At 29.1% G+C, this 72,089-nt stretch overlaps 1 protein-coding gene across 1 annotated transcript; it reads left to right on the forward strand.

The window, feature by feature from the left end:
• The first annotated feature begins 2,626 nt into the window (after positions 1-2,626).
• Positions 2,627-23,590, forward strand: LOC129989228 (uncharacterized). The gene is made up of 2 exons (XM_056097617.1): positions 2,627-2,863; positions 19,757-23,590. Exons 1-2 carry the CDS (start codon positions 2,825-2,827, stop codon positions 21,647-21,649), a joined length of 1,932 nt encoding a protein of 643 aa, XP_055953592.1. The 5' UTR covers positions 2,627-2,824; the 3' UTR covers positions 21,650-23,590.
• Positions 23,591-72,089: the final 48,499 nt, after the last annotated feature.

The following is a 72,089-nucleotide window of genomic DNA, read 5'->3' on the forward strand; positions in this document are numbered from 1 at the left end:
GACTATATTGATTAAAAGAAAGTTCTCATAAAATGTATTTATTGTCAGATATCAAAAAATGCCTGAACTTTCTACTGACTCTTTATATAGTGAAAAGGAATCTTGTGCATCTCAGTTGAGAGAGTGATTAAATAAAGCAATGCGAGTTGCTCTAAGAGGATCAAGACTCATGATTTCGATAAATTAATCAGTTCATAACAATAAGTACGGTTCTATTAACTAGACAATGCTGGATAATGCACCGAGTAGGCAAAACTGATAACAACTGAATTTACAGATGACATTAACTGAATTCGTGAAGAGGATCACATACATAAGCTGTTTACTCTTTTACTTAGAGATGATTCGTAAGATATACGACCAGAATAAAGACAATATTATTTTGGTGCGACCAGAGAATACAGATGAAGTGTTGATTAAGATTACAAAGCAATAACGATAAACGGAATCTAAAATTGTCATTCATCAGAGTTCAGATTCAATCCGTTTTGGAATGTTTCACGGGAGAGATGGCACTTTTTTTCGGATACCTATTTAACAAGAAACCTAGAAAACAGGAAACGATGAATTTGTTTACGGTATAGAGATTAATTTAAACTCAGAGGGAAACGTGGGTGTGTAACCTTTCTTTTTGTTACAAAAAGAAAGTTGGTAATAATAATAAAGAATGAAGGAATACTAGGAAACTGTTTTATATTTTCTATTTCAAAAAGTTTATAAATTAACGCTTCAATGAATGATATAACTGATGATTCATCGAAGAATTGTGAGAAGTTATGCATACTAAAAAACATGATTAGTTTATTTTCGGGATGTTTGATATATCTTCAAAGCTATTTTTAAACATTCGTGAGAGTTTTATTATCATATAGGTTGATTTAAATTAAGCAAAATTTTTTTGATATACCTCCTGCACAAACATTACAGGATAATTGCGAAATCTTGTATGCAAACTCTCCTGAATATGCGATTTCGATTTCAGAAAAAAAAAAGTTAATATTTTAAACAATAGTATGAAACTATGTTATTGTAAGAATAAGATGTTTATTTTTAAAATATTTCTCGAACAAAAAAAAATATCTTTCTTTTAAGAGAAATTGTGAAACTATTAAACTGATCATAAACTATGACTGTCATAATGAATTTGCGGTTGTTTGATCATCAAATGCAATCGCAGTTTCTTCTGCTTTTTGCATTCCAGTTGATTCGTCCAGATTTCATTTTGAAATTTTCAGATCCAGTTTGAAATGCAAAATCATTCGCCAGAGGATTATAAAAGTAAAAACCGTCGGCAAACAAATCTTTCACCTATTGAAATGCTTTGAGTAAGGCATTGTTGTTTCTCTAATAAAGAAGTAACGAGTACCGTTCGTTCTCATAAAACTGTTGCCATAGTTACTTAAATCATAACCAATGGAAAATAGTTTCATATGTTCATTATACATTATGAAACTATTTCTCTTTTATCTCTCCTATCATCTTCATTTCTCTTTTATCGGTCAAACTAGAAATAATTTTTCTATTGCTTAAACATCGCAAAAAGTATTTTTGGCTTTCTCTAGATTTATATTTTAAGATTCTATTCACACCTCATCTGAAGATTAAATATATTTTAATCAAGTAAAGGTAAGCTAAACAAATAATATTTTATATCAGTTAGCCTATTATATTTGAAATCTTTACAAGGAATTAGTTTATAAATAAGTAATTTGTCTTATATTATTTTTTTTCTATTAAGATGTTTCTATATTCCTTGTGGTACATGAAACAGAATTTGTTCTCATGAACTTTTGACTGTAAAAACTTAACTGTATAAAGTTAGCTATAAGTTTCCTAACACTATAATCTACAGACTAAATGGAATTTCAAACATTCACATAATAAAATGTTATCATTAAAGCTTATAGATATAGAAATCCGATTTCAAAAATTTTCATGAAGATAGTAAACACGAATAAAGTGTATTGTGCAGCACTATCAACCCAATACACATAATAGTGTACAAAAACAAGTTGTAACGATTTAAATTAAATTTTTAATTGTGTTTTATTTCTATATGATTTTCTAAATCATTTAATTTGTTCCATAGTATTATTTAAAAGTGCCAAAAATTCAGAGACAAAAATCTAGTTAAATTGTCCGTATCAAGCTTGGATTGGTTGTTACATTTTTATTTTTTAAAATACAACCTTCTTGAAAAGCGCTGTATGTAAATGTTTTTTTTAACTCAAGACACTTTAATAATTTTATTACAAAAATAATCATTTATTTAAAAGAAAACTAACGGGAAAATATTATTTTAACAGCAATGCATTCAAAAAATTTATTTACTGAACAGCAAACGTCTTTTTCAAAATCAAAAGCATAAACTTTGAGAAAGTTAGTGAAATTAGATTCGTGAAATGTCTTTCTTATTTATTTCTCTTCGAATCTATTCCCAAGTTTTACCACCTGCAGATCTAAACAACAGCTGTCAAAAACATCCCTCCATTGTAATGGTCCATTCACGAAACAGGCAGAGTCCGAATCCCCGCATGCACTCTATTTGGCGAGGTCGGTTCTGGCAACCCGAATTTTCTGTAGGTTACTGGATTAGCCGGTTATGTTGCCACTGAAACTTATGGATGGACAAAAGATGAAGATCAGGCGCTCCTCTCGGAGATGAGCAGTTGATGTGCCACTTCTGAAAACGGTGGAACACTCCTTCCTTCCTTCTCTTGGTCATCAGTTGAACTGTTGTGATCCTATAACTGTGAACTGACAGGACACTTGGTGGTCATTGTTGGTTGTGCTGTGCATGTGATCAGTGATTCTTAGGAACAAAATGAATCTGCGGATTTCTCAATTATTGAGCATGAATTGTGTAAGTATGGAATTGTTTAATATTATTTTTTTAAAAAAAGATCGCACACTGAAGCAAAATATAGCAGTAGTTGATTCTTTGAAAAAATGATGTTGGTTAAAATAATTAAAAGATTGGAATTTTACCATTTAAGATATCCAGTATATACTTATTATTGTTAGCAGGAATTATAGAGTATCAAGTATTAGTGCGAAAATCAATTTTAAAATTTTAATAATTATTTTCCAAATTGTTAAGATATCTTCATATCACAAACAGTTTTTGCACTGCAGCAGTTTCTTAAAGAAAGGCTTAAATATGAGCTAGTAAATAATAAAGTTTTAAAATGCTGCTGTATTTTCGTGAAAGGTTAATTATCATGTACTTGATTTTCCATAAATTTGCAAAACTTTTTTGAGGCATAAAAAATCAAAAATATATATTTAAATGAAAATATCAGTTACGTTTATAATCATTACAATACTCGAAATTCATTAGTAGCAATAAATGAGTTCACAAGGCAGATATTCGGAGGGACATAAAATTAATGAATTTGTGATATGAATTTTTCAATGTTACTCGAAAAATTATACAAAAAAAAATCGAACTGATTGATAAATGCACAAATTTTATTTATTTCCTTCATTGTAAATTATATGTAATAATTGTATAATTTAGCTGACAATATTCGTAATCAACGTGCTAATACTTTGCCTCAAATGCGTCATGTTACCATTTGCTAAATTCTTTGGTAATCACTTTTTCAAAGGTTCTTTTTGTATTAAAAGTCTTTTGTTGCATTCTATCTATGTACATTATATTAATGGCAAAATTCAATTTGTATGTCTTTGTCCTCATCACATAGATTTGTAATTTTGTCGAATTAAATTATCATTAGGGAATTGCAAGTGCAAAAGGAATGTAGGAATAGATACCAACAATTTTAAAACGCATCCAATTTTAATCCCATAACTTACTAATGTATTTAACTTCTTAATTAGATGTCATTTTGTATTTCGACATTTCAATTCACACAATAACGTAAAATGTTCTATAAGCGTTCAAGTGATATTTATTTTTTAAATTAATTGTTGTAATAACTTAATTATGAATTTAGATATCAAAAATTCTATTCTACGATGGACGAGACAGGCACATTATAGTATTATGAAAAATTAATTAATGCGTATTAAGTAACCTTTCTTCAAAGAAAATTTGGCTGATTTAAACGAATCTTTGTTTTCCCTTATTGCGATTCCACTTTAAGTCATTTCTATGCCTGCCCCATAACGTAAAAAACCACATTAACCTTCGATATTGTTATTATTTTCTTCGCTTTATAGCCCTTGTATATTTTAATTCTAACATATAGTATATGTTAAAAGTAATTTATAAAAAATTGCATAGAGCAGAATAAGATTAGATCTATAGATAAATTATCCATAAAAATTGAATTTTTCAAAACGGGCATGGCTTAAAGAAAGTAATATCTTATAAGTGTTTCAAATATTTCAAGTGAATAAAATTTTTAAAATTTAACTATTTGAGAAATATTACAAATCAAGAAACAATTTTATATTAATAACTGTATAAATAAAAATAACGAAAGAAAAGAAATTTATCTAAAATAATTAAGGCAATGTTTGGCATTTAATCTATCATATTTCGTGTGCATTTAAATTAAACTAGAAAATGGGCGAGGATAAGAAGATTGCTAAAATAACAGAGTCTCATTTTTGGTTTTTAAATTAAAAAAAGTGAACACTAAATGTAAAAGAATAATATGTCAAGCTAACAGTCGCATCTTTTTTAGTATAGGAAATGCCGATAAAAAATTATTTTGCGCAAAAATATTCAATAGTAAAAAAGATCTATATTAATGCTTAATATGCAAAATAAAATTTATTTGTAAAACTTCCATTTATATTTAACTAAAAATGCTTATTTCTCCGATTTATATGTCAGACGTATTTCGACCTAACCTTCGGATGCAGAAATTTTTCAATTTAGTTGAGAATGAAAAAAAGAAATTAATTATAAAAATCGCTGAGAATTTTTTAATGAAAAAAAATGCAAAAAATGGAGATTTATTAAAATAATAATAAAAAAATGTTATTGAAATTATTTTCATTTCAACAAATTTAAAAGTTATAACCAAAGCTTTGAAAATTTACAAGTTGCATATTTATCGCCATTATAGATAATAATTGGTTTTAAATATTTAATATTAAAAATGCATAGCGATCAGTTAGTAAGGCAAAGATAATTTTTATATTTAATTTCAGCTAGATTGTTTAGATGAAAATTCCTATCCGCGATTCTGTCTAATTGTCAGGGATAAAGCTGTATTATTTTAATTGTCTTTCATATTATCCGTTTATTGCGTACGCTAACCTTTTTAATGGAGACCAATCCCATGACATCATAGTGCTAATAAAAACATAACTGTGCCGTATCACTTACAGTATTGTAATTAAACTTTTTTATTTGTTCTTGTAAACAACAAATGTATTAAATAGAATCTTCCTTTAGCTTTCAACAATGGAAGAAAATCAAGCAATCAAATAATTGACAAAGCAATGAAAATGATTTGGGTTTCATTCATAGCAATGAAAATATTGTTGTGAAACGTACTTAAAAATATGTTTTAAAGCTTAATTTTTAGTTCATTATAATTTTTTATAAAATTCTTCCGAAGTGCACATTCCTACCCTCCAAAATATATATGTCCCATATTGTCAACTCTAGGTCAACTGATAGGGGCTGCCGACTGCCAACAAACACATATAGACAGACTCACACACACACATTCATTTTTATTATTAGTAGCGAAGAAAAACGAACTCATAAACTGATTCTTTTAAAAAAGATATTATATTGAAAAAAACCATATAAATATCAAATATGTATGTTTTTTATCGCATAATATATAAAAATGTTTAAAGCAAAACTTTATATGCTCTAATAAATTTTAATATATGTGTTGAATGTTTTTAATAAAATGTATATTGTGCCATAATTGATAATTTTTTCTTGTGGATTGTAAATGAAATGATAAAAAATGAATAATTTAACTTTATTGTTATATTAATCAATATAACATTATTGGTCGCATTTAAATTTGAATATATGAAATATAAACTGTTTACAGTTTTAGCATAGGTATAGGAATTATGTGTAAAATTTTAGCACATCGATTTGTATTAGATTATACAGTAAACTAGTAATGTATATGTAAGAAAATGATGTATGGTATATAAGCAAATATATTGCTTAACCACTAAAGATTACTAGGAGAAAGAAAGGGAAAAAATTATTAGATTTCATACTGTAATTCTATTTAATAAATAACACAACTTTTCAAAAAAAATTCTTAATTATTTTTGAAACATTGCTTTCATGACAATGAAATAAAAAAGTATTTAATATGTATTATATTAAATACTTAAATTTGCTGCTTAATTTAAAATATTTATATTTAAATTATCATTCACGAAAAAAAAATTTTTTTTGACTAAAATTTTTAGCTTTAAAAAAAAAAAAAAAAACCTTCAATCTGAGCTTTGACGTCAAAGGATTGAAAATTAAAATGTAGACTTTTTTTGTATTCATAGTCATGACAAAAATTTTCGAAATGAAATCTTGAAAAATATTTACATATATTTTTAAAATCAGGTTTCTTTTACTATGATAAAAACTTAGCAAATTTTAAAGACTTCCACAATAACATTATAGGAATGTGTTTTTCCTACAATGTTTTGTGTTTTGCGTTCATGCTAGATACCTTGAACTGCAAAAAAGTAGAAGACCGACGAAAAATATATTTTCGAATACTTCTGCTGACATTTTTTTTAATGTTTAGTCTTTTTAAAAGATGAAGAAATTACTTCTTTTTTCTTTGTAGAAACTCGGATTTATTTCCTGATTTTTTTTATTTTATGTAATTTCTAATAGTAAGCTGATTTTTTAGCCATCAAATCCTTTAAAACAATATAGAATCTATTTTTAACCATATTCTAATTCATATACTTGTGGGGTAATAATTTGTTGAGTTTTAATGACATTGATTCCTAATGGCACATACATGTAAAATTCAGTACTTTCGAAATAAATTATTAAAAAAAACTTTAAATTATCTTGTAATTTATTTATAGAATACTTATAATGGTCGGTTAGAATTAATTCTGTATTCAGAACACTGTATAGGAAAACTAGAAGTCAAAATACGCCAAGTTTCCATCTCTGAATGAAGAAAAACAATTGATACAAAAAACAAAACAAAACCTAAAGTAAATAAGATAGCTGTTTCTAGAAATAAATTTCAGCAAGCATTCGGCTGTGATAGAAATATTAATAATATTTCAAATACAGTCACGATCCGTATTAATTTAGAATTGTAATTAATGACGTACTTGTATTTGTAAACAATAGTGGAATAATTAATAACGCGAATTATAATTAATGAGGGTCATATTGATATAGAGAGGATACCTGTTAGTCACAATTATCATAAATACTCACAGTTAATACTTATCAAATACAGATTTATTAAGAAAATATGGGTATTTTTGGCAAATATTTTCTTTTTCATATAAATCGTTTCATTTTGTATTTAAATGCATATCACCAAGAACTGGAGTTTTTGTATGGTTCAATTCACTGGAGGCTTCAATTCTAATCAACCTGCGTATTTCTATAGGAATTAGCCATACATTTAATGCAAAGTGAGATTCGAGTATAGTTTATGGTACTAAGTCCACATTCTGAGCCAAAAAATAAAGATGCAATTAAGGTTGGTTTCCAAAAGTGGAAAAAAAGGGAAGGATTATGCATTTTCAATTTGTGGGGATATTGAAATTTTCTCATCACTTCCATGAGATTTCCTTTCTAAACTACGTTCGAATCTATATTGATATTTGTGGTAGCCAACATTCAAGTACCAAATCAAAAACTTTTTATATTTGTATACTGATTAAGAAAATGGAAGTGTTCTTATATTATTAACTTTATCTGTAACAAAAATTAAATACTCAATTTTCATGTATTAAAAAATCATATTATTTACCATTCAATTCAATTACTTGTTAGATTCGTGATAAAAAATGAATTGTGAATCTAATCCCCAACATTTCACTCAAAAATTGCTGTTGTTCTTTGTCATTTTCTTCTGACGAAATTCTCCAATTAGACCAAAAACAATTCTGTTTGGTAGTTCCTTTCTTCCAAAAATAGCTAGAACAGAAGAAATATTATACTTTCACCTAGAAACCAGCAATTTAGAGGTGAAAACTAAATCTTCGAATACTTCGTGGCTCGCCTCAAAATTCTCACACGCAGTACCAAAACAATGATGTTCTTATTGAGAAGAGACACGCTTCTCTATTTAAAACACGAAGAGAAAGGCAACAAGAAAAAAAGTCGTTTGGTTATTGATTCATTGTTCTGAGGCTTCCGTCTTTTTATTTATCGTTTTCTTCTTCCTATTCTGGATATGAAGTGAAAAGCAGTCATCTTCCTTTTGTTCGCTTTGATTAAAGTATCAACAGTTTTTGTTTCTTGTAATGAGCAGTCAGCGCAATTAAACAACAGAATTAGTAATGAAAGGATGGCAACATATTGACTGTCTAAGCAGGCATTGTTTTCTGTCCTCGAAATAGCGATTTTTGAGTTTAGTCTGGATAATTTTGTTGTAAAAATAAAAATGGTCGTGTTCATTTATGCAAATGAATGAAATAATCTTTTGTGCGTTTGGATGGATCGTTTTAAGAGACACGAGGGATGAATGTCTTATTGTGTAACATAGGTTTTTAGGGATATTTTTAGACAGTATTACGTTAAAAATCTGCTAGTTTTAACATTAATTAGACATTTACAATTTTTCCTTTAATTTTCAAAAGATTAAAAATGATGCGCTCCTGGTTAAAACTAATACAGAAATTTGGTATTTAGCCCATTATTTAGCATGGTTGCTTTGAAGAAATTTTTATCAAAAGCTATTATGAGAAATTTACAATTTTAAATGTTTTACATGTATGTGGCAATCATGCCTTTCTGCACAGATTAATATAAATGTTTACTAATTAATTAATTATTTAAAAAGCTATAATTATGATAGTTGATAGATAAAAACAAATCCAAGCAAACTTTATACCATTTAAAGGAGTAACTGCAAATAAAAATGATGACATTTTTAAAACTGAATTCCTGTATTTGGTATACACATTTTATTTTAAAGTATACCAGGGCAATGAATTTCTAAAATAAGTGTTTTAGTAATTTTATATTCCAAGAAAACTCCTTTGTTTGGAAAACATATTTCATAAGCTGAATAAGCCATTTCTGATCAACACTCCATTTAGGAATATGAATTACATACAAGCTATATATTTCCTATTGTATCAAATCGTCATTTTGATCTGATTCATTTGCTTTTTAAGGATAGATGGCATTATTTGGTGAGTATTCCGAAATGAAAAGAAGTATTTTGTAGAAAGGGGACCTTATAAAATAAATCTAAAAAATATAAACAGTAAAATGTGATGTTAGTTTTACTTGTTAGAGGCTTCTTCCATAATTCAATATTAAATGATTTATGCAAGAAATTTTTTTTATTATATTCATTACAATAAATAAGTGTTATTATTTTTGATGAATGGAAACATATAATTGTTTTCTTCAAATTTTTTTGCTGGCTTCCTAATAGGCACAAATTTCAAGAGCGCAATATCTGGTATAAATGAGTTAACAAGAATGATTGCATAATTTTAATAAAATATTTACCTCACATCATTATTTGGACTTTGTTTAAAAAAATATTTATATACCATTGTATAGTAATTTGATTGTTTCAACGGCGTATAAGAATCTACTTCCGCAGTCTTCTTGGTATTTCTAATCTTTGGTATTTCATAATTATTAGCATTTCGTACAGAACAAATAATGAAAAAAAAATCATATTTTTATGCTAATACAATATAAAGATTTGCAATCAATTATTATTAATATTTCAACTTTATACTTTCGCTTTGTTCACATGGTAAGATAATGATTATAACCTTCTATTTATAATAATACTTATGAATTCCTTTTTGATTTTTTGTCTGAAAAATAAGATTTCTATAATTCACTTAAAGTTAGAAAGATATTTTTTGCTAAATCCAGAGGCAGATATCTGACAAGACAACCTATTACTTAACCTGCTTGCGGCAACTACTTAAGTCCTTAAGCAAATTAATTAGAAAAAATGTTAAAGCCTAATTGCCAAATTCGTAAATTTATAAAATAATTCAAATATTTGAATTATTACAATAATGTTAACATTTTGGCTAGTATAATTAATCAGGTTCCTGTCTATTTCATTGCGCCCATTGTAGTTATTAGAGTATTTATGAATATCAAACCTCTGATTGATAACAGTATATAAATAAAGATGTTGCGTCATCATGAATAACTATAAATAAAAACTTTTTGCTTTCATAAAATTATTAAAATAAAAATTAGCTTAAAATAAATCGTTACCTTGATGCTAAGTAAGATATCTGATTTATCAAGACTGAAGTTTCATTTTGAAAGCAGTGTATAAAATGCACTGCATTTAAAATGCATAGATCCGTCGCTGTTTGGGTATACAAACAGGCTTTGGGTGAGTTACATAGGTAATTTTACATATCGTATAAAAGTTGTACAATCTATGAGAAATTTTCATATTTTTAATTTCAACCCTTCTTGAAATAACTAAAATATATTATGTATCCTTGGCTATGCAATTTCAGATATTCTGCAATTTCCGAAAGCGTTTGCTGTCATTATTTTGCTAATAACGAATGCTTCTGCTCTGTTCCATGTTACACATATTCTAAGATTCTGAACAAAAAAAAATCGAGTCTAATTTTTCCTCCTCGTCTATTCCATTTAGAATTTTGCATAGAAAATAAAATAGTATTCGGGCAGTACTTCTTATAAGATTTATAAGAAAAAAGATTGATATCACAAACATAGCACTTTATATTCAAACTCAAAATATGAGATAACAATCTTATCAGAATTACAGAAGATTTTTTTTTTGTGTGTGTGAAAAATATTCTTTCGTCGAAACGAAATAAGAAATCAGGAATAATTCAAAATTCAAATATTGATAATTTGTGCTTTATTATTTATGTAAATGATATAATACTGATAAATGTAATTTTTTTCTTTTTGAAGCAACTTCCCTGCAATCCTTCCCTGCATTATGTGTTCGTTGCACACATAACATTTAAGAATGGCAGATGACTACAAAATGAGCCCAATGTGTAAACAATGACAGGATTCCAAAAAATTCAGAAAAAAATATCCCGAATACTACTTACTCAATCCATACAATAAAAGATGTGAAAACAATTAGAAAAAAAATTTAAGCTATATTAACTGGTTAGATAGTATATTCATTTTCTGTCCTTTGATGAGAGGCGTTCATATAACTTATATCACCCATTAAAGACAAGGGGGGGGGGTGAGATATCTCAAGTAAGAAAGAATGAATCAAAAGGCCCTTTCATAGCCTTTACTAAAAAACGATTTTTGCACTTTTATTTTTATTTTCACCACTATCATTTTCCAACAAGCATTACTGGTGAAAGTTCAGAAATATACAAATAGTATAGGGAGAAATCATTACGTCTCTTGTGGGGGAGGCAGGTGGTTTTGTAAAATTTCTCTTGAGGTGGGAGGCTGTTAAACCAGAGAAAGTATCTCAGATGAGAAGGTCGATGCGGAGGAGTTTTTCGTGTTCGCCAAAAAATATTTCGAATGTTCAGCTACATCAACTGGATGTTACTGGGATGTAGTATAGTAAATGAGGACAATGAACAGAGAAAATAATAGGTGCGTCCATTCATATTTTCTAGAAATATTTACCATCTTCCATCAAACTTTATATGGATCCATTAAACAATAAATATTTTTTTTTTCAATCCAACAGTTATTAGAATTCAGGCAATATCGATCATTTTTATATCAATCTATAATTATTATCTAGCATTGCAAAAGGAAAATTGCATATAAATCACTATCAATTAAGTACAAATTATCGACTGCAACAACATTTTTTGAAGAAAAAAAAAACTTTTCTGATTGAGATTTTAAGGTATATCGCATAATGCTTAATTGTGCTGAAATTAAAATCGGTTTTAAATTTGTATTATTTTTTTAATATTGATTAGCAGCTTAAGAACATAATGCAAGGGTTGCTTTGTTTATAAATATTTATTTTCATAGATATTATTTTCAGTTACTAAAAACATTAATGGTAATTATAATTTGTTTAAAATTCATAACATGTTTTAATTTTGAAAAAAAAATCCTTATAAAGCGTAAAAGTACAGCATAAAATAACATGCATCTTTCATATATTTGTTGTATCATGTACTGAAACCATTAGCAATAGACTTTTTAAAACTGTCTCGCATACTTTCTAATAAATATATTTGTATATTATTAAATGCATGGCATTGACGGATAATATATACGAAATATTGATTTTTGGCGTGGATTTATTAATACTGAATAAGCCATGTGATCATTGATGATTTCTTTAGCAATTAATCCCCGGCATGCTACTAATATTACCCAAAATCTAATTTGCGTTTTAAACGCATTATCTCCCAACCGATTAAAAACAAAATTTGATACACATCAACAATTCTAGTCACAAAATTGCATACCATATTTCATATATTTAAGTTATTGCTTGTGAAAGAACAAGCCGACAGAAAGTCAATCTTTTAACGGATCTGGGTCCAAATTTTTTTGGTATTTGCAATTCAGATGTTAAATTTATGTATCAAATGTTATATATATATCTAATTCTCTTCGTTTTGTAAGTATAACGTAAACTTATATTTAGGCAACAAGATGTACAGACTTCCTCTGAATGGATTTCGCTCAAAATTTGCCAGAAATCTAACATTTTGGTGTAAAAACCATATATCAAATTTCATCCATTCGTTCCAATTCTCAAATAGTTTTTGAGCTATCCTGGTCATAGATAGACATAATTCCAAAAATGCATTTTTCATATTCAGAGAGCCCTACAACATGGAAATCTGTCAAATTCTCTTCGAATTTTTTGGTGATTAGAATACTTTCTCTAAATCTCATAATCGTGAATGTAAAAAAATGTATCATCTATAAAAATAACAAATTGATATTATTTATATTATATTTATTTGCTTTTTCCAACAGAAAGGTAAAACAAATATTATTATTTTTGGTTATCCATAATGCATAAATCAGAACATCAAAAACTGAAGAAAAAAGGTACAAGTTCAGATATAAACTTTGTCATTTGACCTACTTCAAAGATACGAAGTCTGCTCGTAACTAGTCTTATGATAAGAGAAAAGTGAATAATGAATCGACTATATATTACATAGAATCGTAATGCCAAGGTAATAGTGATAAAAGATTTTCCGAATGTTTGTTATATCCATGGGTGTTTTCAAATGAACTGACCTAGAAAATACTTCAAATGAATAAATGCGAAGCTTATTGCTTCTCTAAATTGGAGAGATCTCATATCATCACGATTTTTCGTGATTATGTTAACTTTACATTCTTATGTTGAATGTTTTGAACAAATTAATCATGCTTGATCGTTTAGTGACTTTTTAATTAAGAACTTTTAATATAATATATTTTTGAAAAATAATTTAATTTCCTTTTAAAAACTAACCTATTTTTTTTAACTTTTTCATTTTTGTACCGCTTTGAAATATATTTTCTTTATGATATCAAAACAAGGAAGTTATTTAGAAATGAAATGCCATACAGATAATTTGAGTTCAAATGAAACGCACGAAATTCTAAATATAAACAATTATAAGTCCATTGCGCATTCCCATTACTTTTAACCGAAAGATAAATGTCAGCATTCATATGAGTAAAAATACCAAAACAAACCTTTACAAAATATTTCCCAAGTTCTTTGCTTACAAACCAGTTTGATGCATGGTGATTTAAATATAAAAAATATCGTGCTTATTCAACCTAACCTGCATAGTGCATTTTTTTTCAAGAAATTCTTTCATTTGCATAGTGTAAACAAAAAAATTAACCTTCTGTTTATTGAAATGACGGAAGTCACCGTATGACTTATTTTAAATGGTGTTAACAATGAACTGTATTACCTATTCAAACAGACGTTAATGTTATTATTTATTCAAGGGTATAGTTTAGAACTTTAATAATAAGAATGTCGTCAATATTATGCGATGTAGGTCTTAATTCATCTGATTATAACCGTTTAATCAAAACAGAAAAAAAAGTCGAATCAGAATTTTCTGTTAAGCTGCTGTAACTCGGTAATGTAAGGTCAAATAATCATTTGCATTGATGTGATAGATTTCTGAGAGGTAATCTTTCCGGAACTCAGTCCCTAATGGATCTCCCGCTGAAAAAAGTGTTGGGTTTGTTTGCTCACACTGCGGTAAACTCTGAGGGGAGTATTGGAAGTTACGGCACTCCTTGTTTTGAATGAAATTTACAAACCTGTTTTCTAGCTTTAACGCAATGAACTTATGTTTATGATAAACTTGCAACATTTAAATATTTTATTCCATTAGATCCCAAAAGTCTAGTTCTTAATTTTAAAGCACTTTAATTCAACTGGACTTATTTTATGTTTGTAAAGACGGAATTAAGTCGGCGATTTTACACTTACTTTCTCATGTATAAAGTGTTTGAAATGTTGTGCCCTTTTATGTTGTTGAAAGTGCACTATTTTGATAATTCAGAAATAAATTATCAGTTAATTAATTCTTTGAATTTAATTTTAATGTCAAAACTGCGTAGTTACCTGGTGGTGAATTTGTGGAAACATTACTTCAAATTTCTGTAACATTTATAATTATAAATTGCAAATATAAAAAAGCTAAAAAATGCAAAGTAACTAAATTAAAAATCTCTTCCCTTTTAGTTTACTAATAAAAGTGCATCGTTTTTCTTAATTATTAAATTCTTTTCTATGGTTCTCAAGAACACACTCTATTTCTATTCACAATTGCTCATATCACGGAGCATCTGATGTACTCATTCGATAAAAGCAATAATATTTATATACATTTAAAGATACTTTTTACAAGCAATAATTAAAACTATTAAGGTCAATACATGAATTTAGATTAAATACATCCTTAATTCTTTATTGTTATACCTTTAGACATAAATGTTAAAATAATTATCTGTGTGCCCCATTTTGTATATGATCAACATTGCTCTGTTTGGCTCAATATAGCCAAAACAAGTGCTGCGCCCTAAACTTTTTAGACAACGTAATAATTTTTATGGTCTAGTGCGTCGTAATCAAGTAATTCCTCAGCTCAGTTATATTAAACTCTGAATATGAGAGTGAGAAATAAAGATAATATGTTGTCTTTTTCTTCAAAAGAGGGTTAAATTGTCTACTGAAACAATCCCAATTCCCTGTTGTGTATTTTTATTCTCTTTGTCCTTCTAGTTCATGTACCGCTACCGAACGCCCCTGACAAAATTTGATATGAAATGAATAAATAATATAAAGAAGAAGAAAAAGAACACATATATTAAATAAAAGATAAAGAAAAATTATTTGATGTTCGATAGGTATGCCTTCTTGCACTGCGGTGGATCAGTTCCAAATAGGTTCTTCTGCGAAACATAGAAAATATTTTCTTTTTTCGATTCTTTATCAAGAATATCTGAAAGTTATTTTCAGAGGGTTATCTTTCTTTGAGAGTTTATTAAAAAAATTTCAAATGTCAGTATAAATATTCAAACTAATTTTCTTTTTAAAAATTTTTTAGAAATTAATTCAATAAGTTTACATATTTAGGGGATGTTAAATACTTCAAAAATCCTATATTATGGAATTAACTTCTGGCAACAAACTTACTCTCGAAGTCTAAAACAGCTTGTAAAAGTCGAATTTATTAATCATCAACAAATTCAAAATTTGAAAGATAAATCAATGGAATTTAGGTTTAGTCATCTGTATTCACTTTCAGAAACTTCAAAATATAATTAGAATTATATTTATTTAAGATTTATGAAACCTAGAATCTTATGTATTTATCACCTGCGATAATAATGAAGCAATATTTTTTTTTTTTTTTTTTACAATTAAGAACATTCATTTCTTAGTTGCAAATTTGTTTGCTCACACAAATTAGTTCGCCAATGAATGGAGCATAAAATCCAAAATAGGCAATATTTATCCTTTGAAACCTTACTAAGAATGTCTTTTAATACAAAACTATGAAGATGAAGCTATTCATTAATTCTATGAGGCACATTGCCAAATGACGAATTCCTTCACCCAAACATGCCATTTAGTAGATTAAAAGTTCATAAAACCCCAAAGCGCCTTCAGTCCTTGCCAGAACAACATCTTTTATGGTAAAACTATGCGCGTCTTGAAAAATAATTGTTCCCACAGATCATACCCACCAATTGCTCTCCTTTCTAATAAAGGGTTTTTTCTTCCTTGGAATTTTTGTGCGCATCCTTTTTCCAGGTCGCACATGAATCATGCCATAGCCTACAGGTGTGTCCGACTGACTCTGCAGAACCTACTCAATGAGGAAAAAGGAAGTGATGGTCTTGTGGTATGAATCTTCTCCCCTCCCCCCTTCTTGTTCCATCCTTTCGAATTTTCAAAGATGTCCGATACAAGAGAGAGGTGAAGCCTAAACTAGAGCTCCCACGCCAGAGGGTCTGTCACTTATCTGCGGATGTTCCTTTTTTAAAAAAAGAAAGGAAAAGCTGTTCTTAAATGTGGGACGCAAATGGGATGGTCCTTGAAATGATATATAAGTGGTGCTTTTTATAACCGTTTTGAAGTGGCAGGTGTGTATAACGCATAAAAAGTGGTTTGTGGTTTTTTAAATTTCCAGTTTTTTTCTTATAATTAAAGCTCTCTATCAAAACTTCAGAAAAAAAGATGAAAAAGATTGACATCGAAAGGTTTCGAGATGCACTTGTATTTCCACAAGTATGAGTATTTCGTTTACAACAAGAAGCATTACCATTAAGAAAAAGACGTATGTGGAAATCTTTTATTTCAAAGGAAACAAGAAACACTACCATTACAAAAGCGAAATATGCATAAATTTGTTATTTTTTTCTAAATGTTTGAATTTTTATATCTTTCGTAATAGAAATTGTCTATGTCAAAACTCAAGGGCGAAATGAAAAAAAATATAAATAGATAAAATAATTATAGATTTGCAGAAGCATAAGGATTTCTTTCGTAGAAGCAAACTAAGCTCTGTAGGAAGGAACAATATTATTTTGTTATTAATGATATTTCTGATCTTATTGTTTAATTTTTAGTAATACATATTATTCACTGAGCACAACTATAATAAAAATGTAAATTGTTATTCTGTTGGAAATTAAATTTTTTAGAAACATCTTCAGTTCGTTTTCTGTATTATATAATGACTATACCGTGTTTTTATTTCTGCAGATACATTAATATTAAAAATGCACTAATTTTCATATTTTTAAACTTTAATTTTTGGCCAATATGGATTCCTTATATAATATATTCATCTGTTCAAGATTTATTATGAAATTATTTTGAATACTTTGCTCCCAATGCAATTTATTATAATATCCGTAAAGACTCAATAAATATTTAAAAAAATCTTTAATGCGAAGAATGAAAGTATAATTACATTCTTAAAAGCTATACAGTTAAGAATGTAATTACTTAAAAGAAAGAGAATAATACGAAAATTCTTAAGAAAGTAATTACTTAAAACCTATGCATTAAGAATTTTCTTGTGAACATAACATTTCTAATGGCTATAAAACTGTTATACTATTATTTTAAAATCTGATCAAATCACATATGATCAGCATACTGTTGTTTTCCTCATAACATACTATATACTTCATTCTTATAAAAGAAGTATCTGAAAATTTATAATTAATCTTAAAATGTTTAAAAGGAATTCACACCAAGTATTGAAATAATGAATGTTTAAACAAAGCTTATACAGATACATAAAACATATTTCAATAAATTATTTTAATTAATAACATTTTGATTCGATTTCGAGATATATAAAATTTAAAGCTCACAAAATTCTGCTAAATGTTAATGATTCAACAGACAACTAATAGCAAAATGATTTGTATTGTAAAGAAGGTAATATAGCTGTATTTAATTCGAATTTTGAATCAAAATACACTAGTTTTCATTCAACATTTCAGTCAAAAATGTTTTATGACTGAAATATTCTTCCATTAGTATTTGAAGTTTCATACTTTTTGGGATAAATTATAGCTCGAAATTTTAGCAATAATATTTTATATATATTAATAGAATACTTTTTCATTTTTATGATCTATGCAACTTTCCTTCGTTAATGTTTTAAAATATGGATTTTTTTAGCAATAATCTTCTAAAGAAAAAAGATGGAAGTTATATTTCTGAAATCGTCTTAAAAGAATACAAAAACCTTCTGTTATACCTCTTAAATTAAAGGCATTTTCTGTTTTAGTGTCAAAATAAAATTACTAAATACTAAGCAGGATATAAGACAAAGATTGCACTAATTAACATTTAATCAATCGCTTGGCTTCTTAGATTCTCCTAATTCAACCCTTAATGGGTATTCAATCTAATTTTAAAATGTCCAATTTTTTTATTCTTCACATAGGAAATGGAAAATTGTTTACTATTTTTATTATTCAAGAGTTGGAAAACTGAAAATATAAATGTAATTTGTATGTTACTCATTTTTTATGCAAAAAATATTAACTAATAATTTGTTTTTAAATAAAACAATTATTAGTATAGCTTTTATGCTGATAAATGATATAAATTACCTTTATCACCTAAAAATCAGAAAAATCTTAATGACAAATTATTCATTCTAACTTTATAAAACTGTGTTTATCTTGAAAATCGAAGAGAGCAGTTGATAATTTATTAAATGCACAATCAAACATTCTCGTCTTTAATAATCGAAAAAAAATAATTGAAAAAAGTTGTTAAGTTATTGAATGCGTAAACAGATGATGCAAAATAATTTAAATGATCATTTAAATTCGGACATAAGCTAAGGAAGTAAACGTTTTTTACAAATATAAATATTTATTTCTACTTCTAGATGACATATACATCTAAACACTAAAAATAAATAGGTCGAGTGAATATCCAAAAGAAGAACTGTTATTAAATAACATTAGTAGTATTCTTAAAGACCAAAAGAAAAAGTTTAAGTGGTAGGACACCTCAATTATATTTCTTCAGTTTTACTACTCTTATTCTCCTAAATATTCTGGGGCAAACAGGTCAATTTGTTATTGATTTTTCTTTAATTGGAAGTATCATATAGTTCTTAAATTAATTTAACATAATATATATATAGTTAAATATTTAGCAGTATATATATGAATGTATTGGTGCATTATTAGAAGAAATCATGCCAGTAATGAGTAACTTAGTAAAACCATTTGTAAATTGTTAATTTAAATGAAATAATTTTGAACTTTTTAAAAATATTTATTCATGTTTATAATTATTTTTCCATTTAAAAATTAAATTATAATTCAAGTGTTAGAAGAATTTCGTAATTCTTTTTTTCGTAAATCGCTGGCTATTATATTTTAATATTTAAATGCACGAACGTCCCAAAAGTATATTACCATTATAGTAAATAGCCATTATACTATCTTACCATTAATTAAATTTTCCAAATCATGCCCTCTCCTTGTCAGCGATTAGCGGGAATTTTGAGATGAAAGATTTCAGAATGAAAAAAACTCGAATGATAAATGAAATGGATTTATTGAAAATTCATCAAACCAATGTGTATACAATTATGCATATATATCTAAGATGTTATTTCAATTAATATGTAGATCCTAATTTCTGTTTCTTTTCAGATAAGCGTGGCCTTGTTCATGTTCTTATGGTCGAATGCACTATCTGAGAGCGCTCTGAAAAATCACCGAGCGGAAAAACGTCAAGATGGCAGTTTTCTCTTTTTCGGTGGATGGAGACCTTTGAAAACGAGGAACCCTTACTATCAAGGAGCTGCTTCTACTCGCTTTCATGATATTTTGTCAGCTCTTCCACACAACTATGATGCAGCTGCAAGTTATTATGCCCATGCTTTGCCAACACAGTACCACAAAGATATCTACAGTTACTATCCAAGACCAGCAATAAAATCAACACCTAAAAAGAACACGCCAGTTTATATGGAAAGATTGCGCCCATTGAAGCAACAGCAGAAGCAAGGTGTCAGAGGCATATCGCATGGAGGTCCCCAATTCATTGACTTTCCTAATTTAGATTTTACACAACTAAAAGAACTTCATCAAGCTATCATACATAATAAAGAATTGCCAATAACGCCACTGAATATACCGATTGAAAGTGCTAAACCTTTGGAAATAGTTCAAATATCTTTGCAATCATTACATCCAGGTATTCAGAATTATGCTTTCGGTAACAATAATGGATATGGTGCAAGAACAAGAAGTGCACCTAGAGGTCGCAAATCCGGACATCGTAGAATTCCACAGAATCACAGACCAGCAGTTCAATCTCCAGTAGAGTATAAATACATCGCTGTGCCTAAAACTGCTCAACATCATCCAAAGGAAATAGAAATAGCACCCATAAAATTACCTCAACATGGTGTTTCTGTTGAAGAAGTTGATGTTAAAAACGTTCAAATCATTGAAGTACCGCAAATTGTTTCTTACGGAGTACAAAATGGCAAAAGTAGTTCCAAATCTCAATACAGCGGCAAATCTAGCACTCGATCTAATCAGCAATATAAATCATCGGCTCAGAGCTCACCACAGAAAGGTTCCCCTGTCTTTTCATATTACGCACATCAAACAGAACAACCTAGGAAACATTACCCACCACCTCAAGTAAAGTCTAACCCTGTTCAACATCAACCACAGATAGAAGCTGAACTTGTCAAGCTAAGTGAGGAAGATCTGAAGCATTTGCTCTCCAATCTACAAGTTCTTGACAAAGGGCATCAAGACATTTTGAAATATGTTCCTTTAAATAATATTGGGCATTTAAAAGATGAAAATATTCAATTAGTAGTATCTCTACCAGAAACGGGACATAGCCACGGAGGTAATTCAAACTATGAATCTCAGGGTGGTTATTCAAATGGTCAGTATGAATCTAAAAGGCAGTACGCAGGAGAATCTCAACAAACTGGTTATCCATCAAAAGAAAGCGGTGGTAGCTACGGTCAAAATTCGGGTAATTACCAAACTATTGAACATAATAGTGTTGGTTATCAAGTTGAAGAGCCAAGATCCAATGGCATTCACTATGAGCAAGTAAATTATCAAACCGTTGAACAGCAATCTGGTTATGATCATCAACAAGGTTATCAAAACAACGAGCAACAAGATTCGAAAGGTAATTATCAAGAAGATGGTCAGCAGTATTCAAAGTCAAACGGAGAAGACTCTAAAGAGCAATCTGGAGCCTATGGAGAGAGAGAGCCATCTTATATCCAGGTTATTGCCCCCCAAACAGATGAAAACGGTTACAGAAGAGAACCAGTTCTCGCCATTGAGATCCAACATGGACAAACTGTTGAAGAAGCGATAAAAGCTTTAGATCGGGAAACTTTGGCAAAATTAGGAACTCATGGAAAGAATGGAATAGAAATTGAAGTAGTTGAAGTTCCAGTCGACGATTACGTTTCAGAATCAAAGAAAACAGAAACTTTTGTGTCTCCAAAAAACACAACAGTGATACTGAGAGCTAAAAAGGTGACGGAAGAAAAATCTTAACTATATGAAATAGAACTTGAACAAATAATCTTGCCTTATGTATTATAAGCTTGTCATGGTTCGGCGGACTCATGGGCCAAATGAGCTATTGCCTAGCGTCGATACAAAATGTAAATTGTGATGAACTTTATTTGTTTGCGTTTTCCTGCATATTTACTGGATAAAAAAGAATACAAAATATTACGTCACCTGAGTGTTATACAGACTTTTTTAATAATTTGAAAAGAATATGCAAATGTTTTTCTTTTGTTACTTTTTTTCTCTTCTTCTGAGATAAAATAAGCTGAGATATACTATGGTTATTTTCAAAGTGAATAATTACCTAGACACTTTATGAAATTCGAACTTCATGCATATGCATGCCAAGTTAAAGTGAAGACGGATAAAATTTCACATTTGAAAAAAAAAAAAACCGAAAAAAATTTACAAACAAAATAGTATTTATTGAAATAAACTTGTTTAGGATTACTATATACATTAAAAACATATATAGTTAAGAACAATTTATTTTGAGAATCATTTAAAGAACTGTCATCAAATGATTCGATGGCATTATTCGAAAGAAATAGTGATGTTATCTTTGGTAAATTTGATAGAGCAGTGAATATAGTCAATGCAAATTATTATTACTAATGTAAATAATTTGTCATACTATACCAATTCCCTTAATAATATGATCTTAATTCGTCAATGATAATAGGATATCGTAACTCAATAGTACCATCATTCAAAATAAAAATTACAGTAATATTTATACCTCATTCTTTTTATTTTTTTATTTTAGGCAGATTTGCAGATATCATACTTCGAAAGATTCTATCTTAAATATGAAGGGTAGAAATTAGAAAACTTAAAGCAGTATAATTGATTTTTTTTATAACTTAGGAGAAAAATGTAGTATTCATTAGAATTGTTTTATTGAATCATATTCAAATATTACTTAAAAAATAAAAAGAAACTCATTAGATAAATTTATAGAACATCTATTTTGTATTCTTTTTTCCAGGAGATGTGCTAAAATAACAAACTGCCACATTTGTTTGATATTGAGTGTTTTTAATCAATATTTTCAATATAATGTTCTCAGAGTTGACAAATCAGATGAATAGATCTAAATTATATGCATTTTAATTTACGTTAGAAAAATTTAAAGAATTGAAAAAACTGGGATCATTTAACAAATTAAATTATAAACAAAAAATTTTTCTTTCATAAATTTATATTTTCACTTAATATTTTTTTATTTAAATTGTGTTGAATATCTTATAATTAAATGTTTATTTTCACCGTAAACATCGTGCCATGTCATTGCCTGTATTGTCATTCTCAAATTGTTCCTCAGAATATGTTATATAACTAGAATAAAAAAATAATTTGAGTTATTAAATACCAATAAAAATTCTATTGCTTCATTATAAACAGTTTTTGCTTATCCAGATAATTGGCGAACTTTTGTAATTAATCTTCAATAAATGTAATATTTACAAGTCTCAATTAAATTATATTTGAATTAAAATTTGGTTTTAAAAATGAATATTTTTAAATGAATTTATCATGTTATTTTTTGCATAAAATTTCCGGAAACAATGCCAAATTTGAGGTATTCAAAATTTTGGAATAAAATCGGATTTGATGGAATTTGGTTTCCTTCAAAGTATATTTATTTTAAATGTATTGTTCATTTAAAGAATAATAATAAATAAATATAATAACAATTTGGAGTTTATAATGTAAATCATGATGTCAAGCGCGAGATGTGCGTTTTTCTCTTTGTACATATTTCTAACTCTCTGACATTTTTTCTGTTTGAAATGGCAGGTCCTTGTTTCTAAAAATGTTTGTAAAGTACTTTATGATATTTGAGAACAATTTTAGGACAGTTAAATGTTTCACTTTTTGCCATAAATTGTTAATGTTTTGATTTATCATTTCTATTTAAATGGTGTTGTCCATTTATTGTACATATGAATTTTATATATAAAAGTGTATAATAAAATGTTTGTAGAAAATTTAGTCGCTTTCTTTTGTATTGAATAATGCTATTAATTTTTTTGAAAGCAATTATGTATTTTTCGATATTACGGATCATTCACATGTGGCATTTTCAAATCTAAAAGTATACGAATTCTTTATAATAATGGTATTCCTGTTACATCTTTAAAAGACATCGCTAACTGCATTGCTTCCGAATTAGCTCAAATTTCAAACAGTAAAAATTATTCGACTCCATTTTCACACCATAAAACTACAGCAGAAAATCAAAAAAATTGATTTTCAATCATCTTCATGTACTCCCTACAACACAGATTTCAGTTTCTTTGAACTAAAGTGTTGTCTTTCGGAAATTCATAAATCGTCTCCCGGTCCAGATAATATCAGTTATTTTATATGATACAGCACCTATCTGATACCTCCTTACATAACTTACAATTTCTCAACTATAGAATTTGGAGTGAACACTCTTTCCCATCATCTTGGCAGGAGGCTATTGTTATACCTATTCTAAAAACTGGAAAAGAACCGTCAAATCCACGTAATTACCGACCAATCGCTCTTACCAGCTGCTTATGTAAAATTCTTGAGAAGATGGTAAATAGACATCTCGTTTATTTTTTTGGATACAAATAAGATTTTAAGCCCCTTTCAAAGCGGGTTCAGATAGGGACTCTCGACATTAGGTAACCTCCTCGCATTAGAAATAGAAATCAGAAACGCATTTATTCGCAGACAGCATATATTCAAAATTTCTTAAAACTAAGAAAATTTAGAGTAAAAATCTGTGATCAACTGTCAGATTATTTTGTTCAAGAAGAGGGCGTACCCCAGGGGAGTGTTCTTAGTGTAACACTTTTCGCCCTAAGAATAAATGGCATTCTACAACAACTTCCACTCTCTGTGAAAAGCTTTCTTTATGTTGATGACCTGTACATATCTTGTACAGGATATAATATTAATTTTATAGAATGACAATTGCAATTAGTTTTGGACAGAATTCAGGAATGGTCAACTTTTAATGGGTTTACATTTTCTACGGAAAAAACATCATGCATACACTTTTGTCGAAAACGCCGCCTCCATCCAGAACCTGAGATAAAATTGGATAGCAAAATAATTAATGTCGTCAGAGAACTTAATTTTTTGGGAGTTATATTTGACAAAAAAACTAACTTTTCGACCACACGTAATGCAATTACGCAAAAGTTTGACAGAACCCTAAACATCATAAGAGTGCTTTCAAATACAACTTGGGGCGCTTCAAGAGAATGTTTGCTCCGAGTGTATAGAGCAGCTGTTCTCTCAAAAATTTATTATGGATCTGTGATGATATATGGATCGGCCAGACAAAGTGTGTTGAAGATACTTAACCCCATTCATCATTCTGCTTTGCGACTTTGCAGTGGCGCATTTCCTACTTCACCTGTAGAAAGTCTATATGTTGAGTGTTCTGAGCCTTCTCTCGACTATAGACGCAAAATGCTTACTCTTCAACATTATTTTTAAATTTTATCTCTTTCCGAACATCCCTTTTTTTAAATACAAACAAAGTCAGTTTATACTGCGCTTGCAAAATGCAAGCCCATCCATCATTCCTTCATTTTTCACTAGAGAAATACATATTCAAAGAAATTTAAACTTGGATAATATACATATTACACCCAATTCAAAATATCTCAATCCATGGAGTTCGCATGGATTAAAATACTTAAATCCATTTAAAACATTCGACAAGTCTAACACAGCTCCTGCAGTTTACCAGCAGCTTTTTGCACATCATCGAGAAATATAAACAAACATTTCATTCCAGTTTTCACAGATGGTTCAAAATGCTTTTTTCATACTTCATTTGCTTGCGTTTTTGCCAATTCCATAATCTCATTCGAACTTCATCCATCATGTTTGGTTTTTACTGCAGAAATTTTTGTTATCCTTTATGTATTATTACAAATTTCTAATGCCCTCCCCCCCGACAATTATATTATTTATTCAGACTCGCTGAGTGTTTTAGAGTCCTTAACATCACTCCATCGCTTCAGCCAGGCTGTTCACTCCTATTTTGCTGAGTTCCTTCACATGTAGGTATACCGGACAATGAATTGGCTGACGACTGACGAGGTAGCGAAATCGGCTACCAGCCTTTTAAATGACCCTGTTCCTTTTAACGACATCAAGAGATACATAAAAACCATTCTAAATTTGGAATGGCAATCAGAATGGAACAAGAAAGAGGTAAATAAGCTTCATTCTGTTAAATATTCCATCAAATTTTGGCCCAGTTTACCTAGCAGAAAATTGAATGCAATTACTACTCGTTTAAGAATTGGCCGTACGAGACTTACACATAAACATTTGTTGTTGGAGGAGCCCGCTCCTCGATGTACAATATGCCAATGCCTTTTGACAGTTCGACACATTCTTATAGAGTGCCCACATTTTAATTCTCAACGACTTCAATGTTTCCATTCGTCTCAACTTGTTTTAAAAGACATCTTTAAGAAAAGTTCCTCATCCTCATCTTTTTACCTTTTTAAAAATGATAGGAGTCTTCTATTTTATATGAGTATTGTTCATTCTCTTTTAATGCTTCAAATCTTTACAAAAGTTTTTTGTTTTCTTCTCTAGAATAGAGTATTTGTGACAGTGAGCAGAGGTTTTGAATAACCTTTGAAAATGTGACCATGCACCTTTTTAATGAGCCATATGTTTGCATATACCTTATGGTTGGCGCTGCATAATCAGAAATAGTTTTAGCGCCAGTAAACTCCATCAAACTCAAACTCAAACTCAACCCCCATATTACGGATCAATATGTATTAAGTAAAAATGCAGAAATAGGGCAAAATGGATGATATATTTTTTATATAATGATATTTACAATTGCTGTTTTATGAAATTTTTAAACTGCAAAGCAATATTTATTCTTTGAACAATTTTTATTTAAATACATTGGTCCAAGAGTAATTCGTTAATTTTCTTTGAGAGAAAATTACGAGTTTGTGTTTTGTTAATATTTTAAAACCCGTTTCCTTATTCGTTTGATAAAATTTAGTTCTTCGAAATGCATTGAATCTATAGTTTTGGAACCGTACAGATTTTATTTTGCTTTTCTAATTCTGAAAATAGTTTTGATATAGAAAAAAAAAGGGATAGTATAAATTTAGACTTTACTTTGAAAAGCATTCAAACATTTCTTTCTCAAATTATTTAGTTTTCATGTATGTCTATTAATTTTTACATCTTGTGTATTAACTTTGAAAATTCAGAATAGATTTCCTATACTTATTCAAACGAAACTTTATGCATATGAATATTTTCTTCATTTCTAATTCTGCAAGTAGAAAACAATTTAATAAAATACAGTATGGGCATAAATTCGAACTCGTATTCGTATAATTCGAACTCGTGTTTGGTTTCACTTTAATTTCTGAGGTACACAATTTTTTAATTTATCCACGCTGACATTCTACTGCTTGTTGAATGCTGCTTGAACATACTTCCTTCTAAAACTATATTTCCAAAAACTTTCACACGTTCTCTTTTTCCTGCTTTCTGCCTTCTCATTCGGACTAAGTCAATGCCTTGTCATGATTCTAACGAAAATATTTCACACACATTTTACAATTTCAAATCATTCTTTTATCATCAAGAAGAAGAAAAGTGAAATTTCCATTCAAAGTCGTCTGTTCTTTTTTCCAAAAATAACTATTTCAAATACATATACATTAAAATTTGCTTACAGGAGTATTATTGAGTTGTATAATGAATAATTATCATTTAAATTCTGATTTCTTTTGTATTCCAAAACCTTATGATTCTTTTTCAATCAGTAAAGGATTTTTATTCTTTTTCAGTTGATGTTTAATAACATGTTTCGAATCGTACATTACTCATCTTCTTTTCTTATGTAGATATTTTCCCAAGAAAACGCCCGACTTCATCATTGAAAGCTTTTGTTAAGATTCGAGATCTACAATTGACCTTTCGTGACATGAGTTTCCATCAAAAATCGGTACAAGAGGGTGGGGGGGGATCCCTCACTTGTTCCCCAATCACATTTTTTCTCTCGTTTTGTTAGTATTTTTATTCTATGACAAGTTAGTTCGCCGGGAGCATTGGTTATATTTTATTTTAGATACATCTTCTCATAAAGTTTTTATTCGTTGTTCATTATTCTTCCAAATTATCTGATATTAAAAACATGTTATTTTAAATGTCTTATTTAAGTTATGTTTATCGCATATATAAACCTTTCTAATGGGCAATAGTCTCATAATATCATAGTATTAAAAAAAAGCAAATATCTATTGATTTGTCTTTTAAATTTCCTTTTTTTACTAATTTTATGTTTTTATTCGTCATCTGAACTACACAGATATTAAACAGAATCCTTCTTCTTTAGCTTTCATCAGTGGAAGAAAATCAAGTGATTAAATATTTGATGAAACAATGAAGTTTTGAATTTCAGGGCAACAATGGAAAATAGAAAAAAATAATGGAATGGAAATTAGGAAAAAAAATATTATTTTAAAAAACTACCAAAATTCAGCAAAAATTCGCATGACTATTAGATTGGTATAACAGAAAAGGCACTTTTTTAAAATGTTTAAGCTGCATAAAATTTATTTTTGAGCAATAATATGTTCGGAAATTACTGCTGAAAAAAAGGAAAAATTCAACTTAATTAATTAAGTAAAATTGCAGAAAGTATCGATTAGAAGTGCACATTCCCAATTTCTATGATAAGGATGGCACGCGTGCCATTGATGGCACGCGACACAATATTTTGGGCAGGCCACCGATCAAAACGGTTTCTATGGGACTTTACTTGATAAACTGAACATTTCCCAATTCGATTGGTTGGAAATTGATTAATTTGAAATGCAACTGACTGATTGATTTTTTTAGTTCAATATGGATTCAAAAATTTATCGAAACAAGGAAAAAGTTGGAATTGATTGAAACAGAAAGATTAACAAGAAAAATAAGTAAAAATGCCAGGAACGAAATTTTGGAAACATGGAATCCAATTCCAGACATATTTAACTGTTTGAAGAAGCTGGCTCATGCTATTTTAATCATATTTTCATCTACCTATGCCTGAGAGTCATTATTTTTAGAGATAAATAACATAACATTAAAGACTCGCTTAGAAACCGCTTGGCAGATGACTCCAATTCAGCATGCATTCTGATAAAAGTAACCTCTTACAATCCTAATATAGGTTATTTGTCATCTAATCTGTAACAACAGAAGTCACGCCAATGTTACTTTAATTTGAATTACGCGTATAACTAAAACATCTACTACTATACAGTGCAAAATGTATTTTTTCGTCGTAAATAAAGAGTTTTGAGTTGTTAGAATTTAGTTTTATTATCTTTTCAATAATCACAAGTCAAAATTTTTTGACGGCACATCTATACCTCATTAACCATTTCTTTAGAAAAAAATGGCATGTTGATCCATAAAAGTTCGCCATCCCTGCTCTATGACATCCATGCTAGAAACCGTATGTCAAACGATCTGTCGTGTAGAGCGCCAATCCACATGCACGCACACACACATTCATCTTCATTATTAATAGAGAAAATGTTACCGTTTAGTTCCAGTTGTTTTATTATCCTAATGCATGAAATATATTGATGACGTTTACACCAGAACAGATTCATAAATTTTGATTAATCAGAGTTCAACCAATTACGAAAGACGACAAGATCGGAGAAACGAGAATGAAAAAGGTTATGAACTATAAAAATAGGATTTAAAATTAAGTTTCACAAAAAAATTTCCCACTGTTCTAAAAAACAACTTTCTTAAAAGACTCTAAATTGAAAAGAAATTCGAACTATTAAATTTTAGAAGCTTATAATAAATTGAATGAGATTCCTTAAGTTAAATAATTGTAGTATCGTAAAATTCTTGGTGTTTACATTTTATAGAAAAATACATTTGTACATTTAAACTGAAGAGTGGATAAATTATAAAACATAATCCAATTTCTTAATTTCTCAAAAAACAAATCGTGGAGAAAAAAATTAATATTAAAGAGTTCGTTACATTTAAAGCCTTTTAAAAATTTATTACAGAAAAACAATAAAAAATTCTAAAAGGGAAAGCTTGTACTCCCATATCAGTATTGTTGTAATTTTTTAAAAAAAATATTAATATTTAAACTAATTAATCTTTAGAATACTCAGTTACCTAATTATCTGTGGTTCAGGGTTGTGCGCATTTTAAGACCATATTGAAAAACAAAAACGTGCATAATTGTAATTCAAATAAGTTCAAGTACACGCTTTTGTGAATCAAATGAAAGCACAAAATTAAATCATCTTAAATAGATTGCAAAAAAGAGAAGGAAAATTCTCGTAATAACAAAGCCCTCCAAATTTGTAAAATCTTCAGTCAATTGCCTGTTTTGTTTGTTTGATAATTTGGTCCTAGTAATAAAAAAAAAAAAAAAAAAATATTTTTCACAAAATTTATTTTCTGAAAGAATACATGAATCTTCAGTAAATAATTGAACATTTAATCCTTTGGTCTACTAATTATTTTACCTTCTTGACACAAACTATTTCGACAATCACAGTTATATCAATTTATTTCAGAAGATAAAATTCATACGTGTGCCCAATAGTTTTTGTCATTTTTTATTAGTGAAAACTTACTACATTCCTGATAATATGATTTAACTAATAATTTATTATTTCTATAATTCAGTGCATGAGTCAATCACACACCTTAATGTGAAAGGCTTAAAGCCTTTATCATAAAACACACGGTTATGTTTTTTTAGATCAATTCAGCAAAATGGAAGATTTTACCGCTCAATACTTTTAATCTTCTTATCACCATTTATGAACATTTTGGTGATGAAATATTCTGTCCTGCCAACGCCCATTTGAAAAGTTATTCATCAAGATTTCTGTTACGAAAATGTGATGCCAGAGAAAGGTTGGGAGGTTAATCCTCCGAGACATGTCTGACTCGATTCTATCAAAAATGACAATCCGTTTCTAATTTGAGTTCCATCTTGATTTGCAGACCTCACCTTTCAAATGACCTTAAAGTTGTTCTAAAAGAATTTTGCAAAATGCTGAATGACAGAGACAGAGAAAGCTATTTTCGGTTTCTGTTCCTCAATAAAAAGTTATAAAATTTTTGGCAAGAAAATAATAATCCAGTCCATATATTTTCAGATAATTTTCTATTTGTTAAAAGGTATAAAACCCTTAACATTTAATATCAGTACAGACGTACTGAGCAGACTTCTTAGAGACAGGGACTTATTTCTTAATGTGTTCGTTAAATTTTATTTGATTAATAATTATTCATAATATAATTTTTTATGAAAATATTAATCACTTTACCTAGTATCTTGACATTTTTAATTCTTTCAAGATTTTAAATATTTATAACTTTTAAATGCTTTGTTTAATTGCTGTTTATTTTATATAATGCAATTTTGTAACTGGAATTTCTGCTAAGTGTGTTTTTTGTTGTTAAATTTATAATTTTATATATACATCAGTTGCTAAAAGTGACGAACGAATTGTGGATTCTAACGAAACAAATTTCATTTTACAATTTCGAAAACTTTGTCAATTGTATAAACCAAAAGCTAAATGTGTGCTCCAATTAAAATCAGCTGTAAAGTTATATAAGAAGTTTGTTTTTAATAGACAAGAAGCACAATTATTGGAATTTTTATAACTAACAGTAATAATGAAATTTCAAAACTTTTAATTATTAGACCATTACTGATATTGTTAAAAGTTTGATGCAGAATCAAATGTTTTTCTGCTAAAAACAAGAAAAAATTTCACAGAAACTCCATTTTATCCCATTTCTTAACCACTTTTTAATAAATAGTATTATTGTTTGTTAGAAAAATTTAGAAATTGAAAAAAACAACAACTTATAATTACTCGGTGCTTAAAATTCTTCCTTTGTAACAGATTAAGCAATTAATTACATTTATGTTAATTAAAATTATTTATTCATTACTCATTTGTGTCTGCATTATGCCACCATCAAATCCTCTGATTAATAGCAGAAATGCATAAAAGAAAAGATTATTCACGTGATACCAAATGACATCATAGTCCTGGAAAGGATTGAGTGGTTGCTTGAAAGAATCAGAACTGTTCATACCTGAATTTTTATCCAAAACTAACCATTTCACTTTGAATTTAATTCTGATATAAAACTAACAGTTTTTGAATATTTTTTATTGCTCCATTCTGAAAAAAATTATTTATTAAATGATTACTATTGAATTACTTAACTTTTTTCTGTAATTTCAACGATTAAAAAATTATTTTTAATGGTGACAATAATTTCTTAATACGAATTTTTTAACCTCAACAATATTTCATCCATATATTCTTTTTGAGAATGTCCTTTTCATAAGCAAAAAATAAAAATGAATTAAATAAAAAAAACACTAATTAACACAAAATGAAACATTTATTAATGTTCAAGAAAACATGAAAGCTGGTAAATATTTATCCTAAACAAACTAGATTCTCTCTTAAATAACGAAAGCACGAAGAAAGGAAAGTTAACAGAAAAAAATGATTGATCCTTTTGGAAAATTACATATCTGAATTTGGACAGGAAAACTTGGCAGAAAAATTCTTTCTTCTTTCACTTGCTACGTAATCCAACCATATGTAGATCTTAAGGTCTGATAAGATGATAAGAGGTCAACTTGAAATGACATCCATTTGCTCATTTCAAAAATAGGCACTAGTTTGAGATTATAGAATTTATCTCACAAGGAAACAAATCCTTAATCGAAAATGTAACGCATATTTATTTTTTTATCTATATATATAGTAAACGAAATCAAATTATCAACAAACCATTTTAATTTAAAAAATGTTCTTTTTTTTAAGTGGGCAAACAGACTATGCTATATAAATTAATATAAGTACTAAACGCAATGTTGTTAATTTTTAGCTAGGTAATCGTTTATCGAAAGTATTTCAGTAAGTTTATCAGTAATTTGTTTTCTTTCAAATCTTTAATCATAAATAACAAATAATATGTAAAAAAAATGTATTTTTCAGATTTTATTAGTTATAAAACAATTTAAACAAGAATATATGAGGAATAGAATGTTGAATAGTATTATATTATTTCACATCCATATATGTGTGTGAGTTTTGTTATCTTGTTAACACGCTCATCTAACTTAATTGGGGTGGGAATTTTGATTTCTTCATAACTTCCTTAGGATTAAAGACATAGGATTAAACATATATCGAATTAGCCGAATTAGCGTCTCATTAAGATAAGCAGCTTTTGAATTAAATGTTTTTCGATAGCTGCAACCTCTTCAAATTTAGGTGAAAAAATGTGATTCTCAACTATTTTTCGATATGATTTGTATTGCCATTTAAAAATGAATAATAAAATAAAACTTCTAAGCTTAAGTTCTTTTTTTTATTATTTTGATCCTGTTTAAATATACGTGAATTAGAATTTATTTTCTTAAAGAATACTAATAAAATAAAAATAAAAAACCACCGAGATATTTAATTGGCATCAATATGTAAAAATGATCAGCTTAAGCTGCGCGTGCTTTAATTTTTTTAATGTATTTTATTATAAACTTTATCTTAGTAACGAGAATGTGAGCCTGTTTATTTTAATTTTATTTCTTCTTTTAAAATAAATCAAATTATTTTCTGAAATTTTTTCGTGACAATTTTTTCTTTGATATGATTAAATATCACTAGAAAATTTAATATTTTAGTATTTAAAGAAAATGCGGTTAGAGAGAAGATTACAGTATTCGGTTTCTTCCCAAGCAAGACAAAATCGTGTCAATTTTTCGAAAACTCACGAAAGGTTGTCATCTTGGGGAGCTACAAGATAAAGTGAAAAACAACTTTTTTTTGGCGAAAAATGGGTTTAAAAAGTTCCACTTTGGCGAATTAGTATTAATCTTAAGTCGGGAAGAAAATGCTTACCATGAAACTTCTATTTATAATGATCAGTTAATTTATTAAACAGGTATCAGTTACCATGCCAAGACATAAAGCAGGTTGTTACTCAGATTTCAAATCATATTATTGTTGCTTGTCGAATCAATATCTGTATAATTTTATATACTTTGTGTAATGAATATAAATCTTATCATTTAAATACATTATTTTAAATGAGCTTTTGTTAATTTGGCAGTCTTATAGTCTGTTGCATTACTGAGAATATAGTATATTAAAAACATATCAACGGTTGTAGCCTAAACACAAGTATGTTGAAAAAAATAACAACAGATGATATATTATCATTTACACTAGTTAATAATTATAACTGACCTATTCAAAAGAGTAACAAATAATCTTAATTCCAGTATTAATTTTGAAAATCAAACAATATCCCCCCCTATATAATTGAAAAATGAAACTATAAATTCTTAATTTATATCATTGCACCTTATTTTCTGCCTCTAATTAAAAGTAGAATAATTGCAAGCGATAATTAATTTCTTTAAACATGTTTTAATTGTAGACTATAACTTTTTACTTTTAATTGTGGTTTATAATTTTTTAGTTTTATTTGTGGATTATAAAATTTTAATTTTAATTGTGGACTATAACTGTTTAGATAATACATTTTGATATTTGTTTAAAAAATCCAAAGCATTTCAATAATATAAAATCTATAATAATCTTGTTTGTATTTTATTCTTATAATATTTGTTACTTATTATTATTTTGTAATAGATGCTTTTGTAATAGATACGATAACAATAAAGTCTTTATCTATAGTTGCTTACATAAGGAATAATTCATTGTTTTCATCGAAGAATTGTAAGGAATTCTACAAACGTATTATGGGCAATCTGCCTGTATCTTTCATATTGCTGAGAGAATTTTTTTAATATTTTCCATCAAAAAATACTTTGTTCTAAATTTTAAAATAATGTAACTTATGAACCGGAACGTAGATGTATGCTCGAGTCTGATGCGAATGAGCTAAAGAATACGGAATCAACATTTTGCTTTATTATTATATTTAAAATGTACGCAATGGCAACGTGTGTTAAAATATAATATAATTCGAAAAGAATGCAAATAGAAGGCTGATTATTAATTGACTTATGATATACATTTGCAAATATTGAAGTTATTTTTTTTTAATAATTGGAAATAAAATTGATCCCAAGTTGGATTCAGAAACAATTTAATTATAGCTCTTTTTGCGCATTCTGCAAAGAAAAATAAGTGCTGACATATGAGAACTTAAGAACGAATATTATGGTTACTAAATAAAACGTACAGTTAAATTTCCTCACATATTTATGGTACCATATGAACTGGAACCATTGAACAACCCCTAATAGGCCAAGCCATATCTTCACAATATTGTTTTTTTTCCTGAAGATGATGTGGTGAATTTTCAGTTTTTACCTTAAAAAACATTCAACGGTTTCGCTAGCAGATGAAGCGGGAACCTAGTAGTTTTGCTAGCACATTGAATATAAGGATTCTGAAGATAACAGAAACAGCACAAGGAAAAAAAATAAAGTATCCGTTCCTATTACCTTCGCTATTAAAGATCATGCCTTACTTAAGAAGAAGTTTTAAAGAATGAATATACTTACTAGGTAGAATTAATTCTTCATTTAAGTAGGAGAAGATTTAGAAATTATTATTTTGTAATAGATGCTTTAGGTAGGTAGAATTAATTAATTAGACTAGGTAGAATTAATTCTTCATTTAAGTAGTAGAAGATTTAGAAATTTTTGTAAAAAACACAATATTTCTGATTATCTCAATCATCAGATATCGATTCTCAAAGAGTCACAAACGAATCGAATTATCCCGGAATTCATCGAAAACAAAGAATTCCTTTAATCACAATGTTTCTGATTATCTCAATCATCAGACATCGATTCTCAAACAGTCACAAACGTATCGAATTATCCCGGAATTCATCGAAAACAAAGAATTCCTTTAGAATGACAAGAGAATATTAAAATGAAAAAATGGAAAGCAAAGACAAACGATTTTATAAAGCTCGAGCAGATGTTATTTTCTGTTATTTTATTTTTTTGTTCTGACAGAATTCGAGAACACATGATTTTAATTAGAATAAATTAATTCAGTAAGTTGCATTGAAATAAATATTATCTGTTCGTAGTTCACTTTGAAATAACAATAGTTTTATTATCTATAATAATATTTTCAATTATGAAATGTAATTTAATTATATTCTTTAATGGAACTTTTTTGACGATTATTTTTAATTTTCATTTCTTACAAAATTGCTGCAGTAGAGGTAAACTCAAGAGCTGAAAAAAATTGTAAATAATATCAGTTTTAGGGTTATTAGGAGAACTGTTTTTTCCCCCCGTATTTGGGTTATCATATTGGCGACAAACTTAGAGATACTTTAAACTAGGATTCAACCTTTGAACTATTATGAGTCACTGTTGCTAAATCTCCTCCGAATTCTGAGTTACTGAATATAAAGTTCTGAAATAAAAAGTTACAGCAAACCGTCTGTACTTTTAACAATAAAATTAGAAAGCTCGATTCCTTCGGCATCTGAAGAATGCATGAGGCAGAAATTTTGAACTTGGAATAACATCCGCTAGCAGTATGAGCGAGAATTTAATAATTTTGTTAGTACATTGAACATAAGAATTTTTTTCAGATAACATGAAGAAAATGGGATAAAAGTGTACATAATGTCTCCAGCATCTAAAGAAGGCGCCGTACAGAAATTTTTAATTAAAAACAATATCTTATGGCTTCGCTAGCATAGAGAACGGTAACTTGAGGGTTTCGCTAACACACTGAAATTAAAGATTTTGGGAATAATAGAAACAACACAGGACCAGAAAAAAAGCAACCATTCCCAGCAGCTTCGATACTACATGGATGTTTTTCTTAAGAAGAAATGTTAAGAAATAAATATACTTACTCGGTTCAAGTAATCTTTCATTTAAGATGGAAATAATTAAAAAATTTCTGTAAAAAAACACAGTGGAACTTTTTAGTAAAGTAGAAGTTGTTCCGTCACTGCGAACATTGTCATCGAATTCTCCGAATAAATTCCTTTTCCAAATAATTCTCCTTGAACACAATATTCCTGATAATATTTGTGATCATATAATTTTTGAACATCCCAGTCATCAAATGTCCGCTGTTGAATAATCACTGACGTATCAACTTATACGGAGAATTTGCAAAAGGAATAACGAATCGCAGAGAATTCTGTTTGACTGACAAGATAATATAAAAACGAAAAATTATGAAATAAAGGCAAACGACTTGAAAAAAGCAAAATCAGACGATTTTATTATAGTAAATTTATAGTTTAATTTAGTAAAAATTGCAGAAGGATAAATATTATCTAATCGTAATTCATTTATAAAATAACATTAGAAGGCTTTATTAACATTAATAATACTCTCAATTATATTGCACAATTTCATTAAATTCTTTAATCGATGTTTATTTGCAGATTATTTTTAATTTTCATTTTTCACAAAATTGTTGTAGTATGTGTGCAACTCAACAAGCAAAAAAAAAAAAAAAAAAAAAAAAAGTAAACATATAAGCATTAGGTTTACTAGAAGTACTCCATTTGCTTCTGATATTGGCGACAAACTCCACACTAAATAAGAATTCACTTGAAGTCGAAACGATGTTTTAGTGTATTTTGTGCTAATAAATATCAGTCAGGCATAGGAGGAAGAGAAGAATCACACACTTATTAGGCGTTTTTTGGCATTATTTATGAGATTCATAAACGTGCCCATTGTGGTGTCCATGCCGATTTTGGAGCACTAGGAAAAAAGACTGCGAAAGGCACACGACGTTCGCAATTTTGAAAATAGTAGGCGATTTTTTATATTTTGGTTATAATGTTTCTCGCAATCCTTTCTTTTAATAAATAATTGTTCAAGGAATTTTTTGTAGGTTTTTGAAAAGGATTAAAAATTTTAAAATGTTCTTTTATGATTTAAACGAAACACTATGCATAACCCTTGTTAGCTATTGGTTAATTTTAATTATTTCATTTAACGAAAAAAAATGCAAAAGTTATGCAAAAGTTATGAAAAGTAGTTTTTGATAATTTTAGTTATTGTGCCTAAATCATTTACATTCTGTCTTCATTTAATATTCCATTATTTTTCTAAATTATGTTTTTGGAGGACTTTGTTTTTCTGTTTTATTTTTGCAAACTGTTGGTAAGTAACAGTACAGAGATAAATATGTGATATATTTTTTTCGTAATTTTTCGAAGACAATTTCAGAATGTAAAACATTTTTAAAAATACCTTATCAACGAATTTTTTTTTCAAATTATGTGTTTTTATACAACTTAAAATCATATTTATTATTAACCAAAGAATGCAAAGTCACTTAATTTCATTTTCTTTTATAAAAAGAATTACAACAGCCATTCTATTCATTTTCATTAAATGTAAGCCATTCATTTTCCTTAAATTTAAATTTTTCTGTTACAATTAAAAACTCATATAAAAGTCGATTCAGAAATGATTTTTTTTTATTTCATACAATTTGGCTAGTTATTTGAATAAATAGGCGCGTATTAGTTTCAAATTGTTGAAGATGACAGTTACTAAGATTGTATCAAGGACTTAAACTCCTTGAATCTTCTAGAAAATTAATGAGCGTTAAGAATTATATTATATATATATTTTTAAATATTAACTAAATTTTCTAATCTCAGACGATAAAAAATTAATTTCTCATATAAATATTAATTTAGGTCCAATATAATGATTTTATCTCATAGACAGGGATTCTATTATTTTCTCTATCTTGAGTTACCTAATGGTAAAACCAACCCTGAAATCTACATATATTTTCTTTCCTATGCTATTTTCTTTTCTTTTTTTTAATTACTTGTAAGAAACAGACAAACAAGCATTTGCTTTATAGTTTCTTTTAAACTATATCATCTTTTGTATAATAAATATAGGATTTCGAAAATGAAATTCATTTTATATATTCTGTGACCAAATTTTTTCCAATTCTGAAATATTTCCTAGATATAAGTAAAAATATTATTTGTATAATGGTGATGAATTGAAGAATATGTTAATGAGTAATTTAACAATATTAATTTATTTTAAATTGAAAGTATGAGCATATGATTAACTCTAGAAATTTCCAGCAGATATAGACTGATGGAGAGAAAATTCTGTTTCTCTAAAAATAAGTTTATAATGAAAAAAGAAAACATTTCTATTAAGTAAACTTTATTTAAAATAACATTAATAAGTAAATAAAGAGTCAGAATGACTTCGCCAAGTTGAAGCCAAATAATGAAACATTAAAAGAAAATTATTTTTTTAGAAAAAAATAACATATATACATTATACATATTTTATGTAAATTATTGAAATCTATATTCAATTAATACTGCACTAATGATACATAGTACCTTAACACTTTAATAATATAAGCAAAAATGTATATTCATTTCGTATAAGTTTCGTATATAGATTCGGCAAATATTATATATTTCATCATAAAATTCAATACAGAAGGAAAATACTGCTATTATTAAATAGAATTTAATGGTTTGATTAAAATAAGCATAAAAAAATAAGATGTTTGTCAAAAACATTTCTTTCTTTTTTTTCTTTTTTGCTAAAATATATGAAGCCAAAGGAAAATTTAAATATTTAAAATTTTAAAACATACTTATGATTTTATGGTAAAAAAAATGCAATTGAATTATAATATTTTCGTATAATTTGAAAATTGTTAATTTAGAATAGCGATATTTTAGCTACTTTGATGCTTCGGTAAAAATTTAAAGAATGACTTCAATATATATATATTTTTTGAACTGCATTCAGGTAAACAAAAAATTATAAAATACAGTAAATACAATAAAAAATTTGAAAAAATTAAGGAGTTTGTGAGAAAGGATTACTATAAATTTAAATGAATTCTTATTTAGTATTTTAATTATTCTTGTTAATTAATTCATGAAATATTTATTTGAAGATTAGAACCTCCAAAATGTTATATATTTATTAATGGCATATTTTTGGCGGATTTTTATAACTTATTTTCATTTGCTTTCCTCAAGCGGTATGCAGTACTAAATTCAACATTCGTTGAGTAAGAAAAGCAATATGAAGAGATTCAATTGAACAACATAACTAAAAAGGATTACTAAATTTCACTATTAAGATATGATACGAACTTATAAAATCCTAACAAATGTATGATATGTTTCAAATTGTGTATAATGAATAATACTAGAAATTGAGGCATTTCAGTTTTTTCGATGTCTTGATGAAGTCCCTTTGTTTGAATTAGCCGGTTTCTTTTGTTTTATGTTTTTGGATGATGCGCTGTAAAGACTTTCTAATAGACTTTTAGTGTTCGATTCTTCCCTCAGAAGTTCGGATATATCCTTAGAGTGTGTATCAAGAACATATTCCGAAGATATATCGTCAGTATTAGATTTGTCATTTAGATAAGAACTTTTTTCTGATACGAGCACTAACAAAAGGGCTTGAGGTGAAGAAAATCTAGAATGAGAATTTGAAGTCTTATGCTTGTGAAAGTCTGTCTTGAAATTAGGAATCTCCCGAGACGATACCTGGAATTCTTTTGAGTTAACATTTTCATCACTTTGTTCATTTAATTTTCGTACGTGTGAATTACTATACGATGTTCCAGTTTTTTCGTCATAAGTAGGTGAATTTTCTTTCATAAATTTCAAAGAGTGTTCTTTCGTACCTTCATTGGAATTATGCTTCATGTATTCAGAATGCGATGCTTGATATTGTTGGGTATTTTTTTCACTTTTAATATTCTCATCAACATGGAACTCAGAAGTTTCAGGAAGTTTATCATTAATATATTTAAAAGGTGACTGATAGCTCTGTGCATATTGAATTGGAAGATTTACGACTTCTTCACTGGATTCCCTGCTTTTTCCATCATGTTGTTGAAACATTCCATAATTAATTTGTCTAATCATTGCTTCGTTATGGTCGACATTTCTTGGTTTACCGGATTTGGAATTGGTGTGATCGGATGCTATGTAGATATTTTCGGGACTACTTTTATTTGAATCAGAACCAGAAGAGAAATGGCCATTACCTTGAGAAAAACTTGAGCTCTTGATGTCAGAAGAAGAAGGATTCTTCTGTGGGGCATTGTAATCAGAGTTTATGTAGGAAATAGATTTTTGGTTAAAATCTGATACCTCATCTCCGTGAAGAGCTTTATTCCCCGTTTCTTCATGAGAAGAACGAAAGAAACTTCTAGAATTTGTTCCAGATGAATCTGCATTTTGAAGCATGAATAATTTCTTAACAGGATTGTAAGCTGTACTCAATTGGTCTAAAACTAGACTGAATCTTTTACCTGAATCACCATCATTTTGCACAGTGTATTTATCATCAAGTGGAAATATTACATAACCACTATTATGAGTAAATTTTTTGTTCGTAGGAGTCCTCACAAAAATGTTTTGTTTAATATTTTGTTCTTGAACATTTTGATTGGGAGAATGCTCATATTCTCCCGAGTTGGATGGTAATATATCCGCTCCTTTAGGACCAAACACATCTTGATATCCTTTTTGTGAATTCGAGCGCAATTCCGGCATTGGAGTAACTTGAAAATCATTGACCATTTCTGTTCGAGATGTTCGACCATCATTTTTAACAACGTGAAATTGGCCAATTTTCATTTGCTGATTTGACAAAGTATGAGATTGATCAACTAAGTTTTTATTGTTGTTTGATGTGAAATAATTATAATTTTGTTTTTGGAACTGAGTTTCTTGATTTAAGTTTTGATTTTCAAAATCGGTTACTTTACTTTCTTTAGAATACTTGCGTGCATTATCTAAATGGGAGTTCAAATGGGATTTATCTGTTTGCATGAGTGTTTCACTAAGAATCTGCGGTACAACATGAGATTGATTTTCCTTATTTATTGGAAAAGTCACATTCTGGAAATTTAATTTTCTGTGTAGAATGGAAGTAATGCTGTTTGATGAATGATTCTGAGGATATGCATGACCTTCTAGTTGCCTGAAAGATATTTGGTCTTGTTGCCCATCTTTCATATGAATATCGCCATAAGTTTTAACTGTTGACTCATTTTGCAAAACTTTAAAATAATTTTCCAAATCTGGATTGATCGCAGATTTAGTTTCAAAAGGTTGGTAACGATCTGATTGCTGAAGAGGAAAATTTTGTAATTTAGAATGAATTTGGTCTCCATGTTCTGGGTTTGCATGAACTGGAGAATTCTGTTGATTTTCATGAGAATAAGTTCTTAACTCTGGATTATTCTCTTGTTCTTTATAACTTGATGTCTTCATTTTACTTTCAAAATGTTGAAAATTGCTTCTGTCCATGGGCCTCCAATCAAGAATGCGGGAATATTGCATCGTTTGAGGAATACTATATTGTAAGGCATTGTTATTTGTTGACATACTAGAATAAACCACATTCTTTGAAGCAAATGGAGAAATATGAACTTGATTTGGAAACGAAGATTTATTTGGAAGCCCCGTTTGCTCTTTTGAGATATCTATCTGTATTGATGGATAGTAACTAAAACTATTTCCTTGAACTATAGTGTGATTTTTATTGTATTTTAAACCGTTGTTTAACTTTTCATTTTTTATTTTGGAATTCGAATTAGTTTGCTGTTTCGGCTGACTATTTTGCCCTTTTTGGATGGTTATAAGAACTATTGGAACTTTCTGTACTCTTTCTGATTGCTCATTTTCAAAGTGTAAATTAGAATCATGTGCTGTATTTTTCTGTTGTCCAACCGTCGTGTTTTCACGTGGACTTTTGTCTGATGAATATGCCGTATGAGCATTCCATTCATCATTTTTACCAAAGTTTACTCTGGCTTGTGTTTTTTTATATAAACCTTCAGGAATATTTTTCAAAGATCTTTCAAGATTTTCAATTTGAGGAGCTGGAGAATCTTCATTTGAAACATGCTGCTGATTTTGTAGATTTTGTGCAAAAGAAAAGTTTGGTTTTCTTGCATCACTGGAGGTGCTTGAATTTGGAACCTGAGAATTTGGCGCATAAGAAAATTTGTAATTTCCTGAAACATAAGTTGTATCGCCTTGTGCATATATTTCTCTTGGGGATGTTTGGATATTTGGGGTTGAAGTTTTGTAACCATCGGAAGCTCTGTGGTACAAATTCACTTTGGGATTGCTTTCACGTTCTTGAGACACTTGAGTTCGTTGAAAAGCATGAGCATTAAATACTTGAGTTTTCTGTAACTGCGTTTTAGCGCAATGAAATCTCAGTAGAACTATACCAAGCAGAACCATAATTTTCGAGACACCCTGAAAAGAAACGAAATGAATTGATTAAAGATATGTAATCTGTGATATTTTGAATGTCGGTGCTAAGTAAAAAATTTAGAAAAATATTTCACACAAATATACACTGAACGAATTCAAAATTACGTAGATTAATTAATTAATATAAATTTTATATTTCTGTTAGTCAATGGCAGATATTAATTAAAAGTAATATATACCTTTTTAAAGTTAATTACTGTTTTAAATTAGTGAAAATTGTTACTATATTGAAAAATTAATTATATTATATTCAAAGTTTGTTAATAGTTTAGAGGTTGCCTTCATATATAGATAAGTCTCGATCTTTCTAAATGAAATACATGTCACAAATAAAAGCGATAAAAAGAAATAAAAATTTAAAAAATATATTGAGGCTTTCATTGTTGTGATTTTTTATACTTGAATTTCCAAAAATAAAGAAATTAATTAACATTAAGAAATTTATTTCAAAATTTCATTAATTTATTCAAAATTTCATTAATTCATTAATTTTATTTCATAATTCATTAAGAAATTTACTCTTCTGGCATTAAAAGGTTTTTAGAAAATCAAATAAAGTTTCTTTTGAAAAAGAATTTTTTTTCTTTAATTTCATTAAAAGACAGGAAAAAAGAACTAACAAAATGTAGGAAAAATAAGATTCAAAGAAAAAATGAATATATAAAGTGCAACATTAAAGACATTTGGGGAAAACGATTTTTTTGTAGAATTAAAAATTTATTAATTGCATCAAAGTTTTACCTGTCTTTCATTTAATGAATTTCACAATATATTCAAACGAAATACAAGTAGTATTGGTGAAAATAATATTTTCAAAGGCATAATTATTTTTCTTAAAAAGTTTATTATTCTTTGGGTTCAGCAGAAGTTTTTCATTTTATAGGTTTTAAATTGAACCAATGGCACATCACTTTCTGTACGTAATTCTCTTCACATATTTTTATCCTTGTTTTGAAAAGAAATATTAAAACTCTTCACACGCCCGTGATGATATCTTTTCCTCTAAACCCATTCATTTCAAAATAAATAATGAAGCATCTTATTAATTTTTAGCTTTCATCACCTTCTAACTGACCTGAATCGTGCACCCAAATCATTCTTCTTTTGCAGTGCTTTGTTTACACCAATATCAGGTTAATGAATCTGAATTGAAAGAGAAACAATTCTCAGAGAAAAGACGTCACGCAGGTGTGAGCTGTTGTCATTTTTTTTAACTCTAATGGTTCTTTCAAAAGAAAAGGAAACAATAATGTAGCGTGTAGGTTGTTTTCCATATGCATTATTTTGCCTAATAGTAGTATAAAAACTAAAAATTACAGAAACCAACGTTTTATTTTATTTTCGGTATGTGTTTGAAAGATTATTTTTGATTTTTTTTCTTTTGGAATCTTTTTTCAGTAAATGGCTCCGCTTTCTGAATTACGAATTCACCATAGAGTTAATTATAGCTATTGTATTGCTTATATTTTGAAAGTTCTCTCTCCATTTCAAAGTGTCGTTTAATTTCTTCTTTATAGATCTTCTTTTTAAGGATATTTTACCAGCAAAAACTATTTCCCACGACAATGGACTGAAATAGATGCTGTACCACTAACTCTTTAGATAACAACACGCAACCGAAGCGTATTAATTAAATGAACTATGCAAGTAAATGAGGCACTAACTGCAATAACTATTCGAACTTTTGTGACCGAAATAGCAAACATTTTGTTAGCTAGAATTTCGCCATTTTAAATTTCTTTTTGTATTTTATTGATCGTTCCTTCGTTGCGTTACTCTAAGCAAATCGTAGTTTCCCATTTATAATCATATTTATCACTCGATGTACTTTGATAATAACTGAATGAATTGCTATAACTTGTATATATTCTTAATATATCAAATGTGCATTTAGAAAGAAAATAGAAATTTTGCTAACTTTAGGGTAAAACTATTTATTTACAACAATTCATCTTATACATTTATGTGTTACCAAGATTTTCATTTAACTTTTCATTTAAATTTATTACATGCAAAATTTTCATTGCATTTTTCTTAAGTGTTAGCCTCAGTTCAGTTGAATTAAAGTCTCGTTTCAAAGCAACACTTAAGCTATTTTGGGACGAACCTCGTAATTTTGACCCGCTATCAGATAACGAGGACGACACCTGAGTCGGCATCCCCTCTCCAAGTTTCCACACCACACCAGCTGCAGACCGTTTGGCCCGACGGACATAACGTGCACCATGACTGATTACAAAGCGGTTCTTCGGTGGAATAGGATGTTGAAACTGAAATCCTCTCGTTCCGACTCGGAGACCTTACAACTAGGCTACCGCGGCCCCAAAGTGCAATGCTCAAAATTCAGCTTAATTACTACTAATCATCATACTAAGCAGCTAGTATCCACATCGAGTGAAGTTATTTATTCAATACATTTTCATTATTTAAGTTATCGGTAATTAAAATTTGCATTGACAATAATTATCTATAACGTTATGTAGCATATGCAAATTTTCATAACGTTTAAAGGTCAAAACTTAGTTAAAATACCAATGCTTTAGCTTCCCATATTTTGGTCAAATTTTCTTGCTAACAGTTATAATGTTTTGCAGACCTACCTACTCTAATCACTCCCTAACTTTTTTTGTCGATAAACTACAAATTGATCGAACTTTAATGAACTGTACGCATTTGCCCTGTACACCAACAGTCCCAATACCTTTTTTTATTAAGTTCGAAAAATGTATTTTATCTATATATTTTACTTACATCATCGTCCTGTGTTGCGTGACCTTGTCCTAGAGTAACCTTGTATTAAATTCCAGAAATCGGGTCACTTTACAATTGACGTTATGTCACAAAAGTATGAACAGATTCCATTTGGTAATTAAATACAATTAACCTTTAATTTCATATGTTTTGCTATTATTGTTAAACACGTGAATACCGTTAAATTAAAATAACTTTGAATTGATCTGGCATCAACGAAAAATTTTTTTAACGAATATTTCCTTGATAGATGGAATAATTTATCAATTCGTTACATGTTGTAGAGAGTGATTGGTTGATTTACACAAATATCTTTGATTATCTGGTATGGCTTCCAGTTTCGATTTTCTGTTTCGGATTGGAAAAATATACCGAATTTATTGTGAATGAAATTTACCGAATTTTTTTCCATTTTTATATATAAAACGCTATAAAATAGTCATATTTTTGAATTGTTGCTTAAAATGGAACAAAAAAGCATATACTAAAAATATATCAATAAAATTTATCAAAATATACAAATTAAATGATTCCAAGATTTTAAAATAAATGGAAAAAATGGACCTCATAACCTCTAAATATGTCATTTGGCACTCCTCCACGCTTTTTCAAGGCAAAAATCAAAAATACCATTGTATAATTAATACGGAAAAAAAAAACTATGACCTGGGTCCCCAATCTCAGCTACTGTACCGATTTCGACAATTTTTGTCATGTGAAAACTCAATGAATACTGATCGTCTTCTGCTCCCTCCCCTTACATCACCCCTGTTTTCAAGAGAAACCGAAAAACAATATTTCACTGCACATTCTCTATGGGTAAAAATCGCGATACACTTCTCCATCCCAGCCAATGTACCATTTCGCTGATATTTATTTCATATTCACAAGCTCACAGCTCCTAATTATATCATCAGGGATTGCCTATCCCCTACCTACCCTTATTTTTCGAGTGATATCGCATAATAGAAACCTTGATAGAGCCTCCAGACTCAACAAATGGACCAATTTCGCCAAACTTATTCGTCAATTAATTTTCACCACTGATGAAAGCATAGTTAACTAATCAGAATGTTTTGTGTGGAAATATAATATAAAATCTTTCTTTGGTTGTAGATTATGACAGATGATTTATAAGACTATATTAATACTAACAGCCGGTAGCCGAAGAAGGATAGTTAGAATTAGTATCAAAAGTAGCTTCTGAAGAATTCGCCTTTCCAATATTTATAATAAACGCAAATTTGCAGTACGTAGTTTGTAATCACCCTACAATGATCAATGAATGAATGGATGTAAGAGCCTGGAAAAAAAACTGTAAAAATGATCAGTAAAATTTTTTTTTCTATTTTTTTCTGTTTCTTGATAATTTTTTAAAGAATTGAGTTTTGAATTGTTTCGGAAATTAACTGATTTATTTACATTTCGTATGTATTCTGTTATCATCTATCTCATCATCAATAATGTCCTGGATTTAATGCCAAGAATTTAGAGCGTGCAGGTCTAAAATTGAATATCTGGTACATTTAGAACGAACACAATTTAATAAAAAAATAATGATTACATTTTTGATATATTGGTCATTTCTAAGATCATTTGATTAATTCATTATAACCTTACTATGCGTTTGTTTGCTGTAAGTAATGCTCTGTTAAAAAACCTTTCTTTTAAATTTCATTTAAAATACCTTTGAACTGTAACTTTAACCTCATCTGAAAAAATCTCAATTAAACAAACAAAACATACGAAAGAGAGCAATATACTCACCAGCAGATCACATTTAACGGAAAATGCATACAACAGAATAAATTATCACGAACACACGGTTCAAAATAAAAAAAGAAGAAAGCATTCCCTTTTCCAGCATCACTATCCCAATAATTATTCTTTTATTTCCCCCTCCCCCTTCCCATCATTTCTATTCGTTCCGATCTTGTTTTTGTAAGTTGTTGATAATCCAATTCATCACAAATTGCTACTTTTTTTGTTAAAGCGCCATAAGTGAGATATTTTGAAACTTGCAGAAGAATTTCGAATGCCAGTCACGTTCGACTCCCGTGTTCCAATGTTCTGTGCTATTCAACATTCATTTTTTTTCTCTCCCACTCTTGAAGGTTGGAATGGATTATGGAAGTAATAACCTGCTGCTCCTTTCAATTGGAACACTCGTCGAGTTATTCCAAGTTATCGGCGTTGACCTTTGAACGGCACGCTTTTTGTTTTTGGAAATTCATTTCTTCAGTCTATCGTCTGACGGGGGCAAAGAAGAGTTATTTTTGGCGTGAATTTAAATCCGTAATCGTGATCAAAGTTCGACAAGTCAATTAATTTTATTTAATTATTGGTGTAGCCGTTCACCATACAGAATAATTCTTTTCATTTAAAAAAAAAGGCAAAGGAAGTGATTAAAGATAATTAATAACCTCCCGTTAAAATTACCTTTTATATTTCAGCAAAATTAATGTCCGATTTAAAAAGAATCCAAATTCGAATAAAACTGAAAGTAAAACACTTAAAATCAATGCTGATAGCTAATAATAATTTAAATTAATTCATTATAGCTGCTATCATATGGCGGATCTCCAATTCGGTAGAATATACAACTGCTTAGGTCTTAGTGTCGTTAGATTGTGAGGGAGGTCGTAAGCAGTTCGATTAAAAAAATTTATTTTTATTAAAGTTTCCAAATAAATAAGTTAGTAAAAACAAAAATCTTGTGAATGATAAAATATAAGATAATTTTAATAATTTATCAAGTATTATCGTCCAGGTTCTTCTAAGTTTACGTTCACTTGATTATTAGAATATTTATAAAAATGAATAGCTTTAATATTGTGCACAAAAATGAACATTGGACAATTCGGAATCATAATAGATAATAATAGTAAATATATTTTCTTTAAGTTAATAGCAAAAAATATTAACGTAATATAAGTCAATTAAATGCTAACATTGTGTTTAAATATGATTTTGAATTTACTATCTTATTAAAAAAATTATTTTATTATTTTATTGGTACCGCAAAATATGCTTTTAATAAGTCAGCATATAACGTTTTCTTGTATGTTACATTCAAAGTTCTCAAATCCTTTGCATATATCTAATAAAATACTTTAATAATTTACCTTTAGCACCTATTTTAGTTCCTCTAGTAGCATTGACAAGTGTGATGGACAATTACTTCATATTTTTAATAATTTTTTTTGAAATCTTTACTCCAAAAATTAAATCTATTTCTTTTTTTTTTTACATATTTCAATTGCCTATAATGAGAAACTTTCGTTAAAATTCAAATCGATAACATACTTCGTAGAAACAAAAACATACCTAATCAGATGGATTTAATTTAAGGTTTAATTAGTAATTAAGATATTAGTAGGGCCTGGTAATGTCTAAGCCAAAAATTCCCGTTATATCCCGTTTGTAATTGCATTTAAAAAAAATCCTTTTACAAAACCTATAAAACCAAAATTGGTGCGTAATAAGGAATTTCACATTCTTGCCTTAAAAAAATAAAAAAGTGACTGTTGAAATTTGTCATTCTGTTTAGATATTCAAGATATTGAAATAAACAATTATCTGAAAATTTTAAGTTATAATATAAAAACTTATAACTTTTAAAACATTTTCTGATGCAGCAGCAGCTGCTTTTTTGCAAACTAAATTCAGTTTTATTTAAAAATCAACTTCAAAAGATTACACCAGCCTGCAACAATTTCTTGTTTTAAAAGTAATAGTTGTTTTTTATGTATTTTCGCATGCTTAGTTCAAAAATAATATCAGTTTTTACGTATCACGTACAGTTTTTTTTTTTTTTGAAAAGTAAATTTTTTAAATAAGTAAAAATACACAGATTTTTTGTGATTTGAATAGGATAAATTAATAAAGTATGTATGTTTATTTGTTTAAATAAATTCTGAAAACCTCTTACTTTATTGAAATTAAATAATACATTTATATTGAATAAATACTTATAATTGCATTTAAAAAAAAAACTTTTATTTTAAAATTCAAAACATTGATGGCAGTTGGATTTCACCGTGAAAAATGAAGTACCTGAAAAATTTAATAAAGCCGAATTAAATGACTTAATTTGTGATTTAGGTTTAACTAAAGAAAATGCAGAATTATTAGGCTCTCGGTTAAAAGAGAAATTTATTAACAACACATACGCCGTTTAGTTGGTACAGGAATCGGGAAAAGCAATTTTTATCATTTTTCAAATCTGATAACTTCTTGGTTTATTGTGCTGACATACCTGGTTTGTTACATGAATTAGAAGATAATATTCCTTATAATCCGAATGATTGGCGGCTATTTATAGATTCCTCAAAGAGGAGTCTAAAAGCAGTTTTATTGCATAACGAATCTAAACTTGCATCAGTTCCAGTTGCACATTCCGTTTTCATGAAAGAAACATATGAAAGTGTGGAGATGCTTCTCACTAAAATAAAATACACTGAACACAAGTGGGCAATATGTGGTGACTTAAAGGTTATAGGTCTACTTCTCGGGCAACAAAGTGAATTTACTAAATTTCCGTGCTTTATTTGTAAATGGGATAGCAGGGACAGAGAAAGTCATTGGATAAAAATGATATGGCCGAAGAGACAAGAATGGATTCCTGGTAAGAAGAATATTTTAAATGAATATTTAATAAATCCGCAAAATATTTTATTGCCCCCATTTCACATAAAATTGGGACTCATAAAGCAGTTTGTGAAAGCTTTGGATAAAGGTGGAAAATGTTTTGAGTATCTTATATCGAAGTTCCCAAAATTGTCTAGAGCTAAAATTAAAGAAGGTGTATTTGATGGAACACAAATAAAGAAATTAGTTAAAGATTCCAATTTTGAACAATGTATGACAAATAGAGAGAAGCAGGCTTGGGTTGCATTTAAAGATGTCGTAGAAGGTTTTTTGGGAAATGAGAGAAAAGAAAATTACAAAGAACTTGTAACTGAGTTATTACGTACTTATCATCTTTTGGGGTGCAATATGAGCATTAAAATTCACTTCCTTCACTCACATTTGGAATACTTCCCAGACAATTTAGGAAAAATGAGTGACGAGCAAGGTGAAAGATTCCACCAGGATATAAAGGAGATGGAACGCAGATATCAAAGACGGTGGGATGTTAACATGATGGCCGATTACTGTTGGTCTTTAAAAAGAGACAGTGATGTGGACCATAAACGAAAAACTAGAAAAAGAAGCTTCTTGACTTCAAGAAAAACACAAAAGTTATCATAATATTGTAAATGAACAGCATTATTGTGTTTAGTTAATAGTAACTACAGTTGCAACTGTATGCATTACACTGCATTTTGTTAATTTTTTCATCGTCATTTGTAAAAATTCCTTGCGTGTACTTTTTCTTTTTTTTGCAGAAACAAAAATAAATAAATAAATAAAAAATAAAAAAATAGTTTGACATCTAAAATTGCTCCGAGCTGATGTTGAAATTTGAATCAATCAATATGTCTTAACATTTTATTCTTTTTGGTGGAACATTTGAGTCCATTTCATACATTTTATTGTGCTATTTGTCACTTTAAGAAGGATTTTTGCTTTTAACTAAAATGATAAGAATTTATGAACTTCAGTTTGGAGAATTCCAATTATCGAAAAAGTAGTTCAGTTGAAATGCACATAGACATTGTAAAAATGCATTATAGGAATTTGTTGCTGTAAATTGGTGAACTTGGTATATGCAGAATGTGTCTATATTTCCGACCAGTTAAGGGAGAAAGTAGAGTATGGGAGAATTGTGTTTGTCTGTGCTTATTATGTCTTTAGCTTTCAAATTTTAATTTTCGCTTTTATTCCTTTCTCAATAACAATGGTAAAGAAATCATTTGAAATTGTCAATTGACACTTTTATTGCAGGATTTTTTTTTAGCTCTGCAAATTTCGATAGATAAATAATTACAGATATGCATTTTTCGACAATCCTTTATAATTTTTTAAGTTGAATTCCTGTAAAAAATTGTTTGAATATCAGTTTGAAATTTTTACAAGATATTTCCTTTTGTATAACACGCACTTTAGAGAAACTGCAAATGTTTTGCTAAAATATTTTTTTAAAATTCAGTTTTCAATTCATTTTTTCCTTGATTTAATTGAGCTAGCAGTATAGATGCCTGATGGCTCATTTTATATGTTTTTACTTACAATGAATTTCTAATTTGATATCTTTCTTTCAGAGTAATAATTTTTTATTTAAATATATAAAACCAATTACGTTGATTTGATATTTGTCTGAGAGATACAGTAGCATGTTTTGGAATGACAAATTAAAGAAATAGAAATGTCTTTTTTTGAGGGACAAAGTGGGATTGTCCATGTAATCTAATAGCGTGAACCTATACACATAATGAAAATTGATGATTTTGAAGGAAATGAAACTATTTAAAATAAAGCGAATATATTTTATATCTCCTGAAAGCTTCGCAGAATTCTTAAAAAACCAATTTTAAAAGACTTATTCTATTTAATGTCGTATTAAAAATTTTTTTTTAATATTCGCGCATGTAAAACAGAAATAATGAGACATTTTTTCTAAGCAAGGTCCAGACCTTTGCTGCTTAAATCGGAAAACCTGTAAATGAATTTAAATGAACTCTTTCTCTTCTTTTCACCCGTATGAAATATCTATGCAATGAATAACAAGAGAAGGAATTTTGAATTTCTAAATCAAGGTTAGCGGTCAGAAGTTAAAAGTTATTCGAACTACGAATTAAAAGCGTAAACAATCTTTTTTTCCCTCTTCTAACGACGGAAAAAAAAAGAAGCAAATTTACTCTAAACAAAATGAGATCCGGTCCCACATCCGTCCATTAAAGTTTTACAAATGGAAAATAATCCTAATGAAATTGATTACTCAGCAGGCTATGATTATCGGAAAGGTATGCTTGATTAAGTTTTAGGTTATGCAACAACTCCCAGTGTTGTTGCTGGAAAAAGGAATAAATAAACTGAGGTAAGCGGTAAAATGGCATCTATTTTTCAAATATTTACGACAGTTCCCATAATGATGGGCAGGCTGTGGGAATCGTGGAGCTGGTGATCGGTTTTGGCTTTTCTTTTTCACTGTTAAGCAGTAAATGAGGCTTCAAACATTTCTAACAGGTCATCGAATATCTACTGAAAATAAATTGTTATTAGTTAGTGATGTACATTTCCAGAAAAAGGCAAATATGGGTTAAAATACGCAAGAAAGGAGCTTCAACTCATTGTCCATTGAAATGTTTTTTCAAAACTTTATTTGGTTAGGAATAAAGTCGTAAAAAAACACATATCTAAAAAGCAAGAAATAACAAACTGTTTGGACTATCAATTATTCACATGTAGAACTGGTGAATCAGTTTTACAGAATGACCTTCATGAATTTTTTAATAATAAACTTTTTAAATTATTATAAAATAATATTGATAGTATTCATGAGTTTAATAATTGGTTTTTGTGAAAAAAAAGTTGTAGAAAATTTTAAAAGCTTTTTTTTTTCGTTGGCGGTTTTTGTAAAAAAAAAATGTGCAAAATACTAGGATTATGGAAAATTGTTATTAAAACAAGAAAATGCATGTAAATAAATGCAATGATCAAAAATATCTGCAATGTGTCTTAAATAAATAATTATGATATGTAATAAATATATGTTTTTAGTGATTTTTAGTAGAAAAACTGTTAAAAATTAAAAAATACTTGTGATATTTCCGTTTGGAAAAAAAAGCTTCAAAAGGAATTTGTAGAATAATAGAGTATTCGAAGCTTAAACAATTAAGTATGCATTTTAGAAAAAAAAAGTTTCTTCAATACTTAATTTGACAAAAATTTGTCTTTTTTTAAAAACTGCATGAAAATTTCCCTCTAGTTTTCTTCCTATTTCTATTATCGTTTTCAGATACATACTTTTATTTAATCTTCTAGCACATAAATGTGGAAGAAATCTTTTTTACAAATTTATAATTTTGATTTATAGATTACATATTAAATTTTATAAAATAAGCTGATAGCATTTTTGATGTTTTGTGCTCACTTATATATGAAAAGAAGGGATACAAATAATTAGTTTCCTTTATTTGGGGAAGGATGGTATGAAACATGAAGTTTTATCAAATACAATGGAACCTAGCTTAGCGAGAATAATTCGTTTCCGAATTTTGCTTGTAATTATTTATCAATCATTAAGCAAACAATGCGTCGTTAAAAAAAAACTTCTCAAAATTATAATAATGTAATTTATTATAATACACAGTCGAGTATCCGTTCTAATGTGGTGGAAGTTAAGGCCGGATAACAAAAAGTCGGATAGACCGGAGTTCGTTGAATTAATTTCTTTACCTACCAATATCAGAAGATAAAGCTTTTTTTATACCAAGAAAACACTGTTATAATTTGTATTTTCTCATTTCTTATTGAGTATTAAGCCCTCCATTTATTTCAAGCCAAGTAGAATGTGAACGTGGTTCGGTGAATCATAGAAGCAGTTGCTGGTTTTTTGCTGTTACACCGGAGTCTAGTCGCTGTATAGCACGTAATTTCTCCTCCATAGGCACGACAACTTTTTTTGGATATCACCCATTTTGAAATCTTGCACTGTGGTGCACTTAAAAAAACATTAAGCATACCCAAGAACAATTTACTAATACTGTGCATACTTTGTAGTTAAAATAAGGAATAGCGACAACAATTGATGTCTGTTACACACTCACGCAACAGTGAACAGAGAGCAGAATGCTGCTCTTTTCCTGTCACAACTTATATTTAGTGCACGACACGAGGGAAGATCATAGCAGACACTTTCTTCTAATGTCTTAGCAATGTTGCCAATGCAAGCCTCATTTAATTAAGACAAAAGTAAACTAGACCGGAATACGGAAGCCGGATAATCGCGAACCGGATACTCGGGAGTGTACTGTATTTATAATTCATGCTATTTTTGCAGTAAAATTGTCCAAAGATATTTCCCTTGGGATACGCTTCAAAATTTGGCGGAAAAGAGACACAGTATAATTGTTAAATGAATTAATAACGCGCACAGCTACTGATTTGTAGGGGTGATGATTTTTAACACATGCATTGATTTCCTATGCTTTCAGCATCTCTCTTACTTCACTGGAAGTTTATTGCTCTGTTAAATCTATTAGTTATTTCACCTCACACCAACTCTCTTTCGCAGTTTTTTTTTTTGAGACACAGGATACAGTTCCATAAGTTCTTAGCCATATTCTTACACTGACTCAGCGATATTGTTGATGTCCACTTCTAGCCCCATAATCTTGATTAGATTAAAGACATAGTCTCGTCAATAAAGACGTCATAGGCTCTTGCTGATATCCTTCGAAGTCGCATTCGGCAACGTTATCCTGTCAAAACTCCTTCCATCTATATATAAGGGTTCTCTTCAAGTATGCTTTCAATACAATACAATATAGACCAATCGAGCATGTGACGTCACTGTATCAACTCGAGACTCGTTCTGCGAAGTGAACTCGTTAAGCGAGTCACTTTTTAATATTTTGTTTTGCTCATGTTGCGCATTGCTTGTTCTGAGAGGTGTTCGTTAAGCGAGTCACTTTTTAATATTTTGTTTTGCTTGTTATGCGAATTGCTCGTTCTGAGAGGTGTTCGTTAAGCGAGGCTTAACTGTATTCAAAGTCTAATAGCAATGTGATTGCGATTCTTCCTATGTATCGATATAGAAAGATAGTTAAAATCACTTAATTGATTTTACTCATTTTAACATAATGAAGAATGAATTCATTTCATTCAGTAGTATCTTCATTATCTTCAAACTCATTCAAAACACGTCCATTTTTTTTTCATGCTCGAAGCTAAATGAAGACACAATGAGCGTTAAAAAAACATCCGTTATAGAAACCCTTCCCATTGTACTGACCCTTTTAAACCAATCTCCTTATTCTAATAACTCTGTAAGAAGTGAAAATAAAAACATACCTTATTAATGCTCTCTTTGAAACTCCAACGCCATCTCTACAAATGAGAAGGTAATGACTGAAGAAGATACGTTTCAAACTAGATCCAATTCTTTTGTGCTGACAAATGAACAATAATCTCATTAACCGCTGCTCACTTTCATAAAGATTCATTACACCAAAAGATAACTCAATTCCGTTTATCATATCTTCATCAGATATTAAGGACTTTTACATGTAATAGGGTGGGTTGTTCAAAATAAGTTGATTCTTCTCCACGTTTATATTAAGCCATAAGCCCTTTCACTTGTTATCAAAGCCTTTATATATGAGCACAATCAAGTTTATCTGAACTTTTTTGTAATAAAATGACCTTTAATTTCTCTTTTGTTGTAAAGAGTGTGATTAAGACTGCTTTATAAAACCGAACAAAGATATAAGAAAAGTCAGTTGGGATTATGTAGATATCTTTAGCCAAGCAATTTATTTATTGAGAGATAGATATTTTTGGTACAAGTAAGTTTATAAAAAGACTCAGATTATAATTTTTTTTTTATTTAAAAACATTAGAAACAGGTAATTGAAGTTCACGCCACATATAAAATAAGAACTATGGCTAAGTCATATCACTGACTCTGACACGTCCGAACCACATGGATAAATAATACAGATTGACCGGACCACCGCAACAGCAAAACTGGCGGGAACTGTGGTTGAGCCTTAAGGGCCATTATCGACCATTGTACAACCTTTCCTTGAGGAAGTACGTCCCGCCATCTATGGAAGGATCCATACCCCCACCTTTTCATGCATCCTCGAGGTTGGCGAGATCCAACCACCATACCGGAAGCATCTCATCCTCATTTCGAGGTGCCTCCCCCCTCGGGGTTAGAACCACTGCTAAGCTTTACGAATGATTTAATTTCCTCTCACTTAGGAAAAGAAATATGCAAAATCTAAACAAAACAATTCAGTAAAATGCGCAATTAGAGATAAACCTAAACAAATAGTTATGAAAGAAAGCATTTGAATGTCCATTCAAAAAGTTACCATTATCATTGCGCCATTTTTCAACAAATATTATAGAAATTTGTTATGTAATTCACATTGAGACTAACGCATCATGAATTATCTATATAATATTAACTATTTTTGAATGTTAAATTCAGCAGATAACATTTTATAAGCCATTCCATTCGGGTTTGTCCAAAAACTGCTAGTAGTAGTTTTTTTTTTTTTTTTTTTTTTGCTTTGTATCTTAATAAAGTTAAGACAAGCAATTTTTTGCTGTGCATTCATAATTAAATCTTTAAATCATTTTTGACAATTATAATTATAAACGAGCAATTCTTTTATATATAAGAATTTCTTTCTTTCTTGTATCTCGGAAACAGCTCAAACGATTTGGATCAAATTTTATATTTAGATAAGATTTTGTTTTTTTAAGTTTTTCTATATCGGTGTCTTTCCAGAATAAACACGAAAATGTTTTTATAACTAATTATTAGAATAAGTATATTCAACTTCCGCTTCGAAATGTGGGCGGTGCATTAGAGGGGTCAGAAAACATGAATGACGCCTGTGTTACGGGTTCTCTGTTCGAGTCTCACTTTTCGCTTTATTTTTTACTTATGTTTTTTGATTTAATATTCTAAGTTAATTCAGTTAAGTTTATCTATATAGATGTATTTCCTAAAACAACGCGACACACACAAAAAAAATCACATTTTTTTTATAACTAAATATTAAAGCCTTTTTCTATCTACTCTTATACTGACAATGTTATATAACGCAATCTGGTACCCAATTTCCCATTGAAAAACTGAGTGCTAGTTCAAAAATGTAAATAACGATAGATAAACTGTGAAATGCGTCCTTTCTTATAACATGTTAAACTAAGTGCATTCGTGATTTTTTTTATTTAAATGACCAGTTCATATGTAGGTAATATTGAAAAATATTCATATGCAATCAGTATGTGATTTATATCTAAACATTTTCTCGAAAAAATATATTTTTATTAAAATAAATAAAATGTTGAACGATGTCTTTCCGATATTATCGTTTTTAATAGTTATAATAATATCATTTAAACCCTTTTTGACTATAAAATTCAGAATTATAAATACCGGAAATAAAACAAATATAGTTCAAATACTTGACTCAATTTGCCAAGAAACCATTTTCCTCATACATTTGCTAGTTCATTCATAATATTTTACGGAGCAACAAAAGATGTGTCATTCTTAAGATTTTGGTTATAAAGCTTAATACAAAAAATTATAATTTCAGTTTTTGATTCTGATTTCACAGAATATTAATGATATATTTCAATGCCAGAATTTTAAGTTCATCGATTGTTAAAAATATAGAAATCTTTTGGAAGAAAAATATATCATATTTAATCAACATGGCTAGCAATATCTTTTTTGGACACAAATTTCAAGAAATCGTTTTATTATATTGTACATTCCATGAATCATTCCTCAAACGAAGGAGACAAAAAGAGCGAGGCAGCTCGAAAGCTTATTGAGGAATCATCTTAAAATGATTCATAATGAGTCAATATATCAATTCAGAGAATATCTTTACAAAGAACTTATTTTCGAAAACAATTAAACAAATTTGAAAATGACAAAAGATACCAGTTTGAGAAACTGCTGGCTTAAACATCTAACATGCATGAACTTAAATATACTTAATGTTAACATTTGAATAGTATTAAATATCTAGTTCTACAATAAAGAGATGCTTTAAAAATTAATTTTTAATGTATTTCACAACATATTTTATTCGTATAGAAAGGAAGATTAATTGCAATTGTACTCTATCCATATTGGCTGTAAAGAGAAAATTAGATATCAAATTTAGAAATATAAATTGTCTTTGTATTTTATCTGGTATACTTACACAATGATGCAGTTTTTGTGCTTCATTTCGTATTGAAGTGCAGACAAATAATTATGAATTTCAGATCTCTTATAACTTTCATGATTGTTCATGACAATCATGTTTCCTGATGACCGACCAGGTTTAGAATTTATTCCAAATATGCAGTTTTTAGGTCTTGTTTAGTACAAATCTACACTTTTAATATTTAAAGATGAAAGAGCAAAGTTCATCCTTATTGCTTGTTGAATGTTTGAGTTACCGTGCTCACGTACTAAGGAATAGACGGACTGACGGACAGAAAAACCATTGTCCAAAATCCGATATGGAACAACAATTCTAGAGATGAAGCAATAAGCTGAATTTAATCCAAATAATTCTTTGCGTTCTTCAGTTATCTTCACATGAATCCAGTCGAAGAGATAAATATAATTCCCATTAATGGGTTTTGTACAAAATTTTGTATAAATTTGCAAGGCCTAACTTCAAATTTCGTCTCTCCATTTTTGATTCATCGTAAGTGTGAGTTCACATGAGAGGGACATTATTCCAATAATGATTTTACCGGAATCAGTGAAGTCGGAAAAGTGAAAATTTGTTAAAATATCGAGGCTTAATTTTCTTCTCCAACAATCTGGTATGTAACAACAATCCTACAGATAAAACAATCTTAAAATTTAGTACAACTAGTTGTGTTTTTCACGTAAATCCAGTCTAAGAAAAAAGCAAATTTGTACAAAACTTTGTACAAAATCCATCAATGGGAAATTGTACAAAATTTTGTATACATTTGCAAGGCCTAACTTTAAAATTGTATCTCCATTTTGAGTTATCGTAAATATGTGTTCAAATGAGACAGACATTATTCCAATAATATTTTTTCAGGAATCATTGATGTCTAAAGCATAAAAATTCGTCACAATACTGAGGCCCAGATTTTTACCATTACAATACTTTTTCTTCATATGCTTCATAAGATATTAGAAAAGAAATAGCTGAAGTTTGATGATCCCTTAGAGACCTTAGAAACATATATCAGTGCCTGATCTGCAAATTTTTTAATTGGAAATAATTGAGGGACGGCAGCTGATTCATTTAATAGAATCGAAAGTTATTTTCTTCCCTTCTGAAAACGGAACGTTTCAATCAAATCATAGAACCAGAAAGACGAACCGAGGAAGAAAGAAAACCACTTCCCTAAAAATAGTCACCATATTGTTAGATTTCGCCTTCCGGCCAGAAGATACTGGTGAAGAGTGTTCTCGGGAGGAAGAGTTCACTGCCTCCGCAAGTAGGTTAGATGTGTGTGCAGGAAAAGTCGACATCCCCCCCCCAAATAAAAAACTAGTTTAAGTGTCAAATGATCGAAAAGATTGAAGTCCGCTGCGTGAGAAGAAGAAAATATTAAGAAACAGATAATCGTGATTAATTTCTATTCTATCATCAAATGTGCGAAAGATGATGCATGGTGCCGTGTGGAGATAGAAAAGTATCTGGAAAACCCGATTTCCTTAATAAACTGTTTGGCACATAGAGACATTGTAATGGTGTATTTATTCATTGAATCGTTTGGGGTCATCTTTAATGATTGTTTGGATGGTATTCTCGTGAATTATATTCCACAAACAAAGCGGTTCGTTTTGAAAGTTTAGGAAGTTAATTAACAGTTATTTAGTAATTTAACATAAATATTTATGAACCATAGGCGTTTGTAATTGCAGCCTTTTTGTATTTCGAATCGAATAAACGTAATAGCAAGACCAAAAATTCAGTTACTTCCTTAACTTAATTATTTACTCAGATCCATAAATCTTTAAATTTTTGCAGTTTTAGAGGATTTTCTCGAAAACTATTTTTAAAATCCATTTTTTTCGCTTTATATCATGGTATTTTTGAAGCTGAAACAAAAGATAATGATCTCGAAATATATTAAAAGAATCCTGTTTGTATTATAAAATTATTCTATTTCCAAAGTTTTGATATTTCGAACTGCAACATACTTTTGTTTATTTATGATGAATTATTTTATACTGACCACTATACCCGACTGCGCCTGCCTTTATTTGTTCGATGCTCCTGTTAATGGTTAACCGAAAAATAATGCATAGATTCTAGATACCACGAAGTTAAAAATAGATCGAATTAGTTCTATTTTTAACTTTTATTTTGTCCTATTTGTTGCAGTTTGCCAGAGCTAAAAAAAATATCCGTTGCCACGTTTTTAAAAAATATGACTTTGAAGCCGGCACGAAAAAACAGTGACATTAATTCAATAAAAATTCACAAACTCATATAGTGAAATAAAATCTTATTCATTAAGCCCAGAGTAAAAACGACTACGAAAACATTATTTAATATAACCAAATGAAATTCTAAAATCTTGAATATGTTAAAATACGAGATAAAATTAGCTACACAATGAATACAATTGCATCAGCTTTAAAAGACATATTTAAAGGCTAGAATTTTCCTTTGCATATTAAAAGGTATTAAGAAATAAAAGTAAAAGTGAAAAGGTTCGTAGGAAAAAAAATTTAAGAATGGCAAAAGCGATCGAGTGACAGTTATAACTAAACAATAAACGGGCTTTAATTTCTATGGAAAACAGAAATTGTTATAAATTTTTTTAGATTAATTTTGTTAAATTAAAATTAGAAAAACAGTCTTTCGGCAAGATAGTTTATGTCACTAAAAAACTAAATTTTTTTATTTTAAGGATAGTAAACACAATTTTGTTCGATGATGCATTCTGACGTTATGGCAGAAAAATGCAAAATTTATTCCCAATTTTATCCTCTTTTAGAGGGAGTGTAACAATATTCCAATAGCACAGACAATCCTTCTAAGTCCTAAAGGTCTTGTGCGCCAAATTTTGTTCGTTTCCATAAAATGGTGTGGAAATGTATAATGTTCAAATAAACAAAAGGACATCCAATTTTTATATATATGTATTTAATAATCATTAATTAATGAGTTCTTCTTCGTCACCTTTAAGCTTCATTAATTGATGACTTTTCTTTTTGATATCTTAATTTTCAAAGCTTTCTAAACATTATTTTAGCAGCATTTTTGCATTTAAATTAAAATTTGTGTCTTCAAATTATTTCAATTTAGCTATAAAAATCTACTTTGATTTTTTTAAAAAAATTTTCTTAACACCTCAGAAGCTACGTTAAATTCTTTTAAGTATCATGTTCTTGCTTCCTTTCTAAATCTAAAGATGTAGCGATTACATAACTCTACGACCTTCTCTTTTGACATAACAGATGGCGTTACCTTATTAACATAAAGGCATATTTCCCATGATCCTTCTTGGGATTGATTATTAGATTGCATTCTGAGTGAATGTCGTGTATTTTCGTGGTCGTGTTTGTTTTGTCTTGTGAAATGTGGAACTTCGAAAATAATTAAGTAACTTTCCCTGAAACTCTTCTCTTATTTTCATCTACCTCATGAAATTATGATGAGTCATGAGTCTATCAGACTTTCTCATGAGTCATGAGTCTCGCCCCTCTACAAAGATCAAATTAACGAATTACTAAAATTATAAGGAAAAAATCATTTGTAGATATTACAGTTCAATTTTTATAATTATTAATTACTAGACGCTTTAACAATAAGTTGATTCGCCTGAAATATTGATTATGCTTGATTTCAATGATATCTCTTATACATAATTTGATTACTATAATTTTTTCCAAGAAATTTTCAGTATAGGATTGTGACAGATATTAAAAACAAGTTATTATAATACCCTCACACTTGTCCCATTCATTTTGTATTTGTTGCTTCTAATGGCATTTGCCATGGGCAAGTTCGTTATGAAATCAGCGATTTTTAGCCGAAGGTGCGTCACTTGCTTTTTAATAGCGCCAACTAGAGCCAAGAGTATGACTTAGCTACTCACGCATCACATTCGCTTGCACAGCCTCTTTTTGCAGGGGGGCGTATTCTCTCATCTAGCATATGAAGAACAACCATGCCTCAACCGGGACTCGAACCCAGGACACCCAAATCAAGGATAAGACGCGCTACCCCTATGCCAGGAAATCGGCGCATTGGGTTGTTGAACTATGCTAACAGAGTCAAGTTGGATGACATCATAGCACTATTAAAAACGTAAATGTGCGGTTCATTTTTTTTTTAATTCCGTGAAGCTGTACATTCTCATTCCTACATAGATACATAACATACTAACCTCCTACATAGATATTAAATGGAATTCTCCTTCTCTTGCTTATAACAAAGGAAGAAAATTACACAATTAAATATTTGATGAATCAAGGAAAGCGATTTGAATCTCAGTAATCTAGTGGTGAAAATTTAGCAAAATTTTTTTTAAACAGATTGAAAAAATTAAGAAAATATATATATTTTTTTTGACATTTCAATCGACATCATTAAAATGATATTTAAAAAAAATTTGAAGGATTTAAAAATTTGTCTGAAAAAAAAACGTCAAAATCTCGCTCTATTTTTAGTCAATTAAAATTCTACTAAATTTTTTAAAAAATTGTTTCAATTGCAGATTTTTGTATTAAATTTGGTAACTAATTACTTAAATTATCTGCCCTCTGAAGCATCTACATACCCACACACACACATACACGCACATTCTACCTTATTATTGATACAGTATCGATCCGACAGTTCGAACAATGTAAAATTATATAGAATCCATAATATGTCAAGCGTTTCAAATCAGCTCCGGTACGATACAATCAAAACAAATGTCATTTAATTAGATAACAACAACAACAAAAGAAACAGCTACGGGTTGAAAGATCCATTTAAGGACATTTGTTTCCGGGAATATTTTCTAACGTTATTGTCTAAATACTATAAATGGTTTCATTCATATCAAAACTAATTGTAGGTTTTTTTTTTTTTTGCCATTTGTTCTTAGAAGAAAACTAAAGATCAATTAATCAGGTTGAAATGGTTTTTCTTTTTAATTTCATCAAAACCTTTCTTGGTATAGCGAAATTCCATAAATATTTAACAATAATGGCTACTTAAAAAGAAAAATTCAATGATTGATTGAATTTATGATATTTATTAAAATAGTACTAATGAGGATGCGAATTGATTGCGACATGAGAGCATAACAAAACAAAATTATTACTCTCATTAAAAGTAGAATATTTCAGTTTTTAATCAAGCAGATCAAAGATTTGATTTTTGTCTTAAAATGTATTAAAATATATATAATATCAAAGATTTGATTTCTTGTCTTAAAATGTATTAAAATATATATAATAATTACTGATAGGGATCAATGAGTAGTAAAATATTTATTTAATAAATACAGCTAAATCTATAGGAGTCAATCTAGCCTTTTATTTATTCTGCATACATTGCTCTTATGGAATTTTTACAACTCTCGTAACGTGTTAAAGAAAAATCATGTCATTGGATGACTGTTACATGAGGATCAATTAATACTTTCAGTGTGATTTTTTTAACCAGATGGAGTGATTTCTCTTCGTAATTCTCCATCATGTTAATTAATAAAGGTGCTGCCCCACCATATCATGCACCCAGGAAAAGACCGTGAAAATCATGAGTACTCAGATTTTTTCCTTTCCGGGTCCCGCGCATGAGTACTTTGTGCTACGTAGTATAAGAGAAAAAAACGAGTATCCATATTATGCACCCAGAGCAAGAGCGTGAAAATCATGAGTACTCAGATTTTTCCTTTCAGAGTCCCGCGCATGAGTACTTTGTGCTACGTAGTATAAGACAGAAAAAGGCTTATGCATTCTGACCGATTAATTCTCTTCTCTTTTTCTGACCGATTAATTTAAATTCAGGATAGCATTATAATTGCACTAACAAGGTCACATACCAAATGTCATTTATCTAAAACATCACGTTTATAAATTATCTCATTTACATGCAAAAAAAAAATGTACACACTTTTTCTCAGCCTATATATATTGTAACGAAATTTGTTCTAACTTGGTGCGGAATGAATGGCTCTGTGGTCGAATGCTATAACCTGACAGCGGGTATTCGCGAGTTTGCATATGACTGCAGGCGTACGAAAAATTGATTCGCTATTGATTTACTTTCAGTTATTTCTCGTTTGTTCTAGAAAGTTCTTATAATTTCTGCATCTTTCTAAATCTGAAAGATTCGAGTCATTTCGTCTTGTGGATAAAAACAGATGTAAGATTTAGTTCCTTGAATATAGTCCCGGATTGAGATTAGTGAGTGTTATCTTTGACTTTAGCTAACACATAATTTATCTACGCTAATTTCATCTACACGGCGATATATTTAATGCTAGCATAGGTGATACAGAAATAGCCATTATTACTTAATGCTGAATGGCAACAATCAAATGCAAACGAAGTTTTAGACTGCTTTATTGAATGTTTTAAAGCTGCCCTTCATTCAACGTTTCGCTCAACTAATTAATTGAGGTTCAAAATAATATTAGAAATTCTCGGATGAGGGCTTGCCGTGTCACCAAACACTCCATTCAGTCAGAGATAAGAATACATAAAAGAAGTAAATATTATAGAAATTAGAGACAAACAAAGTTTAGTCGAATACAAAAATAGCTTTATCCGTCGTCAGATGGATAATCTTTAAGATATGTCAATGGAAAAGGATATTCATATTTTCCAAAACTATTATTATAAAATTGCTTTTTACATTATTTTAAAATTAAAAAATTACTTTTTTATTCATAACAATTTCGTTTCTGAACAATTTTTTTTTCTTTATTTTTAATTTAAAAAAATTCCTTTGGTTTCAATTTAAAATAATGTTTTAAATAAATTTAAACTCTTACCTCAAAACACCCAATCGCGTGCTTCTGCCAGTGTTAAAATTAAGATTAAAAAATTACTTTCTTTGGACTTTATTTCTGCTATAGGATTTTTACTTTTGCTTTTATTTCGTAGTTTATATATTTTTTAATTTACACTCCAGTAATTTTGTAGATTGGTTCTATTTATGTCTCCCAGTCATATGAAATAACATGGTGAAATTTCTAAACAAATGTATTCCATATTGAATTTTTTTACTGTCTAAAAATGTCAATAATTTAGGCGAGCAAGTTGGTCGTAATGCTACTATTCTATAATTTCATTGTCGATTAATGAAATTTAAAGATGCTTTTCGAAACACTGAAAGATCTCACATAATGAAATATTTTTCAATGCAATTAGAAAAAATGAAATCATCATGTTATTAAGTTTTCTGTTTCAGTTTCCCTATACTTGCAACAACATGAGCCTATTTTCAAAAATGAAGAATGAGTTCCTTTAATGTAATGCACTTTTCCTCTAAAGACAATTCGCCTTAAACAAGTTAAGGAAAAATATTACAATTAACCCGGAAACCATATAAGGAGAAAATGAATATTAAATCTTCCTGCAAATAAATGCGAGCTCTATCAAGTATCGTTAGAATTGTGGTACAATTTTTCCCGAGTCACTATAATGGAGAAAAACAGTGATTTCAAAATACTGGATCTCGGAGCAATTATTTCAGAAGACGAGGAAATGAATGATGTGTAAAAAAAGTAATCATAGGTATTCTTTGATATGAACATAATTTACTCGTTATTGTATGATATTCATTCATAATAAAATGTATATAATGAATTACGAACTGCTATTAAATTAAATTTATTAATTCAAATCAAAGAATTCCAGGATTCAAAGTGAAAAGTTTTACTAACTTTTTCTTTTAATTTTTTTTTTACCTCTTTATTCAAGACCCCCGGGGGGGCACCTCGAAATGAGGATGAGATGCTTCCGGCATGGTGGTTGGATCTCGCCATCCTGAAGGGTACACTAATAGGTGGGAGATCTGGCTCCTCCCATCGATGACGGGACGTTCTTCCTTCGGGGAGGGTTGTACCGTGGCCGGTGACGACCCTTAGGACTCAACCACAGTTCCCGCCAATGTTGCTGTTGCGGCGGTCCGGTCATTCAGTTTTTATGGTTTAAATCCGTGTGCCTTCGGGCGGATCCGAGAGTTAGATGGTTGTCTTACCTCTTTATTCAATTTCTAATGTTTTGTAATAAATACCTTCGAGGTCTCATGTTTCTCTTGGGCTCTTAAGAATTTATTTAAAAAGATGTCTGAACATGAACGCTTTCATTTGAATCCATCTGTACAAGCAAGTAATAGAGTGTAATTGGTTTTATTTCTAGAAGTTTAGTTCAGTTAGTTTCTTTCTTTTCTCTCAGTTAGTGTCTCAATTCTTTTTGAAGTAGCACTAAAGCTATTTCGAGAAAACAGAGCCTCGAAATTTTGAACCACAGTCAGAGAAAGAGGACAACGTCTGAGCTGGCATCGCTGTTTACGTTCCACATCGCACCAGCAAGAGGCCACTTAAACGTGACTCATTTGACGCGCATGAAATCCTTTACGGCGGTTCTTCGAAGATTTCAAGCCTAGAACCCCTGATCTCCAAGCCAAAATCTTACCACTAGGCCGTGCAGTCTTCGGTTGTTGGCATGGCAACGATATATTAGAGTTTTAGCAAAAGACTATAATTAATGTAATATAATCCCATATTTACGTCATTTGACCGATAGATGCATGGTCAAAACCGAAGGTCATATAATAGATATAATTAAGGTTTCGAAAAGAATTTAGAATTAAGCCATTACACGATCTGTCAGCTTTTATTTAATCCTTATGTTATTTACTATCATATCACTGCGTTTCGTTTGTCTTGAATTCAATGAGATTGTTAATTTAAAATAGTACAATAAATAGTTGATTCCGTTTCATCAGTTTGTTATCCTATTAATTTCGTAGCAATGTGGAAGAAAGGAATGCATAATAATTCTGATACTTCTCTTGTTGCTGGAGCCACGAAAGCAAAATACTAATGAATTTATTTTACTTTATAAATCTTAATACCAAGAGAAGTTGGAAAAATACTATGCTTTGAGCACCGTTTACTTTTTTACGTCTCTGGTTATTATAATGGCATTCTAATCGAAAGTTTCAAGTAGTCGTGACAATAATTTAGTGACTTCTTAAATTTCGCTTTTTGAATAATTTCGTATTTCTTTTTTCTGCCTGATATTCTATGGATTAAACTCCCGATTTATATTTGTCTCTCATCAAAAGTAACATAAAGCCTATCAACTATGATATATTATAACATATATCTTTGTTAATAATAACGGTGAATGTATGTGTACTCTGTAAACCAGACCGTTTGATTTGTCAGTTTAACGGTCTAACTGAAGACCTTCCAAATTCGACATTTCTTCATTTGTTTCTTTTTTATATTTTAGAGGATGAAAAAATGCAACTTGGGGCAATTTTTCTGAAATTTTTATTAATTAAAAAATAAGAGAAATTTTAACATTTCTCCGCGGTAATTTTCAAATATTTATAACACAAAGAATAATTTTTATATCAATTTAAAATTAAAAATGTTTTAATGATATTTGCCTTTTTGTTATACAATTCCCACCATTTTTAATCAATTTTTAAACAAATATTTTGAGTGTATATCGCAACAATTCAATTTCATTATTGAAATGAAATTGACATAGTTTTCATTGTAGTTACTAAAATTTTATCCTGATTTTTTTAAAATACAAATTTAATTTCAAAATCAAGCAATGGTGACAATTTTTGAAAGTGCTTCTATTTTTAAGTACTCTTGCTATTTTCTATAACGTAATTGTATGTATAAAGGTATAAACAAAAATTTTAAAAATGTAGAGCATAAGGAACAGAACAATATAAGGCTTCTAAAAATAGTATGTGTTACATGCATTTAAAAATTTGACATTTAAAATTATTTTGTTGAAAGAAGAATTAAGGTATAGTAATACAAAATATTTAATTGAAGTTTTCAATGACTATTAAGCTTGGCGAAACAATTGGGCGCCACAGGCGGATATTTGTTTATAATAACGGAGCCAAACATTCTTTACCTGTATAAAATTTTAAACAGAAAAGAGAAAGAAATGAATTTAGTTATCAAATTTAAGAAAGTAACATCCGCAAGAAATACTCAGTTTTGTCCTAAAACACACTCCACTGTGAGAATTTATTTTATTCTACGTGATAAGTGCATATTATGATTGACATGGTGTTGTACGGAATGGAGTGAACGAAGTTTGACTTTAAAAAGTCAATATGGGTTCTTTCAAAGCATGTATAAGAAAATGAAAATCACAAACTTCCTGGTTTAATTTCTAAACATTAAGTATTTCCTGAACTTCTACATCAATGTTTACGTTGCAGAAACTGTAGGACAAATTTTAGAAAATTCCCAATATTCAGTATACTGTATATTCTAAAAGCGTTTCTAGAAAAAAACCTGATAATTAGAAAATTTTGTTCCCTAACATAATGTTCAAAACGACTGAAAAAACGTAACACCTAAATTTATATTTTAATGTTTTTCTTTGGTATTAGGATCACACAATCCTTAAAAAATAGAGTAAAACCCCGAATTTTAAAGCAAACAAATATATCACTGTGTTTATTACCTATTTCCGGGAAACAAACATCTTCCTACATATGTTGCAGTATTTTATTTTTTTTTATGCTTGGAGATAAAGAGAAACGGAAAGTTTGGATGATAGGTTCGTCGCCTAAAGCAATGTCGGATGTTCTAGCAAAGCTAAATCAAGCCGAAAGGTAAGTCTGAGAGGTAAATTCCCAAATATCTTCTACTTCCGACATCTGACTCTGTAGAACAGAAAACAGAAGCAACAGCGTATCCTGAAAGTAGATCAACGGAAAGGAGTAGAACTTTCTTTTGTAAAGGAGAAGAAATTTTCACTTCTGTGTTATATTATTCCTTATTAGAGATGGCATCCTGATATGCATTAAAAATATATAAAAACTGATTACAGAAATTTTTTAAATACTTTTTCGTGTGTGTGTGAGTATATATATATATATATATATGTATATATATATATATATATATATATATATATATATATATATATATATATATATATATATATATATATATATATATATATATATATATATATATATATATATATATATGAATGATATTTTAAAATCTAAATTAAATCCTAATTAATTTCCAAAGTTTTATCTTAATTTAGCCCATATTAAATTCATTCTAAAATGCTGTCTTAATTTCTCATCCAATTCCACATTTTTTTATTTAATTAATTCAACAAAGGCTTTGTAAAAATGCTAAAATCTGCACTTTCACACGCTCCGAGTGAAGGGATAAAAAAACTGTCCAGCCAAGCACATTTTTTAAATAGATCCTTATAATTCCCTTACCTAATTCGACACATGTAAAGAAATCCCTATCAAAATCTCATAGTATATAAAAAGCGGGAAAGATATTTTCTCTCTCTTGCCTTTTTTCGATGTCTTCTGTTCTTGTGCCGCCTATGAGCGGACGTTTTTGTCCTCTCCTCTTGTATATAAATTATGCCTCCCGGAATGAAATAAAATGAAGTTAAAAATTCAAAGTGTCTCCCTGTCTTCGGCCACGACACTGCTTCAAAAATTATGTTTATATATGTGTGTGTGTGTGTGTGTACAACGATATCTCTTAATCTAATTTAAATCCTAATTAATTTCCTAATTTTTATCTTAATTTAACCCAAATTAACTTCATTCTAAAATATTCTCTTATTTTCTGATCCAATTCCCACTTTTTATTTTGTTAATTCTACACGCGCTCTTTAAAAGTATTTCATTCTCATTCTCCAAGTGAAGGGGTAAAAAGAATTTAAATGAAAATAAATTCTGATTCCCTACTTTTTTAATTAAACTGAATATCTTTTAATTACTAATGTTTTTTCATGTATACAAAAAGCATCTAAACTAAAAAAAAAAACTGAAATTAACTTTTTTTATATATTTAAAGATCTAATTATAGTTTATAATTTTTATGACATCATTGTTCGGATTTTCATGTTATTTCAGACTAATGGAAAAAAATGATGTTTTAATAAATCGAAGAAGTTAAGCTGCATGATGAACTCTATCTAGTATTGGACAAGCTATAAAGCCAGAAAGCATCTCAACAATTTAAATAGCAGCAGCGCCGGTGTCCTTGCATAGGGGTAGCGCGTCTTCCCTGTGATCTGGACGTCCCGGGTTCGAGTCACGGTTTGGGCATGGTTGTTCTTCCGTTGTTCTCCCTGTGACATGTGTGAATGTGCCCTTCTGTAAAAAAGGGGTTGTGCAAGCCAATGAATGATGCGTGAGTAGCAAAGTCGTACTCTTGGTACTAGTTATACGCTACTATAGCGCTACTATAAAAACAAGATACGCTCACTCTCCGGCTGTCTTCGTAACATTGAGCTTGTCCGTGGCAAGTGCCATAAGAAACAAAAAACAACAACAAATAAAAGCAACCATAGAAATGTAATAAGAACATTGACATTCATTCATGAATTAAAGTTTTAAAAAATGTCCACTACAATATCCAATTTATCCCATATATCTTTTTTGTTCATTATTTTACATCTTAATTACTATGAGTATTGCTATTATTTAATATCATTCTTTCGCCACGAAACAGTTGAACGCTTTAAGTGACAGCCTAATAACAGTTCAAACGAGTATTGAAGAACTAGAATACACTGCAATAATAAGGAAGGATTCATGAGGAATGTTAATAACAGTGATTTGAAAAGAGAACAGTGAGTGAGTCTTGTAATAAGGAAGCTGAAAAGCATTCTTCTAACTCATATGCTGACATTCTAATTCACAATAATAAATTCTTCAACTTATAAAAAGCAGAAGAAATAATTCATATGGTTGAATCGTATAAAGCAGTTGAAAAATGACGGTAAAACATACTCATTCCAGAATCTGTAAACAAATCGACGGAAGATTTATCACCAACCTTTAATAGAGTATTCCCAGAAAAAATTTGTAAGCCGAGAAAAATAACGACGTTCAGACTTTTATTTTCAGTGTCCCAAGCATTCAGAGTTCCGATGTGAGCATTTTGTGTCTTCTAGTAGAGTGAAAAAAATTGAAGATGCCTTTTGGAAGCCTTTTTTCAATAATTTAAAACCAAAATTAAACATGAAATTACAATGTTAGTAATTTGCTCCATTTTTCGAATTATTGCGTTTACATATACTCATACAGACTGACAGAGATCAACCCTCTGGTGCGCTTGAATTAAAATTTGATAAAAATACTAAAACTGTATCTAAAATTTTACCTTCTGTTTCTTTACATTTCGTAGATATTGTGTTTAATTTTACTCGGACAGTGATACAGACAGACAGACTTCCTCGGAATGTATTTCATTCGAAATCAGATAAACATATGTGATCCGCATATTTAGCATTAAGACAATATACCAAATTTCACTCGTATAGCTCAAAGTGTTTCTGATTTCTCGTATTCACAGACGGACAGAAATATATCCAAAAATGTATTTATTCTCTTTGTATATTTCGTTTACAAGAAAGCGAACAAAGAGAAAGGAAGAACAGAACAGACTGTTTTCTCTCTCAGCTTTGTTTTCTAAAAATAAT

This window comes from Argiope bruennichi, chromosome 2 (genome assembly GCF_947563725.1).
Source record: "Argiope bruennichi chromosome 2, qqArgBrue1.1, whole genome shotgun sequence".
NCBI lineage: Eukaryota > Metazoa > Arthropoda > Arachnida > Araneae > Araneidae > Argiope > Argiope bruennichi.

What these genes read in the sequence shown, in the direction of transcription:
- LOC129989228 (XM_056097617.1), top strand. Translation starts at nt 2,825, where the DNA reads ATGAATCTGCGGATTTCTCAATTATTGAGCATGAATTGT. An exon ending in AATTATTGAGCATGAATTGT is followed by an intron (nt 2,864 to 19,756) that starts GTAAGTATGGAA and finishes GTTTCTTTTCAG; the next exon opens with ATAAGCGTGGCCTTGTTCAT.